Below are 72,089 nucleotides of genomic sequence, written 5' to 3' on the forward strand. Positions count from 1 at the left end.
TATAAACAGTTCAAATTTAATGAGTTCCTTAAGGTTTCTCTTTCCCGTTTACCTTTTTATGCTTCTCTTGATTCTTGTATTTGAAAGTCAAGTTTTCTATTCAGCCCTGGTCTTTTCATCAAGAATGTTTGAAAGTCCCCTATTTCACTGAATGTCTATTTTCTCCCCTGAAGTATTGATGCTAGCTCCTCTGACCTCTGAAATATCATATTCTAAGTTCTATCATCCCATAATGTAGAAGATGCTAAATCTTGTGTTATCCTAATTGAGTTTCCAGAATACTTGAATTTCTTTCTTTCTGGTTTATTGCAATATTTTCTCCTTGTCTAGGGAATCCAGAATTTGACATAATATGCCTTGCAGTTTTCCCTTGGGAATCTCTTTCAAGAGGTGATTGCCGGATTATTTCAATTTCTATTTTACTCTCTGGTTCTAGAATATCAGGGCAATTTTTCTTGATAACTTCTTGAAAGATGATATCTAGGCTCCTTGTTTTGTTATCATGGCTTTCAGGTAGTCCAATAATTTTAACATTGTTTCTCCTGAATCCATTTTTTAAGTCAGTGGTTTTTCCAATGAGATGTTTCTCATTGTCTCCTATATTTTTTCATTACTTTGCTTCTGTTTCTTGATTTCTCATAAAGTGATTAGCTTTCATTTTCTCCGTTCAAATTCTGAAGGGATTATTTTTTTCAGTGAGCTTTTGGACCTTCTTTTCAATTTGACCAATTCTGCTTTTTAAGGTGTTCTTCTCCTCATTGGATTTTTGGACTTCTTTTGCCATTTGACTTAGTCTATTTTTTAAGGTGCTATTTTCTTCTGTATTTTTTATGGTCTCCTTTAGCAAGCTGTTGACTCGTTTTTCATTAATTTCTAGTATCACTCTCATTTCTCTTCCCATCTTTTCTGTACTTCCTTTGCTTGATTTTCAAAATTATTTTTGAGTTCTTCCATGGTTTGAGACCAATTCATATTTTTCTTGGAGGCTTTGTATGTAGGAACTTTCGCTTTGTTTTCTTCTGATTGTATGTTTTGATCTACTTGGTCACCAAAGTAAGGTTCTTTAGTCTTTCTTTTATGCCGTTGCCTCACCTTTCCAGACAAATACTTGATTTTTGAACTCTTTGTTAATGTAGGACTCTGTTTCCTGTGGGAGTGGGTATGGGTGTACTATCCTGGACTTCAAGGGTTTTTTTATCAGTCACTTAATCTCTCACTGTCTGTGGGCCCATAGCTTTAGAAGAAGCCGCTTCTGCTGCTTCTCCTTGTGCTGCTGCCATTGCCACTGTAACCACCACCTCCCCCAAGCTGGACTCCACTCCACTCCCAGCCTCGTGTAATATATGCTTCCTACTGACTTTCCAGGTTGTCTTGGACTGGAGATTTGTTTCACTGTGTCATTTCTTGGGTCCTGCAGTTCTAGAATTTATTTAGAATCACCTTTTGCAGGTGTTTGGGGAGGCTTGAGGGGAGAGCTCAAGCAAGTCCCTGCTTTTACCCTGTTATCTTGGCTCTGCCACCTTCAGTAAGTCTATCTTAATGAACAACATCTGCATAACTTCTTGGGACAAAAATCTTCAACAATTTTAACAATATAATGTATGATTTCTTGAAAACAGGATCATTTGACAGTGTTCTGTTCATCAGTTCTTTCTGGGGATGCAGATAGCATCTTTTTTTCACATGCTCTTTAGAGTTAATTTGGGTGTTTACAATGGTTGAAATTACTTATTCTCTCAAAACCATTCTTAAAACATTATTGCTGTTGCTCTCTATAATCTGCCCATGGTTCTGCTCATTTCACTGTTAACTATTGTATATATGTCTTTGCATGTTTTCTCTAAGATCATTGAGCTAATCATTTCTTATATTTTATCTTTGTGCACTAATGAAAGCAAATTAATTTAGAGCATAGGACCCCTTTCTCCTTATCCTTCCTGAGTCTGGTCAGTTGATTTCTCTGACGATTTCAGGACTAAATGTGCAGTGAGAGTCCTGACCTATAAGCATACCAAAATCCTACTTTCTGCTAGAGGTTCAAACTTTGGGGTCACGCAATGAAATGCATGTGAGCGAGTGATCACTTCATGTTCACCAGGATTGTCTAAAGAAATCTTGGTTTGGTCCTCACCCTTTGTCAATAAGTCAAACCGTGGGAAAGAAAGGTAAAAGTCTTTCAGTAGCACCTCACAGCAGCAAGCAGGGCCAGGGGGAGATTTCAAATTGCTTTTCTTTTATAGAGAGAAATGAAAAAGCTTCCAAATAAGGACAGAAGTCTATTGATCTATGCATATAGCACAGAGATGTTATACGTGGCTCCTTAGTTTCTCCCCCATGTTTAAGTGTGCATGGTCAAGACATTTTCTTAGCCAACACCTCCTGCAGCCTGGTTACCCAATTACCTGAAGTCTAAAGATAGTTTGAATTTGAGGTCACTGACTCTGGACAAGTGATTAACTTCATATGTGTGTGTGTGTGTGTGTGTGTGTGTGTGTGCGTGTGTGTGTGTGTGTGTGTGTGTGTGTGTGTGTGTGTGTGTGTGTATATATATATATATATATATATATATACATCCTTAAAAGTTTAAATTTTATTGAGATTTAAATTTCTTTCAGGTTTCTTGTTATCTCCTCACCAATACTCCTGATTTCCATGGACTCTTCTCCTAAATGCCACTGCACTGACTAGTCAGATTTCTCTTTATCTGGAAAGGAATCTAGCCACTTCCATGCCATCTATTCACCGTGCTACTATGAGAATAACTCCTTATGAGCCTCTGATTTTCAACACTCGTTAGATACACCCTTTATATACACCCTTCTCCCTTTACAAGGTAAACTCCTTAGGTTCAGGGTTCTCTTCCTTCCTTATATTTATTTACTCAGCCCTTATCCCAGTGATTAACACCTACTAAGGTCTTGCTACATGGTTTGTGTGTCTACTTCCTCTTTTGGTTACTAATATTAAGTCAGATCAATATTTCATTTGCTGTAATTGTTCTGGAAAACCAAGTTAGGTAAAATTCTGGTAAACCTTGTACAAAATAATTCTACTTTCATGGCTGTAGGATATCTCCTATTCTGAACCCAATTGGTTCATTTCTTTGTGTCTGCAAATTTTCTTCTCTGCTGATTACCCTAGTCATAGGCTTTCTTCTCTTTCCAGGTCCTCCACTCTGTGGGCAGGGAATGATGTGACCCTGCATCCTGGAAACATAAGCATGATGGGGGAGTCAGCCTGCTGTGGTTCTTGTGCCCTTTGTTCAGAGGAGAATTTTCCAACCAATCTGGTAGCTATCTGCAGAAATCCATTTCTTCCTTCTAAGGAGAGATACTCATGTCATGAGGGCTAAAAGCTGGGCTAGGTTTTCAGGGTCACAGTCAGTCTGAGAAAGCCTTTCATCTAGGAAAGCCAAGGGGATCCTGAGCATGGAGATGGATCCAGAGATAAGCACAAACTCTCCTTTAAGGCTAATGTCCTTGAAAAGGACCCTCCCCTTTTTTCTCTCACTCTTATTCAACATCTACAATCTGGCTTCTGACGTTATCATTCAACTGGAACTTCTCTCTCCAGAGATACCAAGGATCACTTATTTACCATACCTAAAGTCTTTTTCCCAATACTCATTCTCCTGCATCTTTTTGCAGTCTTTGATACTGTTAATCACCCTTTCTTCCTAGGTACTCTCTCTCTCGTTGGCTGTCAGGGTACCACTATCACTTGATTCTGCTCTCACCAATTAGAGTGCTGCTTCTCATACTTCCATACTCATCCAGATCAATCTCTCTAACAAGATGTGTATATCAGTAAGTACCCCAACATACACAGGGGGACCTGCTATCACAGGTCCTTAGATCTGCACTCATGAAAGGAAAGCAATTTTCAAGGGGTTAACAATCACTGTAATCAAACACAGATATCAGAGAAAATACAGAGAAATCAAAAGTCAACCCACATGCTTGCAAAATGTCTGACCATTACATAAGTACACAATTACCAGCAAGGGAAGCATCAATTTCTGTGTTTTAGACAGGGAACTCCTTAGTCATTCCCTAAGTCTCTCTGGACGAGCAAATATTTTCAGTCAGTAAGCCCCAAAGTAAAACCTCACTCCCAGAGTATTAATACACTTTTTAGAGACAGAGGACATAACCTTCTGGTCCAGTGTCTCAAAAGAAAAAAACAAAAGGTACTTGGGACCCTCTAACAAAACACCACTCTTAATCAAGCTTCCCACAATGGGCAGGCCCATCAATGGATGGGAAAGATCCTTCTTAATAATATTATTCAATCAGATGCTCTTTTAGGAAAACAAAAACAGGAAAAGATCCTATTTTGTTTGCCATTAAAATGTGTCTCACAGGATTCATTCCTGTACCCTCTTCTCTTCTTCCACCACACTTGTATCATGTGCTGATCTCTTGAAATCTCATGGATGCAATGACCATCTCTATACTGAAGATTCTCAAATCTTCTTCTCTTGCCTAATCTTTCTGTGGATCTCAAAACTTAAGTTTCTAACTGCTTTTCAGAAATTTTGAACTAAATGGAAAGTATATGTGTGTGTGTATATACATGTATATACACACACATATATATGTATATGTATGTATGTATGTATGTATGTATGTGCATATACACATATATAACACTATATATAAATATATAATTGCATATACATATGTTTATATGTATACAGTGTGTCTATGTGTGTGTGTGTGTGTGTGTGTGTGTATGTAACATGTCCAAAATTGAACTCATAGCTTTCCCTCATCGTCTGACACTGCTACCAGTCTGGTGCAGTCCCTCTTCCTTTTACACCTGGACTAATGAAAGAGCCTATTGGTGGATCTTCTTCCTTCAAGTTGCTGTTTTCTCCAGTCTATTTTCTATTCAAATACTAAAGTTATTCTCTTAAAATGCATGTCTGACAATATCACCTCTGCTACTCAGTAAACTACCAACCTTTTCTGTTTTCCCTCTTATTTCCTGCTAGAACTCTCCCATCCAGTAACACTGACCCCCTTGCTTCTCTGGAAAAAAAAGACACTCCATCTCCTAGTTTGGGGCATATTTTCTGGCTGTAACTTGATGCCTGAGATACTCTCTTTCCCTAGTTCTACCTATGGATTACTTGAATTCCTTTAAGATTAACTAAAATATCATGTTCTTCAGGAAGATTTTCTTAACCATCTCACCCTCTTTTTACTTATTTCCCACTTTCCTGTACATAATTTGCTTCATAATAAACATTTGTTTTCCCCCATTATAATGCGTGTAGGGGAGGGGCTATATTTCACCTCTTTTTGTTTCCCCAGCAATTACCATAGTTTCTGGCACTTAGAAGGTGTTTAATACATATTGATCGATTGATTGATTGGGGGCACAAAATGGCCAGTGTCACTACATTATGGAAAATGCATTGTGAGAACTTTCTCACGTGTGTGTGTGTGTGTGTGTGTGTGTGTGTGTGTGTGTGTGTGTGTGTGTGTGTGTGTGTGTGTGTGTGTACTCCAGTCCATTAAGGACAAGATCAGCCATAGAAGTTAAGGGGGGAGGGAATCTGACAAAAATATCTTTAACAGAATTAAAACACACATAATTAAATAGATACAAGGAAGGGGCTCTTAAAAGACTGCTTATTCCTCTTGTCTTTTATTTTATTTTTTTGTCTCGGCTTCTGCTACAGTCATACACATTTTGAGTTCTCGATTGAGGGGTCATAGCTCATGGATTGTGAAGAGGAGTTACAGATGTCAAAACTACTGCCTATCACAATTCCCCATCTGAGGTTTTATCTAGCTGCAAGAAAAACATGATAAAAATAATTAGAATTATAATCATAATGATAACAAATGGAATTTGTGCAGCTTTTGTTATGTGCCAAACATTGTGCCAAGTTCTTTCCAAATATCTCATTTGATTTAGTGTTAGCTTATTTTATTCCCAAACTGAGAAAAAATATGACTATCAAGGACTTTGTAGACAATCCAATGCCTTCCCTGGGATTCTTTTACAATCAAAATGAGGTAATTTTTGCCCTCAAGGAACTTCTATCCCAAAAGAGAAAGCCAAAACATAAAAGCAACTTGGATGGGGGACAGAGAAAAGGATAACCAGTATGGGATAGACTGTTAGGGAAAGAGTGAAAAAGTCAGGAGAGTAAGGTTTGATGATGAAATTGGGACCCAAAGAAGTTAAATCACCCTTGATCAAAAAGATCATAAATATTAGAGTGAGGATTTGAACCCAGGTGTTTTCACTCCAGGCACTACTCTTTCTGTTCTCCTACTATGCTTTTACAATGAGGTACCTCAGATGACTATCATTGACCAATTTTATAGAGGCAAAAATTGAGAATCAGGTGAGTTGCCTCAGTCAAGATCACAAACCTCTTAAGTTTCAGAGCTGGAATTCAGATCTATTTCTGATCTGGAATTCAGATCAGATTTCAGAGAATACAGTGCTTCCAACTTCAAGAATCTTGGCATGGCAGATGTCCCCATGGGTGGTGTAAAAAAATATTATGGTTGGATTGGATCTTCTCTCCCCTTCTTTACCTCCAATGCAAGCTTTCACCTTGTTGCTGGGGGTTTTCTGTCACTGCTTGGAACTGTAGGCTTTGAAAACTGAAAAGTCTGAGAGATAATTTGTGTGGGCAGATGAGAACACACAGTGTCTTTAATGATATTGGCCTTATGCAAGAAATCATATCCAGTGACAGGGGCCGAAATGAATCAAAGGTAATATTCTCAGGACAGGAAGCTTGATAGAAGCTTAAAAATCCAAACCAGCCCAAGAAGAACCCTGAAAGTGGGTTCAGTCTTCCCCTCATCTTTGTCCCTCAGTGATCTTGTTGAACATTCCCATGCCTGTCTCCCTAAGAGATTACAAAATTTCTCTCTCAAACTGCTCCCAGATGTATCTTTTAATTTATTTTTTGGTCTTACTTATAATTAGTGACTTGTTTTTGATGGGTGTATTATCATTAATCGATCAATTTGCACCTGGGACAAAGTTCAAGCCTTCAGTGACACTCCTGAGATCCCATGAAATCAGTGTTCCTTGTCTTCCAGCTTACAAGATAATCCCATCTCTGGATGCAAACAAAATCTTGAGTCTATAACTACCTTCCGTCTGTCCCCTCTCATACCCATCCTCTAACTGATAAGGTCCAGCTCTACACCTCAGCAGCAGAAATCAGCCTGATTACTGTGCTCTGTTCAGGGACTTGGAACAAGAATGTCATCTGTCTTCCTGCAGGTAAAATTTAGGCAGAATGGAACTCTATTTGCTGCCGATAGAAGCCACCCTCTGAAGAAGATGCTGGCATTTTTTCTCAGAATCCTAATGAGAGGTTGTCTTTGTGGGGGTCTTCCCTTCTTCTCCAAATGCCCATTGTAGCACATCTGGTGTGCTGTAGGGCTCCTAGGATTAGTTTTCTCAGATCTAATGGACCTTGTAAGCCCTTGTACACATTCTGTCAAGCATATTTTTATTACAACCCCCACTTTCAACATATATATATTATAATATGCCTTTTTAAAATAAATTTCATGGATTCATAGATCATAGGCTTCAGAAGGAATATTACTTTCATTCTATTTGTAATGCTTGACAGTTGGTAGATATAAAGTGAAAAGTGACCTAATTCCCAGAAGGAGAATAAAACAATACAGGTTGCTTCCATTACTACTGTAAAATGAAATGCAAATTTTTTTCTACTTTGCCATCCTTGAATAGACTATTAGTAACAATCATCAAACTTTCTAAAAGTTCCCTTTTATGTTCTTTAACAAGCCCCAGTGATACTTATTTTGCTTTCTCCATGTCAAATAACTGACTAAAATCTGTCTTTCTCCCTTTTTCTTCCTCCTCTTTTGAAAAGTATTACTACTGGAATACAATCTCTGTAGATTACTGCTTATTGAGTATGTAAATTTCTCAGGAAGGGCTGGATATTGGCATTCACATTTCACTTGAAGAAAGACAAATTCTAGTCAGTGACACCCCAACGTAAATTCAAATAAACTTCTTTCCTTTTATTTAGTCTCTCACATTATTCACTTCCAGTTAGCCAATTAATGTGTCAGGTGAGATTCTCCTTTGTTTCTCAAGGTTAAGATTTCTCCAGCAATTTAGCAATGTGATGTCTGCCAGTCCTGTGAGGTCACAGAGTGATGGGAATGTAACCAGCTCATCAGAGGTGAACACCCTAGGTAAGGTTTCTTATCCAGGCCAGTCTTCCCTGCTTCAGTTTAGATCTTTCTGTCCTCTGTAGTAGTATTACTTTCCCTTTAAAAGCTCTTTCTTTGCATGATGCTATTTTTTTAAGCCAAAGTTGTTTTTAAGTTTTTTAAGCCAAAATTGTATCTGAAGTGATTAAGTCAAAATTATAGAAATCTGCCTGAGTTAGTAGGTGAGTATGAACAGTAATTATTTACTGGAAGAATGTCTTCCTGGTTCCCAAAGGAAAGCCTGGGCATAGGTTTTCTGTTGGAACTTATTATTTTGATCCTTTCTCAGTGGCCCTGTCATGGTGGCTTCAGTCTACATCCAGGACTAGATTAAGGTTAATGTGACCTTTTCAGATGGAAGCTCTGCTTTAACCTGAGGTTAAACTAGAACACAAGCAGTCAACTGAGTGAGCCCAGCCCTGGGAGTACACTGAAATTTATATTTAAACATTTTATGACCAGTGTGGATGGGTTAGTCAGGATTATTTATAAAATTATTCACCTTTTGCTGTCATATGTACATAGAAATACCCAGACTAATTTCATTTAGCAAAAGAAAGCTGTAGAATCATTTGAACTGGATAAATTGACCTACTTACAGGATTTTTTAAATAAAAATGGCCAGCCAAAGTGATGGATTGTGTGTTTGAAGAAATTTCTTATTTGAAGTAGTTTTCTCTCAATTTCGTGTTATCTCTTTGCCTAAATTCCCACAGTACCCCTGGACATGTGAATTCAGGACCGTAATAATTATAAAAAAATTCTGCCTTGCGTGTCTAGGGAAGAGTAAAAGAGATCAAGGCTGCATTTCTTTTTTATTAATCTCTATTTGTCTGAAAATATAAGCTGTCAACAATATCTGTTTGCATTGTGGTTTGATAATTTTGGCAGAATTCTTTTTACCTGCACAGGCTGGAGAGGAAAAGAAACCAGACCTCTTCAGATGAAAGATGCAAAGATTTAAAAAGATACAATTGTATTTCTATTCCTATTTCTCTCTGAGGGATGGAGAAAGAGATAGCCAGACAGAGGCAGACAGAGACAAAGATGGAGGAGAAATACAGACAGAAACAGAGAAACAGAAAGACAGAAGCAGGGAAACTCCTTTTCTGTAGAAATTTGTGACATTAAAGTGTAGAGACTTTGGTGTGACTCAAGTATTGTACATTCAATGTAAAATTTCAAATAATAATTCAGTGTGTTTTGTATGTTTTTAATAAGTTGACATTTTTTGGTATATATTTTTTAATTTAGCAGTTATCCTTCCTAGGAGTGTAAAGAAGTCAATGGTATCTGCCTACAAATTTGCTTCCAATCTCTTTTCTCCCTGTCTCGTCATTACATTCTCTTTCTTGGTACCTCTACCTCCAGAGCTCACATAAATAAGCATTTATATAACTGTGAGTATAGTTGTATACATATAGCTTTGCAAAACTAAATCTGTTGCTTTATGTCTCCAAAGCTATAATTGATTAGTAAAAGTGTTTCCTGCTCTGAAACTGAGGGATACATTAATCTATTTATTATGAATATTTAGTGATCAAATAGAGCATATTTTAGTAGGAGGAACAGACCAAAAGTTCATATGCTTTAAGCTCTAAAGCATCCCATCATCTTCATCACATACAATTTAATAACAGTTTTAACATTAATCAATGAAACCATCCCAATCCTTAGTGAACACTCACTTCTGCCATTCTTTTTGGGTTATAGTCAATGAACTGAAATCCTCTGTCTACACTCATTCCAGTAAACAGAGCTTGGGAGAGCTTATTTCTAGACAATACATAGCTCAGGGTGCTGTGCAGGCGGTAAAAAGTATGCTAATGGGTTAAAGAATCAGCAGGACCAGTGACTCAAAGGCCTTTGACCCAAACAGGGTTTACCAGGGACATTTTTTTCCTAGAAGTGAGTTAATCAGCTTTGCTGTGAGATAATAAATGAGAATATCAGACAACTGCTCTTGTTCCACAGAGTCAGCAGGAGTTCTATGAGCACATATTAAATCTGTTTCTCTTCTATTTATACTTTACTGAATTCAAGTAAATTTAAGTCCAAGAAGTCGATGGTCAGGTGGCTGGAAGATCCATCAGAGTCTTCTCCAATTGGGGACATTAGCAGATTCGTGGGGGTCAATCATAACTGTAGGAAGGTAATGTTATAATATAGAGTATTTTTGGTATTCTTGCTATATCTTCTTAGGTAATCTCTTTTCCAAGTCATAATTGACTTATTTCAATTGATTTATTATAGAGACCTTAGCAGATAGAGACACATGAATGAACTAGAAAACTCTAACCCTTAAGAGACAGATTATTGTGGAGACCCAACCCATCACTGTGAATGGAAGATAGATGAGGGATTAATTTAGTTGATAGTGATAAACAGAAATACAACAATGTCTGCCTTTATTTCATACACTCTACATTGAGTAGGTAAATAAATTTTTAATTAGAAAATAATAGGGAAAAACCTTTCTGTATGTTGTCATGTTCCTTTTATCATAGATTTTGCAGGAGCATTATATTTGGATCCCAAAAACAGTTTTGGTGTAATGTACTCCAACATCTCCTTTTTATGATGTTGGGTAAGGGAAAATACATGTATATAGCATGTACTATGTGGATTTTATATGAAGGAATTAAGTCTAGATTGGTTCAAGTTCATATCAGTAGTAGTGGATTGTGCAACATGGACAATTTGTTTATTCTCCAAATATATAATATATGATATAAGGAGGTTGACAATAGTGCTGATCTGGATTAAGGAGGTTCCTAGATTGATTTATAAATTACAGTCCAGAATATTAAAGCATTATTAGACTACTTCATAGAACAAAAATGTCATGGAAATTCCCATAAAATGAAATTGTCCATGTTGTCAGATTTCGTGGAATTTTTTTTTGTATGATATTTATTTTGACTTTGTTCTAGTTTCCTTTATCCACTTTCAGAACATGGTTGAGTATCCTTTTTATTAAAAAAAGGAAACTATTGTTGACAATTATTTTTCATTTCATGTTCTTTTCCTAAGCAGTTTTTGCTTTTATTCAAATGGTTTTATTATCTCATATTTACTTACCTTATATTATTGTACTGGCTATTTTCATCCTATTTTCAAAAGGTATATATTTTATTACTTAATATTCAATAACAATTCAACAATTCATCATTGAATTTCCTATGTGCAGTGTGGCAAATTTGGCCCAATTTTCTATGTTAACTTTCTATAGATTTTTATATATGGTATTTCTGTTGCTGATGTCTGATGTGATCGGATATGCTTTAGTAATTCATGCTTTACTGTGGAATTGTTACAGTATATTTTTTAAAGTGTCAATATGAACTAAGTTTTTTTATCTTTGAAATCATTAGTTATTAGTGGTAATATGATATTAAGTACATCATAGGATCCCTCCATTTCTAAGTACAATTACATATTTTTTCCTTGCAAATGAATAATGCATATCATTTTGGTTTACTTAAATAACACATTTCCTTTGAATTAAGCTTTCTTCATATATATTAGAGTTGGCATTTTAAAACAATCTATTTGGCTCTTTTTTCATTTTTAATGAATGTTAGCTTACTTCAATACTGGATTGACTTAACTTTCCTTCAGTTCTGGACGTTTGGATTACAATTAAGCATTTATTTTCATAGTCTCACTGACAGCTCTCAGTAATTGAAAAAAAATTCCCCTGATGACCTGGTGAAATGATACAGCTTCACCTATATTACATTTAGTATTTCAGTATCTGCACTCTGCTCACCATTAAAGGAAAATTCAACAAACACAAGCAGACTGAATGTCAAAAGTCTGATTCATTCTCAAAATTAAATGGTCTCTAGAAATGTTGGAAAGATTTCCTTTCTTCCTTCCTCCTTGTCTCCCTTCTTCCTCTTTCTTTCATTGTTGGTTTCTTTGCTTCTTCCTTCCTTCTGTCCTTCATTCCTTCCTTTCTTCTTCTCTATCTGGCTCTGAAAATAGCTTTACTTCAGTCATTGATATTATTATTTTTCTTGACTTAGTTCTAGGTATTGTCTTCTTCATCCAGACAGGAGCTGGTGTACTGGGAAATGTTCTCCTCCTTTGCTACTGTACCATTACTTTCAGAACTGGAAGAAGATTGAAGCCCATATACTCAATTTTTTTCCACTTGGCCTTGGCCAACTTTTTAGTGCTTATTTGCAAGGGAGTCCCTCAGACAATGATCGGTTTGGGGCTGAACATTTTCTTGGATAGTGTTGGATGTAGATTTGTTATTTTCCTCCACCGAGTGGCTCGCAATCTTTCTGTCAGCATCACCTGCCTTCTGAGTGGTTTTCAGATTATCACCATCAGTCCTATTACTTTTTCTATATTGTCAAAACTCAAAACCAGAATGTCAAAGTACATTTTCCCTTTCTGTCTTTTCTGTTGGATCCTACACATACTGGCAAGTGTATTTATGTTTAGGAATACGCAGAATTTTATGAAAAGCAGTAACAAAACAAGGATATGGAACATGGGATTCTGTTCAGACTCTACTCTAGTTTCATTCAATGTCTCATTATTTATAATTTTGCACTCTGTTCCTGATTTCCTATGTGTAGGATTTATGGTCATGACCAGTGGCTACCTGGTTCTTCTGCTGCAAAGACACCATCAACAGATCCAGCATATTCATAGCTCCAGCCAATTTTTAAGAAGGTCTCCTGTGATTAAAGCCACCTATGCCATCTTGGTTTTGATGAGCACATATGTCTCCTTCTACTCAGCCAATTCTATTTTTTCATTTTATAGTATTCAGTTTGATAAATATCATCAGTGGTTGTTTCCCATCGCAGCTCTCCTGAATGCATGTTTCCCAGTGATCAGTCCATTTGTGCTTATCGGCTGTGATTCCCAAATTCTTCATTTCTTCTGCTCACTCTGGCAAAAGAAAAGGTCCTAGAACTCTTCCCCCTCACCCCCCCGGAATATACCACTGTTTGACATTTGATTTCCACTCTTGCAATCATATATCTTTAAGAAACAGATAGGAACAGGTCATCACACAACATGATAAAAGGATTGTAGGTCTTTGAAAGTAGGAAGGACATTAATGACTACTGTTATCCTCATTATATCTAATATTTGCATTGAGTTTTAAAGGTTGAAAATCCTTTACATTTACTCTATTCAGAAAGGCTTTTAATGGCAAACTTCTTATCCTTCTTCATTCACAGCATTTTGGGTTCCAATTCCTCAATGTTTATTGAGTATTCTAGTTTACTTTAGAAATTGTTTTTTTTTTCACAGATTTTAGTGGGATGTTGAGAACAACAATTTGTGCTGGTCACAGAGTGACAATTGAGAAATGTCTGTCAATTACTTCTACATATGAAGTGTAGGAGAAATTTTATGTCTTACCTGTGATCTACAGAAATACATAAGCAGTATCTGGAGAAAAGGGGAGATGGTTTGGTGAAATCTGTTCCTCAGCTGGGCTAATGTAAGGAATGCCTTATGTCATAAGTTAAATTTGACAAAAGGGTAAACCGATGCAATTCCCTGCACAAGAGAACTTTTATTCAAAGAGACATGCTTTATTCCGATAAAAGGGTCAATGAATTGCCTCCATTTATACTAAAGACCTAGAACAAAAAGATAGTGTTGCTATTATGGATTTTGAGGAAAACAGAACAAAGAACAGGCCAGAGTAAGTCATATCATATAGTTGAGGGCAACAAGATTGGTCACAGAGCTGAGACACAGGAGTCAACATGGTTAGGTGGAAGTTTTGTAACTGGGGTTAGTAACAGACCCCTCCTTCCCTCCTAAGACTTCATGTGCAGCATAACTAAACAAATATCCTTGAAGGATAGGTTTGTGGTGTAAGGGTATAATGCCTGAGTCCCTTGTGTTCACACACACATCTCCCAAGGTCAACAGAAATCCTTGATGCAAAGATAGATCAGTAATCTGTGGGAATACTGGGTTTCTGCAGTTAAACCCTTCTAGGCCAGCTGAATTCTGAGCTAGAGTCAGAGACAAAGAACCCTGTCTTGAGGTACTACAGGAAAAAAAGTGATTAAAAGACAAAATCAATTAATTTCTAAATAGAATCAGTGGGAAAATGATACAGAATTCATACTGATCATTTCATTGCCCCCTTTCATCAATGAAGGATACTGTCTTTCATAGATGAGTTATCTCTTAAGACAATCTTATAAGATCTTTAACATCATTATTACCAACAGTAGGGCACACGATAACGTTGTGTTTTTTTCTGGCAAAAGTTCCAGTCAGGCAATAACACAGTAAGTAATGCAAAGTTGAAAGAATAAGAAAACTGATTAGCCATAGCACAAGCACAATGAAAATATCTAAAACCATAGACTAAATTTAGAAGAGTGATCTCAAAGCACCTGAGAAAACTCAGCAAGCATAGATATTTGTGAAATGAAAGGCTGACAAAGTACAATAATCAAAAATATTAACTTATAGCAAGTCTTCTTCTATCCTAGGAATGCATTTCCAATGTTCATTTAATCAGCACATTTGATCTTGGATCAACTTGTTGCATATTGCCAACTAGTCTTCCAGAAAGAATTTTCGTGGACATCTGGAATAAGTTAGCCTTAAAGGAAGCTCTTCAAACGAATTATTTCTGTGATTTCATACCTCTCATAGATTTTTAAAAGTTCTCGCCACATTTTCAGTAAAACAGATCTCAGTACAATTTAGTTTACTTCAAAATTTAATATTTACCAAATATCTCAGTGCCTTTTCAAATTATCATTGACTCCAATATAGATAAATTTCAGTGGTATAAAGTAGCAAATTGTTACAGTGATATATTAAAGAAATTCAAACACCCACAGAAAAATCAAAGCTAAATAATTGAAAATGTCAAAGAGAGCATAATTCTAAAAATCTTTCAAATTGCATATACTTTCTTCGTTTTGTTGCTTTCTAAATTTTTTATTGCAATTATTTAGCACTCAATTTTTTCCCCAACCAATTCCATTTTTTTTCCTTTTAGAATTCCAATTCAATTCTTTCCTTAGGAGGAGGAAATAACGACCAAGGTCTAAGCTTTACATGAAAATAATGCACTTTAATAAAAAGATGATCTCTAACACACAATGAAGGTAGGTAAACGGCATAAATTGTAAATCTATGAAGAAAAGATCTGGGATGGGATGAAAAACAAACTAAGTAACGAATTACAAATTCCATACAATTTATCAGTGGACATCAAATGAGCTGTCTTATAGTAAGATCTACCTGCACTTCAGCACATACTCTAAAAGCAGATGTTAATCCCATATTAAATAATAAATCTAAGCAGAATTCACTTTTCCTTTGAGGTAATACAAGTTATTCCATAAGTTAATCACTTCTAAATAAATTGATTATACTGAAATTCTTTCTTCAAGACAAAACAGAAGATGCCGGATTTTCATTTTAACAAATCAACAGATTAACATTTTGGTCCCAAAAACCTTTGCAGTATTGATTAATTATTTACCAAAACCTTTAAAGATATTTCAATGATCATATCTTATTCTGGAATATATAACTATGGACATGCATACAACAATTCTAAGTAGTCATCCATAGAGTTGTTTAGGGCATGGAAATGACTATAATCTCAAACTGAAAACCAAAAAATCTTATATTCCTACATATTAATTCAATGCAAAGCTATCAAAATACAGCAGCAAGAAGATAAATCTTTTCTCACAACTCAACTTAGAGAGATTTTCTATGAAAGAAAGAAGGAGGGACAAGATTTTAACAGCATCACAGCACCACAACTGATCCTTCAGGCCTATACCAAAGGGGCCAAAATGACTTAGCACCTGCAAAACAGCATAACACATACAGAGATCCATTTGATTTCAGATAAAAAATTGTATCACCAGACAATTGTAGGCAGAATACTAAACTCAGGTGCTAAGTTAGTTAAGTGGAAAGATTTCTTGTTTGGGAAATTGAGGCAAGAGGGTCTTATTTAAGCCTTCCCAAGTTTGCCCTCTGAATTCTTTTTTTTCCACTGAGAAAGATCCACTGACCTCATTCTGATTGAACTGCTGGCATTTTTCTTGCAGTGGCAAAACACTGGAACAAGGACACAGTGAACCTAAAATCAAAACTCAAAATGACATCAAATTAGAGACTTTTGAGATTTTAACTCACATCACAAGTTTCACTAATTATGTGTAGACTTGGAGATAGTTATTATCAACACTCTCATGTAATTCCCCCAAATTGTTTAGGAAATAAAAGTTGTCAGGCCTTCTAAGAAAATCTCTCAAAGGATTTTATTTAATACTCTAAAGTACAGCTTAAAATTCATCCCCTCATAAAAGGCAGTCATAAGAATTTTATTTTATTTTTTTAAGCAAGTTCTTCCAAGTATTCTTTTGCAGTAGTTGTACTAAATTATTAATTTGTTTTCAATTTTCAATCATTTCCATAATTTCTAAATTATCTCCTCCTCCCTTCACCTTCCTTCTTCAAAACAGTATGCAATCTTATGTAAATTCTACACATGCATTCCCTTTAAACACATTTTCAGATTAGTCATGTTGCATAAAAGAATTTAAACAAATGGGAGAAACCATGAGAAAAACAAAACAAAAAGTCACATAAGAAATGAGAAAATCATCTGGTTCATCCTGCATTCTGACACACTATGACTGTGACTGTGTACAATGTACTCCTGGTTCCACTCATTTCAATCAGCATCAGTTCATATAAGTCTTTCGTTGTTTTTCTGAAGTTTGCTCATTCAGCATTTCTTATAGCACAACAGTATTTCATTACATTCATATACCGCAGCTTGTTCAGCCATTCCCTAATTGATTTGATTTCCAGTTCTTGGCGACCACAAAAAGAGCTGCTATACATATTTTTGTACATTTGGGACCTTTTCTCATCTTGATGATCTCTTAGGGATACAGCCCTAAAAGTGCTACTGCTGGGTCAAAGGGTAAGCACACTTTTATCGCCCTTTGGACATATTCCCAAATTTCTCTCCAGAGTAGTTAAATCAGCTCAAAGCTCCACCAACAATGAATTGGTGTTCCAACTCTCACATATCTTCTCCAACATTTATTATTTTCCTGTTTTTTCATGTTAGCCAATCTGATAGGTGTAATATGATACCTCAGAGTTGTTTTGATTTGCATCTTTCTAATCAATAGTGATTTAAAGTATTTTTTCATATGACAATGGAGACCTTGAACCTCTTCCTCTGAAAACTACCTGTTCATAACTTTTGATCATTTATCAATTGTAGAATGTCTTGTATTCTTGTAAATTTGGCTAAGTTATCTATATATTTTAGAAATGAGGCATTTATGATAGACACTGGCTGTAAAAATTCTTTCCCAGTTATCTGCTTCCCCTCTAATCTTGGTTGTATTGGCTTTGTTTGTACAAAAACTTTTCAATTTGATGTAATCAGTGTTGTCTGTTTTACTTTTCATGAGGTTCTCTGTTTCTTCTTTGGTCATAAATTCCTCCATTTTCCATGAATCTCACAAATGAACTATTTCTTGCTCCTACAATTTGCTTATAGTATTTATATCTAAATTATTTGGAGTTGATCTTCTGTATGGTGTCAGGCATTGGTCTATCCCCAGTTTCTGCCACATTATTTTCCAGTTTTCCCAAGGGATTTGTCAAACAAAAACCTTCTTTTAAGGTTTATTCATTTGTGTTTTGTAACTGAAAAGACTTGAATATGTTTACAGATGCATAGGAAGGAGATGCTGGAATGTGAATTTCAGGACATTAGAGACCTTATCTTACATAATATTTCATATCTCTTCTAGTCTCTGTAATGCTCAGCATACCCCTCAATGCTTGGTAAACAACAGTTGATTAAAAAGTGTTTTTTGAAATGAATTGAATAGAGGGTAGTCTCATGAACAGACAGAATCATTCTTGCTTTGTTCAGTTTCCAAAAAGTAATATTAACCTACTCACTTTCTGCATCACAAAATAAGCATAGTTTTGATCTTAAAAGTATTTTTGTCTCCTTTCTCAGAAAAAAGCAATAAGAATAGTTGGAAAATATATGCCATGAGGATATAATAAGCTATTACTTCACTATAAGGGGAAAGAGGAAAATGGGAATTCAGACTAACATGGGAAAATTGGTATGAAGTGATTCAAAGTGAAGAAAGCAGAACTAAAAGAACAAAAGCTACAGTGAGGGCAACAATGTAAATAACCTAGAGAGGCAACAAAATTCTGGACAAAAACGACAGTCAGTGTTACCACCAAACACTCTGTCAAAGTCAAAGGTTATATCCCTCCTCTCATTAACAACTGAGAAACTAAGCTTTTCATGGAAGGTACTTCAGAAGGAGCTTGGAGATGGGGAAAAAGGATGTGTGCTGTATTGAAACAATGTGTTAACAAGTTAAAAATGAACAGTAGCAGAGTAGATAAATGTAAATACTGTAAATTTCATTAATCCTCTAAAGTATGGTCAGATGTGCATTAATATCCGTAGTCTAAGTTGGCATTCTGACATACTGGCAAAATAGGGTAAAAACCAAACGTGTATTACATGTAAATAATGCCTTGGACATAGCTCCATGATTTGAGACCCTCGTTATGACTTCTTTCCAAATTATTCATTTTTGTATTATTAGGTTCTGCAAAGCAAACAAATGTAGAAGGAAAAATATACCTCTCTGAGAATCCTACCATCTAAGATTTTCCCTTAAAAGATCCCATAGCCTGAGAATCATAAGATAAATTGCTTAAACAGCAGATCCTCCTTCCCAGAATGTTCATGCAGGATACATGATATCATGATAATCAGAGTCTTCAGCAGAAACACAAAAATCACTCCAAAATGATCTTGGGATGAAATTACAAGAATCCATCTAGAGTCAATTTCACAAGTATCCCAACAAGGTCTTTATTTTTTCAAACATTTCTTTGATCCAGAAAGTTTGTTCCCCACATTGTAATGTGTGGAAATAAAATGTTCAAGCTGGAAAAAAGGAAAAAAAATGAAAAAAGAGAGAAAATCAACCGTCTTGCCTCAAAAGGCTGTTAAAGTCACACTTCCCATAGTTTGTTAAAGCATTAGTAGAAAACAAATTTCATTAAAGATCTATTATTAAATGTAACATATTAGCACATTAAATGAAATCACCTAAGACAAATAAGGCTTTACTGGTTTAAATGCAGTGTTAGATGAACTCCAAAAAAGCTGGGCTAAATATTGTTAAGCCTTGTTGTTAAAATATTGCCCTCTACTTTCTGGTAAGATCTCAAGATTCTTCATTATACAGATATGAGAATCTTAAAGGGATTTGTTTTTAATATTAATGTGTTTATTTTTAGTTTTCAACATTCATTTCCACAAAATTTTGAATTCCAAATTTTCTCCACATCTCTCCCATTCTCCCACTGTCTAAGCCTTGCAGTATGATTACCCCTTCCCTCAACTCGCCCTCCTTTTAATCACACCCTTACCTTCCCTTATCCCCATCTTCTCTCTTTTCTTTTAGGGCAAGACAGATTTCTATACCCTATTACCTGTATTTTTTATTTTCCAGTTGCATGAGAAAGCAATTCTCAACATTTGTCCCTAAAACTTTGAGTTCCAACTTCTCTCCCTTCCTCTCTCCACAACCATCCCCACTGAGAAGGCAAGCAATTCAATATAGGCTATACATGTGCAGTTGTGGAAAAAAACTTTCAAAATAATCATATTGGGTAAGACTAATTATGTTTCCCTCGATCCTATCCAGACCCCTTTTATTTCTATTCTCTCTATTGGCTTGTCTCTCCCCAAAAAGTATTTTCTTCTAATTATGCCCTCTTCCCATTTACCCTCCCTTCTATCATTTCCCCACTCCACTTGTCCCCTTCTCCCCTAGTTTCCTATAGTATAAGGTAGATTTTCATACCAAATTGAGTGAGCCTGTTATTCCCTCATTAAGCCAACTGTGAAGAGAGTAAGTTTTACTTTTTCCCTCTCACCTCCTCCATTTTCTCCTCCATTGAAAAAGCTTTTTCTTGCCTGCTTTGTAAGAGAAATTTGCCCCATTCCATTTCTCCCTTTCTCCTCCCAATACATTCGTCTCTCACCCCTTAATTTTATTTTTTAAAGATATCATCCCTCTATTCAACTCACCCTGTACTCTCTGTCTGTGTATCTATCTATCTATCTATCTATCTATCTATCTATCTATCTATCTATCTATCTATCTATCTCTGTGCGTGTGTGTGTGTATAATCCCTCTGAAATACTGAACTACTGAAATACTGAGAAAAGTCTCAAGTGTTACAAATATTATCTTTCCATGTAGGTATGTAAACAGTTCAACTTTAGAAAGTCCCTTATGATTTCTCTTTCCTGTTTACCTTTTAATGCTTCTCCTGATTCTTGTGTTTGAAAGACAAATTTTCTATTCACTTCTGGTCTTTTCATAGATGCTTGAAAGTCCTCTATGTCATTAAATGAACATTTTTGCCCTGAAGCATTATACTCAGTTTTGCTGAGGAGGTGATTCTTGGTTTTAATTCTAGTTCCTTTGGCTTCCGGAATATCATATGCCAAGCCCTTTGAACCCAAACATACAAGCTGCTAGGTCTTCTGTTATCCTGATTTTATTTCCACAACACTCAAATTGTTTCTTTCTAGTTGCTTGGAATATTTTCTTCTTGACCTGGGAACTCTGAAATTTGTCTACAATATTCCTAGGAGTTGCTCTTTTCTGATGTCTTTCAGGAGGTGATTGGTGAACTCTTTCAATATTTATTTTGCCCTCTAGTTCTAGAATATCAGCTTAGTTTTCCTTGATAATTTCATGAAAGATGATGACTAAGCTCTTTTTTTGATCACGGCTTTCAGGTAAATCCAGGAAAAAAGGAAATCATCATGGGCAAGAAGTAAACCAGAAAAGACCACAGAATCTTACTATGGGGACAAAGACTAAAACACAAATTCAGAAATGCCCAGCCTTGAGACTATATGCACATCTGAACTCTCAGAAGGGAATATGAATTGGTCTCAAGAACAAAGACCATTGTGGGAAGAGCTCAAGAAGGATTTTAAAAGCTAAATTAGGGAGATAGAAGAAAAACTGGCCAATTATCGAAAAATTATGAAAAAAATGTTCATATACTTAAAAGGAAATTTGGACAAATAGATAAGGAGATACAAAACCTAACTGGGAAAATTGGACAAATGGAAAAGGAGATGCAAAAGTTACTGAAGAAAACTATCTATTAAAAATTAGAATTGGAGAGAGACGAATTGGGAAGCTGAGTGCATTCAGGAGCCGGCACTATGGTGGAGACAGATCCCCAGACTGTACAGTACCTGACCACTGTGGTTCAAACCCTTCTCCAGCAGATGTAGGATAAGTTTCATACCATGTCAGACCAGATAATTGGTCAAATTAATGATATAAGCAATAGCATTGATGATCTAGAGAAAAACATTCCTGACCTTATGACCCAAGCAGGGGTAGAAGGAATAGAAGGAGAAAACAAAGTACTTGCTACACGTAATAGTTAAAGGTTTTGTTAATCATTTAGAGTGAATTCTGGAAAAGGTTTTTTTTTTCACAAGCCAACAGGTGAATGAACAGCTTTTCTCAACTAACTACTGTATGCAAACATTTTTTATTCTATAGCTTGTATCACTAGAATATGCAGTTTAGTTAGGTTTCATGGTGATTTATTTTTTGATTTCTAGTACACGGTAGCTTCATAATACATGACATAAGATGTGTAAACATTAAGTAGTAAACTGAAATTCTGACTACTCTTGGCTCAAATTTAAAAAAAAAATTAGTGCATTTATTGTCAAGTCATTTGTTCCTTTTGTAGTAATTTCAGCTTAATAACAAATTGCTGTGAGCTTTTTAAAGAAATGTATTAATTTTTTCAACGGTTAATTAGACTCTCTTTGTGAAGTAAAATACCTAGAGTCTGTGGTTTGTAATTCTCAGCACAAAATTACGGTTGTACTAATAACAAATTAATTGTATGTTGACCATATTTTTAAAGCAGACAAAACAAAATTTGAACATTTTGTATTTAGATGTCTGTCATTGTCATGTTTCTGTGATTGAGAACTATACCTAAGAATCTATTATAAAAAGACCTACAAAGGAGCTGAAATTGATGGACAGCAACTACTGCCACTTTTTAATACACTGCAGGATTTGGATAGTGACTATTTCAATTTCTCACAATTACTCAGGACAGAAAACCTTCTATAAAGATGAATTACACGCAGTGGTTAGAATTTTGCTTGTCATAACACTTTAGCAATTAGTTATGACATCAAAAGTGCTCACTGTAAGAACCTGAGGGGGTTTAAAACCCCCTTATTCCATATTTACCTGTGCTACTGATTTCAAAAAGCATTTGTTAATTAAAAGAAAAAGTAAGTGGCCATTGTGAATCCTTGTTCATTTGCTGTGTACTGACTGACAAATGTCCTTATTATAAGCTTGGATTTTTTTAAAGAAAAAGTGTGGGTTTTGTTGTTTACTTTTTTCTTATCTAAGTGCTTGCAGAATAACACTTTTGTAATAGATGATAGGTGGAATGGAAAATACAAACGTTTTCATCACAGCATATTCTATGTTTTAATTAAGAGGTGAGAGACAAAGATTGGACACCCAGAAGACTAACAGGTGAAATTTTTCCTGTATTTAAAAAGAAAATTAAAGTCAAAGTAAAGCTGAAGGATGATATAGAGGTAGAGGGCATTTTTTCCTGGATAAGAACTTTTAAGTGTATATTTTGTGACTGCAGAAGAAATTCTCTGTTCTACCAGATAGTTCACCGTATTGTTATAAATGTAGAATAAAGCTATGAAATAAGAAAAAAAAATAGAGTTGGAATAGTAGAAGCTAGTAACTCTAGGAGAAATCGAGAATCAGTCAAACAGAGTCAAAAGTATGAAAAAAATAGAAGAAAATGAAAAATATCTCATTGGAAAAATAATTCACCTGGAAAATAGATCCAAGAGAGAACATCTAAGAATTATTGGTTTTCTGGAAAACCATGATGAACTAAGCACCGTGGAAAATATCTTCCAAGAAATTATCAAAGAATACTGCCTTGAGGCCCTAGATTTGGAGGGCAAAATAGTCATTGGAAGGACACAGCAGTCCACCTCCTGAAAGAGATCCCAAATCAAAACCACCAAGGAGTATTGTTGCCAAATTTGAGAAATGTCAAGGTAAGGAGAAAATAATACAAGCAGCCTGAAAGGAAACAACTGAAATATCAAGGAATTTAAGTCAGGATTACACAGGGCCTTGCAGCTTCTACATTAAAGGATGGGAAAGAATGGAATATGACAATCTGTAAGGAAAAGGAGCTTGGACTACAACCCAAGGATCACTTCCCCAGCAAAACTGTGCATAATATTTTGGGTAAGGAGATGGATGTTCTGTGAAGTAAGGGATTTCCAGACCTTTCTTATGAAAAGGCCAGAGTTCAATAGAAAATTTGATCTTCAAAAACAAGACTTAATAGAGGTGTGAAAAGGTAAAGATGGAGAAAAATCCCTGTTAATCAATGTGGGGAAACTGTTATATCCATAAAAGGGAGGATGACACTCGTTAATCTTGAGAATTCTGTACTTTGACGATATTTAAAAAGGATATACATAGATGGAGGGAATGGGTATACATTAACTGATGTGATGATAAAAATACTATTTAAGATTGCAAAGGGATTGTAACAAGAGATGTGAAAAGAAGGAGGCAGAAAAAGGTAAATTACATCACAGCAAGAGATACAAAAACATTATAGAAGAGGGAAAGAGGGGAGGAAGATAAGCATTGCTTGAGATTTACTCCCGTCTGATTCAATTACTGGAGGGAACAAAAACTCTAACTTGTTCTATAGACAGTAGGAGGGTAAAGGGGAAAAAGTGGAGGGGAGTTTCAAAATGAGGGAATAAGTAGAAAGGAAAAAGGGGAATAAAAATGTGGGACTGATAGAGGGGAGGGAAGACTGAAGGAGGCGACAGGCAAAAGTTGAAACTCTATTGTGGGGAAGGGAGAAGGGAGAACTTAAAGCAAAAATGGGGGAAAATAGGATGGAGAGAAAGACAGAGATATTAATCATAACTGTGAATGTAAATATGATAAATTCTCCCATAAAACAAAGACAGATAGCAGGATGGATTAAAAACCATAATCCAAGAATGGTTGTTTGCAAAAAACACAGTTTAAACAGGGGAATACAGATGGAGTAAAAGTAAAAGATTGGAACATAATTTATTACGATTCAGCTGATATAAAAAAACAGGAGTAGCAATCCTAATTTTAGACAAAACAAAAGCATAAATAGATCAAATCAAAAGAGATAGGGAAGGAAAGTATATCCTGCTCAAAGCCACCATAGATAATGAAGTAATATCATTACTAAACATAAATGTGACAAGTGGCATAGGATCGAAATTCTTAGAAGATAAGTTAAGGGAGTTACAGGAAGATATACACAGCAAAACTGTACTAGTGGGGCACCTCAATCTCTCCTTCTGTGAATTTGATAATGCTAACCTCAAAATAAATAAGAAATAAGTTGAGTTGAATGGAACTCTGGATAAGGTAGATATGATAGATCTCTGGAGAAAAATGAGTGGGGATAGAAAGGAATACACCATTTTCTCAGTGGTACATCTCATATATACAGAAATTGACCATGAACTATTTCATAAAAATCTCACAATCCAGTGAAAAATCCAGAGTTAGTCAATACACCCATCTCAGATCATAATACAATAAAAATTATATGTAATAAAGGACCATGGAAACATAGACCGAAAATTAATTAGAAACTATTTAATCTAATCCTAAAGAATGAGTGGGTTAAATAACAAATCATAGAAACAATCAATAATTTCATTCGAGATAATGACAACAATAAGACAACATACCAAAAGTTATGGGATGCTGCAAAAGCTGTTCTTCGGTGAAATTTTATGTCATTGAATGCCTATTTAGAGAAAGAGGAGATCAATGAATTGTTCATGCAGCTGAAAAATCAAGAAAAAGAACAAATGAAAAATTCCTAAGTAAATACCAAATTAGAAATTCTGAAAACAAATGGAGACATTAATAAAATTGAAATTAAAAAAAACTACTGAACTAATAAATAAAACTAAAAGTTGGTTTTGTGAAAAAAACTAAAATTGATAGACTTTGGTCAATTTGATTTAAAAAAGAAAGAAGAAAACAATATCAAAAACGAAAAATGTGAATTAACCTCCAGTGAGGAGGTAATTAAAACAATAATTACAAATTACTTTGCCCAACCATATGCTCATAAATTTGACGATCTAAGTGAAATGGATGAATATTTTTAAAATATAACTTGCCCAGGTTAACAATAGAGGAAGTGAAACATTTAAATAACCCCATCTCAAAAAAATAAATTGAACAAGCCATCAATGTACTTCCTAGGAAACCAATTTCCAGGAAGAGATGGATTTACAAGCGAATTCTATTAAACATTTTAAAAAGAGGCGATTTCAATATTCCACAATACTTGAATTGTTTCTTTCTAGCTGCTTGCAATATTTTCTCCTTGACCTGGGAACTCTGGAATATGGCCACAATGTTCCTAGGAGTTTCTCTTTTTGGATCTCTTTCAGGCGGTGAGCTGTGGATTCCTTGAATACTTATTTTGCCCTCTGGTTCTAGGATATCAAGGCAGTTTTCCCTGATAATTTCATGAAAGATGATGTCTAGGCTCTTTTTTTGATCATAGCTTTCAGGTAGTCCCATAATTTTTAAATTCTCTCTCCTGGATCTATTTTCCAGGTCAGTTGTTTTTCCAATGAGATTTTTCACGTTATCTTCCATTTTTTCATTCTTTTGGTTTTGTTTTGTGATTTCTTGGTTTCTCATAAAGTCATTGGCCTCCATCTGTTCCATTCTAATTTTGAAAGAACTGTTTTTTTCAGTGAGCTTTTGAACCTCCTTTTCCATTTGGCTAATTCTGCTTTTGAAAGCATTCTCGTCCTCATTGGCTTTTTGAACCTCTTTTGCCAATTGAGTTAGCCTATTTTTCAAGGTGTTATTTTCTTCAGCATTTTTTTGGGTGTCCTTTAACAGGGTGTTGACCTGCTTTTCATGCTTTACTTCCATCTCTCTCATTTCTCTTCCGAGTTTTTCCTCCACCTCTCTAACTTGATTTTCAAAATCCTTTTTGAGCTCTTCCATGGCCTGAGCCCATCGGGTGGGCTGGGATACAGAAGCCTTGACTACTGTGTCTTTCCCTGATGGTAAGCATTGTTCTTCCTCATCAGAAAGGAAGGGAGGAAATACCTGTTCACCAAGAAAGTAACCTTCTATAGTCTTATTTTTTTTTCCCTTTTCTGGGCATTTTCCCAGCCAGTGACTTGACTTCTGAGTATTCTCTTCACTCCCACTTTGCCTCCAGATCCTCCCAGCCAATGCTTGGGGTCTGAGATTCAAATGCTGCTTCCCAGCCTCAGGGCTTTGGGTGGGGGCGGGGCTGCTATTCAGTGTGAGATTAAGTTCAGGTGTTCAGTTGGGGGCAGGGCCACCACACAGGCTCAGTTCCCTCACGGGGTTTATGCAGAGACCTTCAACAATGGATCAGAGCTTCTGCCTGCTTGGGGAGCCCTGGTCTGCTCCCGCCTCTACTGCTGCCTCACAAGGGGGTCTGAGTTATGGGGGCACCCCACTCCCCTCTCAGCAATGCGAGGAGACCCTCTCACCAACCTTTGGGGCCCGTAGGTGGAGGAACCTACGCGGCTGCTGGAGATTCTGTCCCTGAAGCCCGCTGGGATCTGCTCCTCTCAGTGCCACATGGCCAAGGCAGGGCTGGGCTCAGCTCTGGGTCTGGGGCACTACGGACCTTTTGCGAGAGGTTTTCAGGCTCTCTGGAACAGAAATCTCCTCTGCTCCCTTGTTCTGTGGCTTCTGCTGCTCAAGAATTTGTTGGGAGTTCTGTTTTACAGATATTTTATGGACTGTGGGTTGGGAGCTAGCATATGTGTGTCTTTCTACTCCTCCATCTTGACTCCGCCCCCCAGTATTACATTCTAATGTGGGAAAAGAACACACAAAAAAGAACTGAAAAGCAGAGGCTAATGTAGTGTCAAAATAAAAGAAGATGGTATGAAGTCAGATGACAGACTGCGAGGGCAATGAAGCATGGGGAGTGTGGACACAAATGAAGGACCTAGAACGAGTTCACATATCCCCAGAGCATGGTTCTTGACCCTTGAAGGAAAGTAAAATCATTGAAATCAAGTCAAGTCAAGTCAAGTCCACCAGGCACAGGAATTGGTCTTTGTCCATGATTGTGATTTAGAGTTACCCCTCTTCATAGCCCCAGTCCTATGCTCTCCTGCTGGTAATTGCTATTCTTGAAACTGATAGAATCATAGCAGCACTTCCCAACAGTCTTTATAGTCAAAACCAGTTCTGGTTGTACCAGTTTTTTGCTGTTGTTTTGCTGTTCAATCCATGAGTTCAATCCACCAGTCCTGTGAAAGAATGTGTTGGTTCATTTTTTTAATAGAATTTTATTTTTTCCATTACAATTTTGTGTATTACATGTAATTATATTTTGAGCTCCAAATTTTTCTCCTTCCCTCCCTCCCTTCTTTTCCCCTGTGAAGTCCATAATTCTTCTGTTTGGGGAGTCCTGTACTTTGCTTGTGCACAGGGATATTTTCAGCCTTCTCAATCAGAGGAGATGTTTGATTCTGAAGAAAGAGGCCAAGGAATTCAATTTGATTATAATAAGTATTAGTTTAATAAAATCATTTACACATAAGGAGCTTTATATGGAATGGCTCCCAGAAGAGAAAGTTAATAATGGATTAATCCCTTACTTCCCTAAGATCTAAGAAAAGAGCAATGATTATTACAGAAAACAGACAAAAAAAGGAGGAGTTAGGAAGTACATCATTACTGACTGATCGATATTTGGAGTTTTCTGCTTAGTAATGACCTTGTGAATTCAGTCAATGTAATCTCCAAACATAAGCTTCTGTATTGATTAGTCCCTGGTCACATATAGGTCAGATATTCTTTATATAGCTTTCATAGGTCATAGCATCTTCAGTTTTGATTCAGTGATTAAAATATAATTTTGTATCTAAATCATGATTGTAAACAGGCAGCCATGTTAGGATTTCTACCCTTCTCAGAGATGAAGTTTCATATCTTTTCATTTCCCACTGAAATTTAAGGCTTTTTCCCCAATCAGAACATCATGTCTCCTCTCCATGACATCAAGTAGTCTGATATAGGTTATACATGTTCAATCATGTTAAATATATTTCCACACTTGTCAATAATAAAATAATAATGTCAATAATAAAAAAGGAAAATCACAACAAAAAGGGGGGGAATTTTATGCTTCAGTCTTCATTCAGATTATTTGTATAGCATTTTCCATCATGGGTCTTTTGAAATTGTCTGACATCACTGCAGTGCTGAGAAGAGCTAAGTCTATCAAAGCTGGTTATCATCTAATATTCTACAGTATTCTCCTGGTTCTGCTCACTTCATTCAGCATCAGGTTATCTAAGTCTTTCTGGGCTTTTGGGAACTCTACCTGCTCATCATTTCTTATAGAACAATAATATTCCATTACATTTATATACCACAAATTTTTCAGCCATTCTCCAACTGATGGACATTCCTTGAATTTCCATTTCTTTTCTACCACAAAGTAAGAACTGCTACAAATAGTTTTGTACATGTAGGTCCTTATCTCTTTCTTGTGATCTCTTTGAGATACAGAACTAGTACTTGTAATGCTATATCAAAGATCATGCACAATTTGATTACCCGTTGGGTGTAGTTACAAATTGGTAAGGCAGCATGCCTGAGTTAACAAATGTTATCTTACTCAGAGAATTACCTTAGTTTACATTTTCATAAATTTCACTTGCAACACAATGCAATACTTATGCCAGTTCTGATGACGGAGGAGGTTCACAAAATATTCTCCCCTCTTTTCTCTAGATATTATTTGTCTTTGTAGAGCACAGGAAAAAAAATGTCCAGTACTTCATATGCAGAAGCAATTGATATACATTTCTCAATGTCCCTCCACGAACAGTACAAACTATTGTTCTCAAAATCTCATTCAGTTCTATGACAAAATCAATTTCTAAAATGGGAGAATACTTAATAAACATTTCAAAAAGGGGAGTGCAAAATAATCTGAAATGTATTAGATAGGGAAGTTCACAGTTGAAGGACACCAAGATAGACTAAATGGAGACTATATATAATTTTCAGACTTTGAAACTCTATACAAATGCAAGTCATGATGATCATGATGATGATTATTGTTACCATTAATGTCCCTTTTAGTTTCTAAGCCACATGATTCTTTGATCCTATCATGTACTGACCTGCTCTCATCAGTTTCTTAAAGATATCTGCTTGTAAGAGTGGAAACGGAATATTGGGCAGTTGAATATCAAGGAAAAAGAGACTCTTGGAATCTTTTCTTTCCCCATAGTGAGTAGAAAAAATTGAGGATTTGGGAATCCTGGCTAATAAGCACAAATGGACTGATGGCTCGGAAACATGCAGCCAAGAGGGCTGATGTGGGAATCAGCCACTGATAATATTTATCAAAAAAAAAAGAGAAAAAATGACAAAAGAGAATTGACTGAGTAGAAAGAAACATAGGTGCTCACCAACACAAAAATGGTGCAGGTAGCTCTAATCTCAGGAGACCTTCTTGATAATTGATTGGAGCTGTGAATATGCTGGACTTGCTGATGATGTCTCTGCAGGAGAAGCATCAGGTATCCACTGGCCATGACCATAAAACCCACACACAGGAAGTTAGGAATACAGTATACAATTACAAATACTGAGAGTTTGAATGATGCTGGAGCAAGCTCTGTACAGAATCTTATATTCCATATCTTTGTGTTATTACTCCTCTCCATAAACTTCTCCATATTTATAAGCATAAAGCTATTCATCAGTATGTGTAGTATCCAGCAAGAAAGACAAAAGGGGATAATATAATCTGAGGCTTGAGTTTTTAGTTTTGGCCATAGTGAAAACTTAATGGGACTGATGATGATGATCTGAAAACCACTCAGAAAGCAAGCGATGGCAAGAGACACATTACGGACCACTCGGTGGAGGAAAAGAATCAGTTTACACCCCATACGATCCAGGAAATTTTTCAGCCCCAAGCTAGCCATTGTCTGAGGGACTCCTTTGGAAATAAGCACTATGGAGTTGGCCAAGGCCAAGTGGAAAAAAATGGAGTCTATGGGCCGCAGCCTGTTCCTATTTAGGAAACCGATGATATAATGGCAAAGGAGAAAGAAGTTTCCTAGTATACCTGCTCCTGTCTGGATGAAGAAGACAATACCTAGAACTAAATCAAGAAAAATGATTTTCACATTGACTCAAATAAAACTGTTCACAGAGAAAAAGGAAGGAAGGAGAAAGAAAAAAGAGAAGAAATAAGAAATAATTTTTTAATTTCAAATTGTGGGAAAAAATAAAATACTATTTAAAAAGAAGAAATGATGAGCAGGATGATCTCAGAAAAGCATGGAAAGACTTATATAAACTGATGTAAAGTCAAATGAGCAGAACCAAGAAAATATTATGCACAGTAGCAGCACCATTGTGTTATAATTTATATATAGTATATATATATATATACATACATGTATACATATGTGTATATATACATATAATTCGTATATATTATGCACATAGTATAGTATACATAAATATATAAAATAAACATACGTACATATACTATATATGATTTATATATACTAACTTAGCTATTCTCAGCAATACAATGATCTTAGACAATTTCATAGGGCTTATGATGAAAGATGTTTGCTCATTTCCAGAGAAAGAACTTGTAGAACCTGAATGCAGATCAAAGATAGCTTTTCTTTATTTTTCTTGAGATTTTTTTGTCTGTGTATTTTTTCCACAAAAAGGGCTTAATTGGAAATGAGTTTTGCATGACTACACATGTATGACATATGTCAAATTGCTTGCCTTCTCAATGAAGCAGGGGAGGGAGAACAAGAAGAAAGCAAATAATAGCAAGAGATACCGTATTATGTTGGTAGCTTTCTATGGGTACTACTGTCCCTAATAACTTTGCTAATAACTCTAGTTGTAGATAGAAACTCTGAAGATTCTGATGGACCTTCAGTTCATTTGACCATTGCCTTCTTGGACTTAAGTTAACCTCAATTAAGGAAAGAGTAAATTGAGGACAAAAAGAAGTATTATGCGTTCACAAAACACATGTTGACTTGATGGGACAAAGGCAGCTACCCAATCTTCCAAATGAGAAACTCACAACAGAGCAACTTCATTCACTGTAAAGAAGTGAGGTCCCAGGGGGTGAAGGCAAGATGGTACAGCAGAAGCTGGGATCTGCTGGAGCTCTCCCCCCAAATCCCTCAAAAAACCTGTAGACAATTACTCTAAACAAATTCTAGAGCAGAAGAAATAACAAAATGACAGACTGAAGAAAATTTCCAAGCCAAGGCAATTGGGAAGATTGACAGGAAGGTCTATCACACAGGGCTGACAGTGGAGCATAGTGTGTCACTATGCCCTGCATGAAAGGAGCTGGAACAGCTCTTAGTAGACTGAATCGCTGGTGACTGTTGTGGTTTCTGGACTTCTCAATACACAACACCAAAGACAGTTTATAAGGTCAGTGGAAAGGGTCTCTCACCTGGCTGAGAAGGAGCATGGTCCAGCCCCAGTCCCAGACCCAGCCCTGGCCCCCTCTCTGGCCTCAGCCCCAGGACTGTGACACCCACTGCTGAAGCAGAAGCTGCCTCTGGACCTCCTAATTTAAAAAAAGAGCCCAAAATTCAAATAATTGACTGGGAAGATGAGGGAATGGTGGGTGAAAAGAAACAGACAATAGATTCTTATGTTCTCAGTGAAGAGTTATTTTCTTACATCATCGATGACAAGGAAGATCAAAACATCCAACCAGAAGGAGAAAAAAAAGTTAAAGTTCCTTCATCCAAAGATTCAAAGAAAACTATGAATTGGTCTCAGACCATGGAAGAGTTCAAAAGAGATTTTGAAAATCAAGTAAGAGAAGTAAGTGAAAAATAGGGAAGATAAATGAGAGTGATGCAAGAAATCATAAAAAACGAGTCAACAGCCTGCTAAAGGAAATGCATAAAAAATGCTAAGGAAACTAATGTCTTTAAAATTAGACTAACCCAAATGGAAAAAGAGATCCAAAAAACTAATGAGGAGAAAAATACCTTATAAGAAGAATTGGCCAAAAGAAAAAAAGACGTCCAAAAGCTCACTGAAGAAAATAATTTCTTCTAAATTAGAATGGACCAGATGGAAGCTAATGACACCATGAGAAATCAAGAAATTATAAAACAAAATCAAAAGAACAGAAAAATAGGAGACAACGTGAAATATCTCGTTAGAAGAAGAAGTGATATGGAAAATGGACACAGGGGAAAGAATTTTAAAATTATTGGACTATCTGAAAGCCATAATAAAAAAAGAGCATAGGCATCATCTTCCAAGAAATTATCAAGGAAAATTGCTCTGATACTCTAGAATCAGAGGGTAAAATGGAACTGGAAAGAATCCACTACTTACATCCTGAAAGAGATCCCAAAAGGAAAGCTCCTAGGAATACAGCAGTTTCCAGGATTCCCACGTCAAGGAGAAAACAGTACCAGCAAGCAGAAAGAAACAATTCAAGTATTGTGAAAACCCAATCAGGATAACACAAGATCTAGAAGTTTCTACATTAAGTTATCGGAGGGCGTGGAATATGATATTCCAGAGGTCAAAGGAGATAGGATTTGAGGCAAGAATCACCAACCCAGTAAAACAGAGTATGATACTTCAGGGGGAAAAATGGAACTTCAATGAAATAGAGGACTTCCAAGTATTTTTGTTGAAGAGACCAGAAGTGATTAGAAAATTTGACTTTCAAAACAAGAGTTAAAAGAAGCCTGAAAAGGTAAACAGGAAAGAGAAACTATAAGGGACTTATTAAGATTGAACTGTTGATATTTCTAAATGAAAAGATGATATTTGTAACTCCTGACACCTTTCTCAATATTAGGATAATAGGAGGGAATATATATATATATATATATATATATATATATATATATACATATGTATATGTATATGTATATGTATATATGTGTGTGTATACATATATATATTTATATATGTGTGTGTGTATCATATCACATAAAAGAGGCAAGAAAGAGCTTTTACAATGGAGGGGAAGATGAAGGGGAATAAGGGAGCTTTCCTTTCCTTGTATTTGGCTTCAGGAGGGATTAGCATACAGACTCAATTGGATATGGAAATGTGTCTTACCCTACAGAAAAGCAGGGGGGAAGGGGATAAGATATGGGGAGAAATTAGAAGGAATGGCAGACTGAAGGAATGGGTAATCAGAAGCAAACACTTCTGTAGAGGGACAGGTTAGAGGAGAGAAGAGAATAAATGGAGGGCAGGACAGGATAGAGGGAGATATAGTTAATCTTTTACAACATGACTGTTAGGGAAGCGTTTCGAATGACTATACATGTGTAACCTATCTCGAGGTGCTTGCCTTCTCAATGAGGGTGAGTGGGGAGAGGGGAAAGGAGAGAATATGGAGCTCAAAGTTTTAAAAATGAATGTTAAAAATTGTTTCAACATGGAACTAGGGAATAGCGTATATACATATGTATATACACACACACACACAGAGGGAGAGAGAGAGAGGCAGACAATGGCATATATAAATCGATCTTTCCCTATTCAAAAATAGAAGGGAAGGATAAGAGGTGATAGAAGGGAGGTCAGATTGGAGGAAAGGGTAATCAGAATACATGCTATCCTGGGGTGGGAGGAGGGGGGAGATGAGGAGAAAATTTGAAATTCAAAATTTTGTGAAAGTGAATAATGAAAACTTAAAAGAAATAAATTTTTAAAAAGAAATAGTGTCCCCATTTGGCTTCAACATCTCTTGAGTCATTAGTTCTACTGATTCCTTAAAAAGTTAGGAAACTGTGGGCAGAGCCAAGATGGCAGAGTAGAAAGACACATATACTCTAGCTCTTCCCCATAACCCACAAAATACCTGTAAAAAATGACTCTCAACAAATTCTAGACCATCAGAAGCCACAGAACAACAGAGTGAAAGAGGTTTCCAGCCAAAGGTAACCTGGAAGGCTGACAGGAAAGGTCTACAGCATGGGATGCTGAGCTAAGCAGAGCCCAGCCCTGACCATGTAGGACTGGGAGGAACAGGACCTGAACAGACCTCTGGGCAGGAGGCTGGGAACAGCAGGGAGGGTCCCAGATACCTCAACTCACGAGCAACAAAAAAGCTCCAAAGGTCAGTGTGAGAGGGCTTTCCCAGCAGGGTGAGAGGGAATGAGTTCCTCCAGCAATAGCCCCAGGCCATGGCAGAGGCTGCTGCAGCAGACTGCAGGCAGTGACAGTGGCCAGGAAGCAACCTTGGTCCCTTGTCCAAGCAGCTCAGCTTAAAATCTCTGGCTGTAGGGAGCAACTGATCTGAACTTCAACCCTAAGTGAAGGCCCTGCCCCCACCCAAAGCCCCAAGGATATTGAGCAGCTGAGTCACATCTCAGCCTTGAACACAGCACTGGGGAAAGGAGGGACAAAAGAACCATCCTCTTGACAAAGGATTCAGAAGTCAAGTAACTGGCTGGGAAAATGACCAAAAAAGGGAAAAAAGTAAGACCATAGAAGATTACTTTCTTGGTGAACAGGTGTCTCTTTCCATCCTTTCAGATGGGGAAGAACAAGGCATACTGTCACAGGAAGGCAAGGCCCCTACCTCCAGGGCCTCCAAAGAGAACATAAACTGGTCTCAGGTACTAGAAGAGCTTGAAAAGTGAATTAGCACCTTGCTAAAGGAGAACCAAAAAAATGCTGAGGAAAATAACACATTTCAAAAAGAGGCTAACTCAATTGGAAAAAGAGATCCAAAAAGCCAACGAGGAGAAGGAGGCTTTAAAAAGCAGAATTAGCCAAATGGAGGAGAAAGTTCAAAAGCTCACTGAACAAAATAGTTCTTTGAAAGAGAGAACCGATTACAGCTAATCTTGGGGATAAAGGCCTCATTTCTAGAATATATAGAGAACTGAGTCAAATGTACAACAATACAAGTCATTGCCCAATTGATAAATGGTCAAAGGATATGAACAGGCAATTTTCAGAAGAAGAAATTAAAGATATCTATAATCATATGAAAAAATGCTCTAAATCACTTTTGATTAGAGAGAGGCAAATCAAAACAACTCTGAGGTACCACACCACACCTATCAGATTGGCAAACATGACAAAACAGGAAGATGATAAATGTTGGAGAGGATGTGTGAGAGTTGGAACACTAGCTCATTGTTGGTGGAGCTGTGAGCTCATCCAACCATTCTGGAGAGTGATTAGGAACTATGCCCAAAGGCCTACAAAAATGTGCATACCCTTTGACCCAGCAATATCGTTTCTAGGATTGTACTCCCAAGAGATCATAAAAATGGGAAAGGATCCCACATGTACAAAAGTATTTATAGCAGCACTCTTTTTAGTGGCCAAAAATTAGAAATGAAAGGGATGCCCATCAATTGGGGAATGGCTGAATAAGTTATGGTATATGAATGTAATGGAATACTATTACGCTATAAGAAATGATGAACAAGAAGACTTCAGAGAGGCCTGGCAAGACTTATATGATCTGATGCTGAGAGAAAGGAGCAGAACCAGGAGAACTTTGTGCATGGCAACGACCACAGTGTGTGAGAGTTTTTTTCTGGTAGACTTGGAACTTCATAGCAATGCAAGGGCTTAAAAAAAAATCCCAATGGTCTTCTAAAGTAAAATGCCTTTCACATCCAGAGAAAGAACTATCGAATTCAATCGCAGAACATAGCAAATCATTTATTTTAATTATGTTTTCTTTTGTTATATGATTTCTCCCATTCATTTTCGTTTTTCTTCAGAGCATGACTATAGTGAAAATGTATTCAATAGGAATGCATGTGTAGATCCTATATAGAATTGTATGCCATCTTGGGGAGAGAGTGGGGAGATGGAGGGTAGGTAGTGGGAAAAAGCTTTATGGTAGTGATTGTAGGACACTAAAAATAAATAAAATTAATAAAAAAAGAAAGAATTGAGTTCAGAGAATTGAATGACTATGAGATAAACCAACCAGTTAAAAAGCAAAACCAAAAGTTTGAAAAAGTAGAAGATAATGTGAAACATCTCATTGGAAAAACAACTGACCTGGAAAATAGATTCATGAGAGACAATTTAAAAATTATGGGGCTAACTGAAAGCCATGATCAAAAAAAAAACCTAGAAATTATCTTCCATGAAATTGTCAAGGAAAATTGATCTGCTATTCTAGAACCAGGGGGCAAAATAAATATTGGAAGAATCCACCAATCACCTCCTGAAAGAGACCCAAAGAGAGAAATTCCTAGGAATATTGCGGCCGAATTTCAGAATTCCCAGGTCAAGGAGAAAATACTGCAAGCAGCTAGAAAGAAACAATTCAAAAATTGTGGAAATGCAATCAGAATAACACAGAATCTGGCAGCTTCAACATTAATGGATCGAAGGGCTTGGAATAAGATATTCCAGAAGTCAAAGGAACTGGGATTTAAACCAAGAATCACCTACCCAGCAAAACTGAGTATAATACTTCAAGGGAATAAATGGTCATTCGATGATATAGAGAACTTTCAAGCATTCTTGATGAAAAGTCCACAACTGAAGAGAGAATCTGACTTTCAAATACAAGAATCAAGAGAAGCATGAAAAGGTAAAAATGAAAGAGAAACCATAAAAGACTTTCTAAAACTGAACTGTTTACTTCACTACATGGAAAGAAAATATTTGTAAGTCTTGAGATTTTTCTCAGTATTTGGGTAGGAGGAGGGATTGTACACACACACACACACACACACACACACACACACACACACACATAGACAAAGAGTATAGATTGTGTTGAATCAGAGAGATGATATTCACAAAAAAATAAAATAAAAACTAAGGGATGAGGGAGGAAAATACTGGGAGGAGAAAGGGAGAAATGGAATGGGGCAGGCTCTAACTCATAAAAGAGATAAGAAAAATCTTCTTCAATGGAGGAGGAAAGGGAGAAGGGGAGAGGGTAAAGTGAATCTACTGTCTCCACATATGGCTTAAGAAGGGAATAACATGCTCACTCAATTCGGTATGAAAATCTATCTTACACTACAGGAAAGTAGGGGAGTAGGTAACAAGTAGGGTGAGGAGAGTGATAGAAGGGAAGACAAATGGGAGACGAGATTAACTAGAAATAAACACTGTGGGGAAGGGACAAAGTCAAATGAAGGAATAAAAAAACAAGCAGGGATAGAGTAGGACAGAGGGAAATATAGTTAGTATTACACAGCAAGATTATTATGGAAGTCTTGCAAAACGACACATATTTAGTCTGTATTGAATTGTTTGCCTTCTCAGTGGTGATGGGTAGGGAGGGAGAGAAGTTGGAATTCAAAGTATTAGGAATGAATGTGGAGAATTATTGTGGTGTATAACCAGGAAATAAGAAACTCAGATAATGGGATACAGAAATTTATCTTGCCCTACAAGAAAAGAGAGAAGATGGGGATAAGGGAAGGGTGGGGTGTGATAGAAGGGAGGGTACATTGAGGGTGGGGTAATAAGAGTGTAAGGTATTAGAAGGTAGGAGGAGAGGAGAGATGGGGAGAAAAATTGGACATGTTACAAAGTAAGGTAAAAACAATGAGTATTAAAATAATTTACTGAATTAAAAATATACACATATATTTTTTTAAATGTTAGAAAACTTCTTACTATTACCACAGTACCTTCAGCTACACAATGTCTAGAAATAAACTCCCAAAAGTTTAACTTATTGAAATAAGGACTAGCAGGGTATTCCAATGCAGTCTTTCTATAAACACCAGGAAGGGAAGATGAGTATTCTCTAAGGATGGGGCTACATTGACTAGTATTGCTATTATAACTCTTAAAATTCTTATTGCATTATATATGGTGGGGAAAATAGGATAACTTAGGGTATTAAAAAATGGTCTGTGCATCCTACCTACAATGTACTCCTTTTGATGAGAAAGAAAAAAAGGAAGGAAGGAAGGAAGGAAGGAAGGAAGGAAGGAAGGAAGGAAGGAAGGAAGGAAGGAAGGAAGGAAGGAAGGAAGGAAGGAAAGAAGGAAGAAAATTTTCTAACATTCCTGGAGATCATTTCCTATTTGGAAATTCAGACTTGTGATCCTCACCATGATTGTATTTTCTGAATTTTCCTTTGGTAGTGAGTGGAGGACAGATATGTAAACACTAAAATTCTGCATAAGAGGAGCACCACAATTTACCTAGTCCATTAGGAGACTTTTTTCAGTTTACTAGCTGTAAGCAATGAGTCTAGGAAACTGCATGTTCAATTTTAACCCAAAAGTTTAAAATGGAATCAACAAAAATAAAATTAAAATTGAACGACCTGAACAGAAAATAAAAGAAACTAGATCTGAATACAAATATAAAGAAAGTTTAATGGAAAGAAAATATGTTACTTAAGTAAACACGGAGGGAAAATTATTAACCATGTGTTGGAGCAAATGTATGTAGATATATTTAGAAACAGAGGAATCATATGCCATACATAAGAACTTATTGCAGCAAATAAAGAATGGTTCTAAGGATAACGAAACAATTCATAAAGAAACTTTTAAAATGTATTCTGCAAGTAATTCAGTGAAAGGTAACATATAAAAGGATAACACATTACTTCAGATATCAACAGCACCAGTACCAAATATAAAAATCACTAGAATGTCATGAACATGGAAAAATGAGTAAAACTTATCACAGTGAAAACTCATGAGAATAAAAAGAAATTTAATAATGAAAATTTTGTTCAGTATTAAAGAAACAGTATGATGTACAGACAAAAAACAGGACAGCGAAAAATAATCAAGAAACCAATAGAAATTAAGCCAACATAGGAAATAAAGCAATGTAAAGAAAGAGTTAAATAAGGAAAGACCAATATGAAATGAAAGTTAATTACCAAAAATAGTTTTCTTTCAACAAAAGGAAATGGCCAAAATTTTGAAGTAGAAAGGGCAATATAGAACAAGATTAAAGTAAAATAAAAATGATCCAATATGTATTCCATAAAGTTGGATAATATAAATGAAGTTGATAGTTTTAGTTTCAAAATTTCATACTCAGAGAGAGGTGGAGCCAAGATGGTGAAGCAGAAAGACACACATATGCAAGGTCTCCCTCACAGCCCATAAAGTACCTGTAGAGAGGGACTCTCAACAAATTTTGGAGCAGCAGAAGTGGAGAACAACACAGTGGAGGAGATTTCCAGCCCTGGGTGACCTGAAAGGCCCACAGGAATGTGGGTTGCACCAGACGTGGAGCCGAGCACAGAGCCCAGCCCAGCCTTGGCCCCGTGATGCGGGAACAGCCCTTGGGGGCAGAATCTCCAGCCGTGGAATCCCCAGTCCCAGCAGCAGCAGGTTCTAAGATCCCTCAACCCACAGGCTCCAAAGGTCAGTGAGTGGGTTTTTCCAGAAGGGAGAAGGGCCTTCCCATAGCTCCAGCAGCAGGCAGCCGACTCAGAGGCTACTCGCAGCAGCCGCATATATTTTTGGAGCGTTAAAACCCCTGGGGGCACTGAAGATTGATTCTTGCCTCCACCCAGTGTGGAGGCCCTGGGGGAGCTGGTCTTCGTCTCGCACTGAATGTGGTCGCTGCCCATCCAGCTTATCTGAAAATCAGCCCCCAGTGCTGACTTGGGAACTGGAGGCCAGGTGGCTATGGAGACTTATGTACAAAGATACTGGGCACAAAAATCTCTCTCTGCGTCCAGAGCAGTACACTCTTGATCGTGCCACATTGGAAGAACTGAGATCTCACAGATTCCCAGAGTATATCCTACTCTTGACAAAGGACCCAAAAGTCAACTAACTGGTTGGGAAAATGCCCAAAAAAGGGGAAAAAAATAAGACTATAGAAGGTTACTTTCTTGATGAACAGATATCTTCTCCCATCCTTTCAGATGAGGAAGAACAATGCTACCATAAGGGAAAGACATAGAAGTCAAGGTTTCTGTATTCCAAACATCCAAAATAAATATTCAGTGGGATCAGACTATGAAAGAGCTCAAAAAGGATTTTGAAAATCAAGTAAGAGAAGTGGGGGAAAAATTGGGAAGAGAAATGAGAGAGATGCAAGAAAAGCATGAAAAGTGGGTCAACAGCTTGCTAAAGGAGACCCCCCCCAAAAAAAAAAACACTGAAGGAAATAACACCTTTAAAAATAGGCTAACTCAATTGGCAAAAGAGGTTCAAAAAGCCAATGAGGAGAAGAATGCTTAAAAAGCAGAATTAGCCAAATGGAAAAGGAAGTCCAAAAGATCGCTGAAGAGAATAGTTCTTTAAAAATTAGAATGGAACAGATGGAGGCTAATGACTTTATGAGAAACCAAGAAATCACAAAACAAAAACAAAAGAATGAAAAAATGGAAGATAATGTGAAATATCTCATTGGAAAAACAACTGACCTGGAAAATAGATCCAGGAGAGACAATTTAAAAATTATGGGACTGCCTGAAAGCCTTGATCACAAAAAGAGCTTAGACAGCATCCTTCATGAAATTATCAAGGAAAACTGCCCTGATATTCTAGAAGCAGGAGGCAAAATAAGTATTGAAAGAATCCACTGATCCCCTCCTGAAAGAGATCCTACAAGAGGAACTCCTAGGAACATTGTGGCCAAATTCCAGAGTTCCCTGATCAAGGAGAAAATATTGCAAGCAACTAGAAAGAAACAATTCAAGTACTGTGGAAATATAATCAGGATAACACAAGATCTAGGAGCTTCTACATTAAGGGATAGAAGGGCGTGGAATATGATATTCCAGAAGTCAGAGGAACTAGGACTAAAACCAAGAATCACCTACCCAGCAAAACTGAGTATAATACTTCAGGGGAAAAAATGGTCTTTCAATGAAATCGAGGACTTTCAAGCATTCTTGATGAAAAGACCAGAGCTGAAAAGAAAATTTGACTTTCAAACACAAGAATGAAGAGAAGCATGAAAAGGTAAACAGAAAAGAGAAGTCATAACGGACTTAGTAAAGTTGAACTGTTTGCATTCCTACATGGAAAGACAATGTTTGTAACTCTTGAAACTTTTTTCAGTATCTGGGTAGTTGGTGGGATTACACACACACACACACACACACACACACACACACTCACACACACACACAGAGCACAGGGTGAATTGAATAACATGGGATCATATCTTAAAATAATGAAATTAAGGGGTGAGAGAGAAATATATTGGGAGGAGAAAGGGAGAAATGGAATGGGGCAAATTTTCTCTCATAAAAGAGTCAAGTAAAAGACTTTTCAGTGGAGGGGAAAAGGGGGGAGGTGAGAGAATAAAACATGAAACTTACTCTTATCACATTTAACTGAAGGAAGGAATAAAATGCACACTCATTTTGGTATGAAACCCTATCTTACAATACAGGATAGTGGGGGAGAAGGGGATAAGCAGGGTGGGGGGATGATGGAAGGGAGAGCAGTGGGAAGAGGAGCAATCTTGGGGAGGGACAAGATCAAAAAACAGAATAGAAGAAACGGGGGGCAGGATAGAATGGAAGAAAATATAGTTAGTCTTACACAACACGACTATTATGGAAGTCATTTGCAAAACCACACAGATATGGCCTATATTGAATTGCTTGCCTTCCCAAAGGGAATGGGTGGAGAAGGAGGGATGAAGAGAAGCTGGAACTCAAAGTTTTAGGAACTGTTGAGTACTGTTCTTGCTACTAGGGAATACAGGTAATGGGGTATAGAAATTTATCTTGCCCTTCAGGACAAAAGAGAAGAGGGGGATAAGGGAAGGGATGTTGGAAGGGAGGACAGATTGGTGATTGGAATAATTATAATACTCAGCGTTTTGGGGTGGGAGGAGGGGATAAATGGGGAGAAAATTTGGAACCCAAAATTTTGTGGAAATGAATGTTGAAAACTTAAATAAACAAATCTAAATACAAAAAAAAATTCATACTCACCAACTGACTCAGGCACATTTTTATAATTTATGTTATTCATTTTAATGTAATTTTAGTTTAAGCAAAGAGATTTTAAAAGGAGAATGATACTACTCCAGAGGACAAAAAGGCGTGAACAGTCTGGCAGGCATAAGAAATCTTACTTAGGTGGTTCACCTCTGGTGTACTGGATTCATTTTCATCCATAAGTGGTTTCAGAGGAATTGTTGGGGAAATTTTAATCTTGGTTCTGGGAGAAAGCAGGGGCAATCTTACCACCTGTTGTATCTGTGAACTTGTAGTTAATCATTTCAGAGACTATCTGAAAAAGGAAAGAGTAAGATTATTTATTTGAAAATACCATCAGTGTCACTCACTGGAAAGTGAATCTCCAATTCAAGAATTTGTTTTTCTAATTCTTGTGAAAGTGAACTGAAGATAAAAACTGAAAATAAATAAATTATATATTTAAAAATAAGAATTTTTTTCTCTTTAGGTAGAAATCTGGCCCCAATATCAAGCCCTTTCTCAATAAGTTACATACTCAACAAGCAACATTCTATGTAGAATGCAGTCCAACAGCAATAGTAATAACCCAAGAGAATCACACACACGCACGCACACACACACGTCAGATTGTGTTATGCTAATGCATATATGTATACATAAATTTACATATATTTGTGAAATTGTGTTATGTTAAAACCATTTTAAAAAATTTACTTCTGATAAGTACAAGAACTGGATCATGACAATATTACTAAATGCTTCCGATCTTGATTTTATTCATCATAATTTCCTATCCATCAGTTGTAAAGTACGTATTATATAATGCTTACTTTGTGACAAGCTGTCTACTAAATTCTAGGAGAAAAAAGGTGAAAGACAGTCTCTGTTTTCAAGAAGCTCATAGTCTATTGAGGGAGAAAATAGGAAAATATTTGGAAAAGGAATAATTAGATACAGTAACAGGAAAAAATAGACATACTAAATAGAGGGAAAGCACAAGTATTGAGGTAATAGGGAAAGGTTTCTTGAAGAAATGGGAATTTAACTACAACTTTGATGCAGTTTCAGGTTTCTGGGAACCCCAAAATATTAGGGTACAGGGCAACATCCACCTGGAATGAATTCACACATTCGTACCTTCCAATTGAGGAGCACTTTGTAGTAATGCCAGTAAGAGTGGGCACACTTCCTAGTGAACCTGCAACTTAATAGGGACCTGTCTGATACTTATATAGAAAAAAAAATACAGTGAAAAGATCTGGATAGGATGAAGGAGTGATCAATAACCTGGGGTGGACCAGGGCAATAGTAGAAGGAGTAAAGTAGTCAGGGAGGGCGGAGAGGACTGTGAAAGAGAATTAAGTGAGCTGGGGTGAGCAGAGAGAAACTGTGAAAGGACTGTCAAATATCTAGATGGTCTGACATGGGCCAGATGCCTTGGGCAAGATGCCAGAGATCTGGGTTGCTCAACGTATGGGAAAATATACACTGCATTACTTTCAAAGACTTGGTCTTTTCCTTTTAGGGGTCCAGGTCCCATCACCCCCATCAACTTGAAGGTGTGAGAAATGATGAATAAATAAATTGGGGAGAGATTCAGAGCTCTCCTCTTCTCCTAAAATTCTTTAAAAGTCCAGTTCTTCAGAAGGTCATTACCGATACTGAGATGATATTATCTCTTCAATCTTGGTCAGACCCCACTCAACCTTAAAAGAAATTTATTCTGAGTTGGGGAAGTCCTTTGTGTTCTGCTTAGAGCGGAGTATACATTATTCGAATTAATTAATTAATTATTAATGAATAACTTATTATAGGTGGTCTGGTATGTGGTATAGAGATACTTTCCCGATCTTAGAGGTACTCAGTCCTTCTTTATAGAATAGCTTACCTCCAATCACTTTAACTAATTATATTTGATTGTTGTTTGCTGGACAGCTTACTGTTTTGAAGGGTATAAATCTGCAAAAATGATTGTCTTTGGTCTAAGAGCAACACCAAAATGACCATTCCTTTATTAGTACCCTGCTGGCCTTATCAATAAAATGATTAAACTACCCAGAAACTGTGTCTCTTGAACTTTTTCAAATGTCACAAGAGGAAGGAAAAGCAACAGAAGAAAGAGAGCATCAACAAGAGACAGACAAAGTCCTCACAGGTTCCTCAAAACAGGAATATGAGAGAGAAGCAATAGATACCAGAGCAGCTCAGAGCAGAGAGAGTAAGTCTACAAAAAGAAAGGAGATAGGAAGAGAAAGGGAGATGAAAAGTAGGGAATGGAGGTTAGAAGAAGCAAAAGCTTCAGTCAGCCAGGAAAGATGTAATAGAATGTAGAGAAGATAGGAACAGAGATTTGATAGATTTTTACAAGCCAAAAAGACCAGAGAAGTCATATCAGGAGAGTGGGGTTTGGGAAAGTTCCCCTGACAACATATGCTGAATAACAGAGCTGTCAAGTCAGGGACAACAGATAAGGGACATTGAAAAATCACCTGTGAGACGCGATGAGTTCATGGAGGAAGACAGAGAATCTCAGTAAAGACAGGGATATACTAAGATACCAATAAAAAATTCCAAGGTCTGTTCCACAATCTTTTCAAGGTCCCGTTTTTGTTCCCAGGCAAGCAGGATCTGAACAACACTCTAACTCTCTAATTGTCTCCTAGAAGAGATTTTGCTTATTTGTTTTTAAGCCCCTAAATGTAAAACTGGATTTAAGAAGACATTCACCTGATTGTTCTCTGTTTCTAACGTGGAGGGAAAGCCTGCACCAAACAGATTACATCCCTTTGTAAGTGTGTTCGCACAGGCAGAACCTACTTATAAGACCATCTGCCTCCAGAACTGTGATTATCATATCACAGGCAGGACTAGACATTAATCCACAAGGGGGAAGAGGATGTGTCTAAAAGAATGAACTTTGGTGCCACATGAAAATGTCATCAAGAATTCCTACTGACTGAGAATTCCCCATCTGTAATTACTAGTGAGTAATGACAATGGCCAAGTCATCAAGTAAACTCAGAGGACAGGAACTTTTCTGGCTTCCAGGAGAGCAGAGGTGCAGCTGCTAAAGAGTTTGTTCCAAGCAGAGAAAAAGAACTATGAACTTGTTATGGGGACTTCCATCAGTAACCTTGGCTTGTCCTGAGGGATCTCAGGCATTTGCATCCACACTTTTTATCCCAGTCTCTAAATGCAGTCTCTAAATATGAATTCCTACTCAAAGCTAATATTCCTAAATATGGTAGTGGTATCTTTTTTTACCTTTACGTGTTTTTGCTGTACAATTCCTAGGGTCTAATGAACTCATCTCTCCTCCTCCACAATGATCACCAGCAAGAAATAGACTTTTTTTTGTCGGTAAAGAAAGTTACATCCACCTCCATAAAAGTCCAGCTTTCTTCAATATCTGATAAAGTTCTCGTTTCTAGAAGACATTGTAATTTACTGAAAAGAGTAATGAAGTTGAGGTTCCTACGTTATAGTCTTATTGCTTTTAAAATTTATTTAGTATTTTATTTTCCCCCAGTTACTTGTGAAAACGATTTTGACATTTTCTTTTTAAATTTTGAGTTCTAAATTCTCTCCCTTCCTCCCTCCCTCCCTTCACTGAGAAGGTGTATCAGTAGGCACCCTGACATACACAGGGGGCCTGCTATCACAGGTTCATAGGTCTGCATTTATAAAAGGAAAGGCAACTTTAGAGGGGTAAACAATCTCCTTTAATCAAGCACATGTATCATTGACTTAGGTCAAGGAGAAAAGTAAGCACCCTGAACTTCAGAGAAAATACAGAGAAATCCCAGTCAACATACAGTGCTTCCAAACTGTCTGACATACATCTCAGATCGGCAGATAACTGTCTGACCATACATACGTAGTTACCAGAGACGGAAGAACCAAAATTTGGGTTTTCAAAGCTGGGAAGCTCCTTACTCGCTTCTTGGAGTCTTGTCTGGCCAAACAAAGACTTCCAGTCAAGAAGTCCCAAAGTAAAACCGCACCTCAGAGTCTTTATACACTTTTTAGAGCCAGAGGGCATCACAACCCTTGAGAACCAGTGTCTCACTAGAAAATTAACAAAAGGTGTGAGCCTTCCTACACATCATCCCAGGGCCATCAATGAGTGGGGAAGACCTTCCCATTAAGAAGCAAAGTTATATTAACAATAAGCAAAAAATGAATTATCAATACAGAAGGCAAGAAAATCAATATAGGTTACACATGTGCAGTCATCTATCCTAGTCATGCTGTGAAAGAAAACATACCAAAAGAAAAGAAACCTCAAGAAAAATAAAGTTTAAAAAGTATGCTTCAATTTGAATTCAAACACCATCAGTTCTTTGTGAGGGTATAGACAGAATTTTTCTTCATCAGTCCTTCAGAGTTTTCTTGGATCATTCAATGTATTGTTGAGAATATCTAAGTCATTCATGACTGATCATATTATAATATTTCTATTACTTTGTACATAGCACATTTCACTTTCCATCACCTCATGTAAGTATTTCTAGGATTTTCTGAGAGCAGTCTTTTTCTCTTATGTAATACGATGTGTTTGTATAAATGCAAATGTATATGTATATATGTATGTATATAGTGTGTGTATATTTATACGTATATAGATATGTGTATATTACATATGTATGTTTGTATGCATACACACACACACACACATCAAGTAGACAAATGCTAACTGACCCAGCACAAGATGAAGGAGGAATCACTAGGAGACAGTATAAATAGATATGAAAAGAGAGATATGTAAATATATACTATATCACAATAATTTATATAGTAAAAAAAAAAAGACGTACCTCAATTTCAATGTCATGTGCAATCAAACTTTTTCTATTCTACTATGCTATGGAAATGCTTATTTTAATTCTTAAACTCAAAATAAAATAAATGAAATTTGTTAAAATAAAAATAGAAAAGAAAAGAAAAAGGAAGAAGGTTGTGGAACTTGTTATTTCCTATAATAGGTGTTCATGAGAAAAAGAATATATTAAAATAGAGGAGAAGAATGGGAATAGGAATAGAGGAACCTTACACTTATTTGAGTTGGACAAACACAAAAACAATTTGGTGTAGAAGTACATCACTCTCAATAATCAAACAAGCAATGATGGTGGGAACCTAAGAGGAAGGGAATAGTTACCAATTTAAAAGAAAAAGCTTTCTAATCAAGGAAAGAATGGGAAAGCATAGTGCCAAAGTGAGCAGAGGTGAGGCAAGAATCTAAGTTAGAAACTAATTGTGGTATAAGAACAAAATGTAATATTATTGCTCCTCGGAGAAAAATGGCAAAAGAAATTGCACCAAAACGTCCTAGAAGGAAGAACTAATGGAGAAGAAGCAGGTGAGGGTGGAGAACTGGTAATATTGGAACCTTACTGTCATCTGGGTTGAAAAGGAAAGAATGTATACATCCAAAGTCTTCTGAACTAGATAGGTGAGAAAACTGGGGGAAAGAATTAGGGAGGGACTTTTAGAAGGGTGTATACATTAAGATTAGGAGTGTGGGATAAATAGATAAAGTAATAATAAATAAAGGAGGGACTTTTAGAAGACTGGGTAACATAAGGAATAAGAGGGTAAGGTGAGATAATAAGGACAAGGGGAAAATAGAGACTGAGAAGGAAAACAGTCAATAAAAACAACAGGGCTTAAATCAAGATCTTATAACACTTACCAAGATAAGGTCAAAAGGATATATGTCCTAGATATAAAGAGAGATATTACAAGAAAATTACAACGTGTAACATATTGCTTGTCAGACATGGATAAATGGACAACTTATGAATAAATAAGAGATAGAAAGGAAAGTTAGGTGTAAAATGTATAATTTCAACTACATGAAAATTTAAAAAAAGATTTGTACAAATAAAACAAATATAGCCAAGATAAGGAGAAAGGCAGAAAATTTGGGGAAAGGGGTGGATTACAGACAGTTTATCACACAAAAATGTCATATCTCAAAAATATAAATAAAAGCTTTTTCAAATCTATAAGAGTACAAGTCATTCCCCAATTGATAAATGATCAGAGGACATAACTAGGAAAATTTCTGATGAAGAAATAAAAACAATTTCTAGTCGCATGAAAACATGCTCTAAATCATTATTGATTAGAGACATTCAAATTAAAGCAACCTTGAGATATCATTTTCAACTGTTAGATTGGTTAAAATGATAAAAGAGAAAAGTGATCAATGTTGGAGCTGATGTGGCAAAATTGGGACACTAATTCATTATTGCTGTAATTATGAAATGATACAGCCTTTTAGGAGAGCAATCTGTAGTTATGCCCAAAGAGTTAGGAAATTCCCTATACTCTTTTACCCAGCAATATCAGTACTTGATCTATTTCCAAATATAATTACCGGAAAATGAAAAAAATCCTGTATGTTCTAAAATGTTTATACCATGTCTTTGTGGTGGCAAAGAACTGGAAAATGTAGAGATGCCCATCAATTCAAGAATTTCTGAAAAAGTTGTGGTGTGTAACTGGGATGGAATACTACCATGCTGTAAGAAACAATGAACTCAATGATTTTGGAGACACATGGAAGGACTTGTACAAGGTGTGAAGTGTGGAGTGAGAAGAACCAAGAGAATATTGTATACGGTAACAGCAATATTGCTTTAAGAATGACTTTGAGTGAATAAATCATTTTGAATATTATAAATGCCTGAACTAGCTGTAAAGGGCAGATGAAGAAAGATACTATTAGCATTCAGAGGAAAAAATTATAAATAAATGTTTATGTAGAATAATTTTACATACAAACATACATACACATTTATTTGGGTCTAACACTAGCCACTTTTAAGGTGGAAGCATAGAATGAACACATAAAAAAAGAAATGTACATAATTTTATTCTATATGTGAAAGAAAGAGCAAGTCGTGCATGGCAGATTTGCAGCTCCAAATGCAATCATGTTATTTATTTACTTTGATATTTTTTATTAATTTCTTTTCATCTTAAAATAATCATTTCCAAAAATTTTAAATTTCCCATTTTCTCCCAATTTCCCTCCTCCCCAAACCCAGGGTAACATGCATTCTCATTCCCCTTTTCTGCAATCTGCCTTCCCTTCTTCTACCTCCCACTCTCTCTCATCCTCTTCCCTTCTATTTTCTTGTAGGGCAAGATAGATTTCCACACCCCATTGCATATATATGTTGTTTCCTAACTGGACGTAAAAGCAATTTTAACATCATTTTTAAAGTTTTGAGTTGCACATTCTCTCCCTTTCCCTCTCCCATCCACTCTCATTGAGAAGACAAGTAATTCCACATAGGTTATAAATGTGTAGTCATGCAAAGCACTTCCATAACAATAATGCTGTGAAAGGCTAGCTGTAATTTCCTCTGTTCTGTCCTGCCCTCCATTTATTCTGTTCTCTCCTTTAACCTGTCCTTCTAGCAAAGTATTTGCTTCTGATTACCAATTGCCACAATCTACCATCCGTTCTATCATCCCCCTCTCTTATATCCTGCCCCCCTTGTTTTCCTGTGGGGTAAGATAAATTTCCGTAGCCAATTCAGTGTGTATGTTGTTCCTTCCTGAAGTCAAATTCGATGAAAGAAAGGCTCACTTATTCCCTCTCATCTTCCCCTCCACTGTAAAACTTCTTTCTTGCGTCTTTTATGTGACATGATTTACTACATTTCACCTAGCCCTTTCTCTTTCCCCTAGTACATTCCTCTCAAATCGTAATTTTCTTTTTTAGATATCATCCCTTCATATCCAGCTCACCTTGTGCGTTCTCTCTCTCTTTCTGTCTGTCTGTCTGTCTGTCTGTCTCTCTCTCTCTATATATATATATACACACACATATATACACACATGTGTGTATGTACATGTATGTGTATATATACATACATATTATGTGCATGTATCTTATATGTGTATACATATATAATGTGCATATATAGATATATACACACATACATATATATGTGTGTATATATATATATACACATACATATGAAGGTAGTGCTTCAGCAGTGGCTACCACTGCCATGGGGTTGGGTTCAGGGCTTGGGCTGGGATTGTAGGTGGGGCTGGACCACACTCCCCTCTCAGTCAGGTGAGAGACTCTTCCCATTGACTTTCTAAGTTGCCTTTGGTGTTTGCGTGTTGAGAAGTCAGGAAATCACAACAGCTGTCAGCGATTCAGTCCCTTAAGACCTGTTCCAGCTCTGTCTGTGCTGGTGCAGCTCATGTCAACCTGTGCTCCTCTCCTAGCCAGTGTGATAAACCCTTCTTGCTAACCTCCCAGATTGTCTTAGACTGGAAATTTGCTTCAGTGTGTCATTTTGTGGCTTCTGCCCCTCTAGGACGTGTTTAGAGTCAATTTTTACAGGTTTTTCAGGGGTTTGGGGAGAGAGCTCCAGCAGGTCGCTGCTTGTACTCTGCCATCTTGTCTCTGCTCCTGCAATCATCTTTTTTTATTGCACTGTTATGGAAATATGTTTTAGTCCATAAATTAAAAATGTTTTAAAGTCCTAGAGAAAATTAAGTGAAGCAGAGTAAAGTGATAATCACAAACTTTAATACAATGACAAATACTTTACATAAAAAACAAATTTGGAATACTAAACAATGTTGATGAATTCAATGTTCAGCCCTGCCTACAGAGGATGATGAAATGTGTAGTCCACCACTTAATGGAGAGTAATGGAATCAAGTACACAAAGAATTGCCCAACTTTGGACATAACCACTGTGTAAATTATTTTTCTTTGACTATACTTTTTTATTAGAAAACGTCTTAATCTTAATTTTATAATTGGAGATTTGAAGTGAGAGTAGGGAAATTAGCAATAATGGTACCAAAAAACTAGGTTATTGAACCACTTTTAACGTCCTGAGGAAAAGAGCAGAAAGGTCAGAAGGAAATATTGGCAAACAATACTACCAAATGTAGTGATTGAAATGAATATGTATATATGTGCACCTATGTATTTATTCTTATACAAGTGAACGTAAGATTGGTATTGGAGAAAAGTCCTCAAATACAGTAATAAGTAAATAACCATAAAAATTAAACTCTGTGAAAGATAGAAGCCCGAACATAGTGACCTGTTTACTAATTGTAACTTAGATCCTAAATCATAACTTAAACACTGAGTCAAAACTTAAAATGTTATAATCTATGAAAGTCAAACTAAGAATCTTATGACTGTGATGTGAACCACACATAAATTTGGTTTTGGTCAATACATTGGCTAGATCATTACTAGTACATTCCTAGATAATTACTAAGCAGAAAACAAAAAAATCCACCAATCAGTGGTGATGTGCTCTCTAGCTCCTTGTGCCTTTGTCTGTTTTCTACAATTACCATGGGGATTTTGGAGTTCTTCATCAGGGATTCACTGATTTGCCTGGCTGCCAGCCCAGGCTGAGGATGATTAATATCTTGATAAGGATCCATCATACTATCAAAATGTAAATAATCCAAATGAATTTAACTAAGGCCTATAATCAATATGAAGCTTTCCTTTTTCCTTTGGTAGTAAAAGAATACCCTATGGTTATGTGGAAGGTATAAGGCTCCCAAGTCAGGGGAATTCCAGACCTTATAGTGCATGCACCTATATATATATATACATACATATATATATATATATATATATATATATATATATATATATATATATATATATACACACACACACACATATATATACATATATATATACACATATATATACGTATATATATAATATACATATATAGTATGCAATTGAAATTTAATTTCACATATAGAACTTGATATATTTATTGTGTATGTTTGTGTGCATTTTGTGACATACATATTATATGTGTGTATATATATGTGTGTATACATATATACACTCATATATATAAATGTATGACTATATATGTATAAATATTATAAAGCATGTCATATGAAATGGGAATTCACCATGTCAGATGTAATTGTCTCCTTTCATCCTTCTGTGACTATATAAATGCTCATATCACTACCTTGTCATGGTGGAGGGACTTGCGTAGCTCAATGAAATTATGAACTAGTCCACTCAGAGTTACTCAAGATGGATAGAAATTAGTGAAGAGTTCTGGCAAAAAGTGATCCACTGATAAAGGAAATCACCAAAAAAAACCACTCCATTATCTTTGCCAAGAAAACCCTATGGACATTACTAGAATGATAAAAGAGGTAACATTGGAAGATGAGCCCACCAGGTCTGAAGGTATCCAGTACACTGCAGGAGAAGAACAGAGAACAGCTACAACTAGCTCCACTTCTAATGAAGTGACTGGACCAACACCGAAAGGAAGCTCAGCTGTTGATGTGTCTTGTGATGAAAGGAAATTCTGATGCTGTACAGATCAATATAGCATAAGAACCTGGAATGTAAGAACCATGAAAGAAGGTAAACTGTATGTGGTCAAACAGGAGATGGAAAGATTAAATGTTACCTATTGGGAGTCAGTAAATTAATGGGAATGGGTGTTTAATTCACTACACATACTGCTGTGGACAAGAATACTTTAGAAGAAATGCAGTAGCTCTCATAGACAATAAAGAATTAGAAAAGCAGTACTTGGGCATAATCTCCAAAATGACTGAATGATGTATTTGAATCTGAGGCACACCACTGAACATCATAGCATACAGGTTTATGCTCTAATCACTGATGCAAAAGAGGCTAGAGTTGATTAGTTCTATGAAGCCTACATCTTCTAGAAATAATATCAAAAAAGATGTCAAATTCGTCATAGGTCATGGGAATTCTAAAATAAGAAATTAAAAAATTATTGGAACAACAAACAAGTTTGATCGTGGAGTACAAAATGAAGCAGAGCAGAGATTAATAGAATTAGATGTCATTCATTAGACAAGAAGCAAACACTCTTTTTCATCAGCCAAAAAGGTGACTCTACACATGGACAACGCCAGATGATCAATATAAAAATCAAATTGAATATATACTTTGCAGCCAGAGATAGAGAAGTTCTGTAGAGTCAGTTAAAACAAGACCTGGAGCTGACCGTGATTCTGATTATGGACTTATTATGACAAAATGCAGGCTTAAATGGAAGAAAGTAATGACATCATCAGGAATCATAGGTTTGATCTAAATGACACCATTTATGAATGTGAAGTGGAGGTGATGAATAGAATTAGGGGATCAGATCTGGTAAATGAATATCACTAATCTCGGATATGCAGATGATACCATTCTGATGGCAAAAAAATAAAAGAGGAATTAAGAAACCTTTTGATGAGGATAAAAGACACAAAAACCTAAGATCTTGATAACTGGTCCCATGACTCCATGGCAAACAAAGGGAGAAGAAGTGGATGCCGTACCAGATATTGTATTATTGTGCTCAAAGATCTCTCAGTTGGCAACTACAGCCATGAAATTAAAAGGCCTTTGTTCCTTGGAAAGAAAGATATGGTATATCTGGACAGCATACTAAAAAGCAGAGACATCACCTTGCTGACAAAGGTCTGTATACTGGTTTTTCCAGTAGCCATGTACGGCTGTGAGAGCTGGACTCTAAGGAATGTTGACTGCTGCAGAACTGATGCATTTCAATTGTGGTTCTGGAGAAGACTTTTGAGAGTTCCTTGCCTAGCAAAAAGATAAAATCAGTGAATGTCTACAGAAATTAATTGAAGTTATTCATTGGAAGGTCAAATACTAAATCTGAACCTGAAATATGTAGTCACATAAGGAGAAGGTGGGACTCATTGGAAAAGACCCAGATTTGGGGAAAGACTGAAGGCAAAAGGGAAAGGAGAAGGTAAAGGATGATATAGAGAGCTAATGTCATGGAAGTGATGAATGTGAATTTGAAAAGACTTGGAGAGACAGTGAAGGACAGAAAGGGCCTGCCATGTTGTGGTCTATAGTGTCACAAAGAGTTGAATATGACTGATTGACTGAACAACAACTAAGAATTAAAGTGAGGCTACTACTGATGCTACATGTGGCCCTATGACGAGCGAAAAACTGGCAATGAAAACATCACCCAGGAAACAAACACCATATGAAGATAAATAAATAAGTAAACAAATAAATATACATACACACATATACACACGTGTGTATCTATACATATATGTGTGTATACATATATGTGTATGTGTGTGCGTGTGTATACATTAGAGGGAGTTGGTGGGCACAGTGGATAGAGTTCTAGGCTTGAAATAAGAAAGACCTGAATTCAGATCCAGTCTCAAGCACTTCCTGTTTGTATGACCCCAGGCAAATCACTTAACTTCTGTTTGACTCGGTTTCCTCATTTGTAAAACAGGAATAACACAGCACCCACCTTTCAGAGTGATTGTGGGGATGGAACATAATTATAATTATAAAATGCTTACAGCAGCACCTGGTACACATGAAGCTGTACACAAATATTTGCTTTCATGTTCATCATCATAAGCGTCATACATCATCATTATTGCACAGGAGTAAAATACATTCTCTCACATATATTTATATTTGTATTTAAATTGTTGACACGTGTACATATGTATATGTGTAAACATACATACACATCTGTGTGTGGATCTGTGTGGGTCTGTGTGTGTGTGTGTGTGTGTGTGTATGAATTTGGTATCATGGTAAAGTTCCAGGGAGAGGAAGCAATCTACAGATTTTTTAAGATTGAGTGAAGATGTCTATATCTCATGCTCATTAATAAATCAATACTGTTATAAATAACAAATAAAATAACAGATGATCTTTTTACATTACTCAATAAACCAAAATGTGTTTCAATACTGTATCTCTCATTGACATTACTTTTCTCTATAAAAGCCGCTCAGATACTGACACTTTCTTCCCTTAGGTGCCAAATACTTTCTTTTTATATCATCTGAGGTAACCAGTTTGACACGTCTGGTTAAATTCAGCGTTAATTAGTCTATTTCCAAGGGAAGAGAGAAGTCTGGGGATCCTTTCGGTAAATGAAAACGTTACCTGGTAACCAAGGACAAGATCAAATTAACCATAGCTGATCTGATTTGAAGATAAGCATTATACCATTGGTGAGAAAACTCTAATAAAGTGCAAAATACTCAAATAATCATTCCATCATCTTGACGTTCCATTTCCTGTCTCTTTGCATTCACAACGGCCAAATCCCATACTAGTAATGAATGCCCTCATCTCTTCTGCTTGTTCAAGTTTCTTAATTGTAAACTCCACCAATGTGCTACCATTTTTTTGAATCCTGCTGAAATTCCACAAACTGATAGTATTTTTTTTCTCTTATTTCATTTTTAGTTGTAACTTTCTCTGAACCTTGCCATTATCTCTTCCTCATTTGATCTTATATTTCACAAGAGGCATAGATTATCATTTCTGTCTATGACTATCCCTTGATAATAAATAAATTATGTCTGGTCACAGATTATGGCATTTTAATCTCCAAACCCTTATCTTTGAGAACTATGGCTTTCTGTATAAGACGCTTAATGCTTACTGAATTAGATTAAATCACATTAGTTGAACACATACCCTTCTAAAAGTTCTAATATGCTAAATTAAATCTCAATAAAAGGGGAATTTGTAATCACACGTTGCACTCTATTTACCTTTCTCTCTGAAGCACTTACAAAGCAAGGACTAGAGATGGTAATTTCCCTTTGCTACTGGGATTGAGGACTCAAATAGTCCTCAAAGAGGTGCCCCTACCAATTTCTTTCCATTTGTCAAGTCTGTGAGGGCCCATGATTCACACCTATAGGAACTTGTAAAGCTGAAGTATGGGAGCCATTTCAACAAAGAATTCAGAAGTAGATCCTCCTATAATAGTCATAGATTTTCTTTGTCCCTCAAAGCTGTACTTACAGATGGGCTGATCCTGAACAGGCAAACACTTTGGTGAGCTCTCCAATGTCCTCTTTGTAGTGATAACCATTTGCAGAAGCAGAAGACAAAAGATGACTAATACATTGGGGTTCTCCATTGAACAAAAAGACATGAACCTGATTTTAGTGATCATGTAGCCATCTAGAATGTGAGATATCAAGAACAGGAACCAGATATACCCACCAACCCAAAAGTGGCAACTAGATTCAGAAAGAGGAGCTACAAACTCTAAAGGTCCAATTTTAGGGGCTTCCATTCAGATAGCTCACTCAATTGGTGTCTATGGTTACCAACCTGTGACTACCCTTTTTTAACTACATATTTCTCCTTCTGCAAGTCCCTAGATAGGCGAAACCCCATCATCAGACTTCTAGTGATACAGTGTCTGCCAAAGGCACTGGAGATGGAGCCTGATGCCCTAAGAACCACAAAACTCGGCTGTTATAATTAGACTTACTTTAAAATTTAGTTGCCCTTTGGATTCTGTTACTTTGATTTTTTAAATTTAATTTTAGTTTAATTTATTCATTACAATACAAGTCATTCATTCCCCAATTGACAAATGGTTGAAGGATATGAACAGGCAGTTTGCAGAGGAAGAAATGAAATCCATCTTTAGTCATATGAAAAAATGCTCTAAATCATTATTGATTAGAGAGATGCAAATCAAAACAACTCTGAGGTACCACATCACATCTATCAGATTGGCTAACATGACAAAATAGGATGATGATAAATGTTGGAGAAGATGTGGGAGAGTTGGAATATTAATTCATTATTGGTGGAGCTGTGAACTAATCTAATCATTTTGGAAAGCAATTTGCCATTATGCCCAAAGGGCTACAAAAATGTGCATACCTTTTGACCCCACAATAGCACTTCTAGGACTATAGCACAAAGACGTCATAAAAATGTGTAAAGGTCCCATATGCACATAAATATTTATAGCAGCTTTCTTTGTGATGGCAAAGACCTGGAAATTGAGGGGATGCCTATCAATTGGGGAATGATTGAACAAGTTGTGGTATAAGAATGTAATGGAATACTTTGTGCTATAAGAAATGATGAACAGTAGGACTTCAGAGAGGCCTGGAAGGACTTATAAGAAGTGATACTGTGTGAAATGAGCATAGCCAAGAGAACATTGTGCACATATCAGTCATAGTGTGTGAGGACAGTTTCTGATAGACTTAGCCCTTCACATCAATGCTAGGACCTAAAACATTCCCAAAGGACTCTTTAGGCACAATGATATCCATATCCAGAGAAAGAACTATGGAATAAGAATGCAGAATGAAGCAGAATATTTTCTCTTGTGTTATATTTTGTTTTGATTTGTTTTTTCTTATGGTTTCTCGCATTCGTTTTGATTCTTATTTGCAACATGATTAATGTGAAAATGTGTTTAATCAGAATGTATGTGCAGAACATATACAAGATTGCATGCTGTCTTGGGGAGGGAGGAGGTAAGAAAGGTGAAGGGAGAGGGAGAAGATCTAAGACCTATGGAAGTGATTGTAGAAATCTGAAACAAATTAATTTAAAAAAAAAAAAGATATTCATTAGGACCAGTGTTTCCTGTAAGGAACTTGCTGCCTCTAATGCCATGTGAATGAGCATAACTAATGGTATCTAATTTAAGAGAACCAGAGTATTCATTCACTTCATAGTCAGACAGTCAAAAAGTATTGATTAAGCACTTCCTGTGACCCCACCTTTGCTAAGTGCCTCAAGTACAAAGAAAGTAAAAGACAGGCTACAAGACAAGTGAAGCAGTCCCTGCTCTCAAGGAGCTCGCAGTCCATGGAGGAGAACATATGTAAATATCTATGTACGTTAAAGCTACAAGAAGGATTCTCACATTTTGGGAGGGTTCCATTAAATCGAGCTCCCTTGAACCTAGGGAAATCACCTGGATGTAGAGATAGTGAGGGAAAATAACCATGCACTACCCTGAAGCAATGTACTCAGCAGCCTGACCTATCCCCTGACTGACCTGCACAAATTTGTCCTAGCATTCTTGTTGATCACCACCTCTCCTTTAGCTCTGTTGTAGGAAAATTGCACCACTATATTTCACTTCAGTCAGACGTCTATTTATCTCCTTTATCACCTTACTTATGACCTTGCTAATGGGCAGGTACCCTATATTTTCTCTCCATTTCCATTTCTCAAACCAAAATCCCTTACCAAATCAACTGTCATTTTTCATAGATGGAGTGATCAACGGCTTCTCTTTTGTCACGTGAATATATTTTGGGTCTAAAGTGCTTTTCCCAGGAAAACATGTACTTTTGTGTTATGTGCCCCGCATCAAACGGTAATATGCTTGAAGGCAGCATCTGTATTTTCCACTTTATTTGTTCCAGCAACACTTAGCACAAGGCGTGATACATGAAAATCACTAAATAAATGTTTTTCCATCCTTTCATCTTGCTGATTTACAATTGGTTGGGAAAGAGAGTTGGAGGATAGGCCTACTCTCCTTGGGTTCTAGGAAACAAATTCCTGTGAGTTCTGTGTATTCATGAATCCTCAGAAAAGAGTACAAAAGTGGGAGGAGAAAAAAAAGAGTTCACATAAACAAGACAGAGTTCATTAGAAATGCCCTCTGAATTTTGAACAGAAAATGTATTCAGACTATTAGATTTCTTTACACACACACACACACACGTGTGTGTCTGTGTTAGAGATGCTAAGGAAAAGCTCAAGATTTTTCAAAGATGTCACTTTAAAATTAAAATGTTTACTTTGCTAAACCTCTCCTTTCACTTTGCATGGAAAATTATGTCAAAATTTGATTGCCCAAAGAAGTTCGTCAGTGTTGTACTCCAATTTTATGATGGCATGTTTGCCCGGGTTCTGGATAGTGGACAATGCTTCTGTGCCTTGCCCAGTCACCACTGTGAGTGAAACAGGGCTGTGTGCTTTCTCCCATGCTATTTTTAGCATGATGTTTTCAGTCATATTGTCAAATGCTTTCAATGAGGATAAACACAGCATCAAGGTCATCTTGTACTGATGGTAAATTCTTCAATTTGAAAAGGCTACAAGCCAAAGTGGAGGGAGTGTTGGTGCATGATTTTCTGTTTGCAGATGATTGTGCACTCACTGCAGCCCCTGAAGTGGAGATGCAACAAAGTATGGATCAGTTCTTTGCTGTCTGTGCTCATTTTGCCCTAATAATTAACACCAAGAAAACACAGGTGCTCCATCAGCCACTACCACACCAACTATCAATTACAACAAATGGGGAATTTTTGAATGCTGTGGATAAGTTCACTTACCTTGGTAGTGTACTTTCTAGGGATGAACATATTGATAATGAAGTTGAAGCATGTGTTGCCAGAGTTAGCTCAGTGTTTGGGAGGCTCCAAATAAAAGTTTAGGAGAGAAGAGGTATTAGACTGACTACCAAACTGAAGGTCTACAGAACTGTCATGTCGACCTGATTGTTGTATGCCTGTAAAACATAGACAGTCTACCAGTGCCATACCAGAAAACTGAATTGCTTCCATTTGAACTGTCTTAGGAAGATTCTTAAGATCACCTGGCAGAATGAAGTACCAGACACTGAGATTCTCACTTCAACTAAACTGCCAAGCATTCAAATTCTACTTCAGAGTGCGCAACTCTGATGGACTGGCTCCATTGTTCAAATGCAAAATGTACACTTGTCAAAAGACTATTTTATGGAGAAATCACATGGGGCAGGCGATCACATGGTGGTCAGAAGAGGCAATACAAGGACACTCTCAATGTCTCTCTCAAGAACTTCGGATTTGACTGTGGGATATGGGAGGCACTGACACAGGACCACTCAACATGGTGTGCCCACATCAGAAAGGGTGCTGTGCTCTATGAGCAAAGTAGAATTGAAATAGCACAAAGTAAACATAGTAGGTTCAATGTTGGAGTATCTACCCCAAATGTTCATGTCCTATCTGTGCCCAATCTGTGGTAGAGCATTTTGAACTTCTATTGGTCTGATCAGCCACAGTCACACACTGAAACTTGAGTTTAGCATGGTGATGATCTTTTGGTCCTCCTCAAGAATGAAGGACAACAACTAACCAACTACACTAAATAATGACATGTACCATAAATGTGTGTGTATACACATATACATATATGTGTATATATGTAGGTATATGTATGTGTGCATGTGTAGACATGCACACATATATAGATACACATATTTGGTATAGAGCAGCTTGGTGACACAGTAGATGATGCAATAGACTTGAAATGGGGAAGATTCTTCTTCATGAGTTAAAAAAAATAACTGGCCTTAGACACTTACTAGCTGTATGACCCTGGGCAAGTCACTTAACACTGTTTCCCTCAGTTTCTTGTCTGTAAAATGAGCTGGAGAAGGAAATGTCAAACTACTCCAGTATCTTTGCCAAGAAAACTTTAAATGGGGTCATGAACAGTTGGACAAAACTGAAGTGACTGTAAACCAATGCTGGTATGCATTTTAAAAAATCCTTGAGGAAGATTTAATCTTACCCCCAAAATCAACTTATTAACTGGATTTATTAATGTATTTATTTGACAGATAAGGAAACAGATGGATAAATAGATTAATAGATATGTACATAGATAGATACTGATCTATGGATAGAAAACTGCATAGCTTAGATAGATATAGATATATAGAGATAGAAAAATAGATACTTATATGTATTACAATGTGTATAAATTTGAACATATAGAAATACACAAATAATATACATTTATGTATATAAGGACACAATACAAGTATCTACATTTGTATATATTATAACATGCATATAGGTTTAGAAACATGTATTTATACATGTGTCTATGTATATGTGTGAATGTCTATATTTAAATGTTATATTTGGATACATGTTTTAATAATTGTGTATGTGCACATAAATTCTGATTTTAGAATATGTTTCTGAACATACATTTTAATATTGGGTCTTATAATGAGTAGGAAAGGAGGAAGTAAGAATTTTGTACAGTCAAGCTACTAACAGTTGAAGTCTTCCAGGCTCTTGGGGTACTGAGACCTTCTAGGGCCTATGAAGGAATAGAAATGCTCCTGGTTGAATAACTCACTGACATATTGTGGATGCTGTTTCTTACATAACAATTGGGATGAAAGGGGGAAATGATAAAATAATGAAGAAAATCCAAAGATAATTGGGGTTCTTTTTTTGTGCTTTGTACTTGAAGAGGATTAAAATCCTATCATGATGTCAATGTACAGTGTGTCTTCACAGACAAATCCAAGCTCAGAAGGTTCTACCACTGGCCAGTCATAGAATTCTCTCTGTATTTGAGCATCTCATGTTTCTTTTGAGATACTACAGTTCTGCTTTGCTATTAGAGCATAGTTCCATCTTTGAGGTGGGCGCACCATGCTGGGCAATCTTTAGCAAATGTCTCATAATCAATACAACGTTTAGGTAGGGATAAGTGTTAAGAATGCTTGATGATGCCTATATTTCAAAAGTTTATTTTATTTTTTCATAGTCATCATTGGAAAGAAACTCGTTCCAAATGAAATAAAAATGTCTTACTAGTTCCTAATTATCTAATTGGTTGTATTTAAACTATATATGGGGAGAAATCCCATCCCCCATACTTAGGTATTTATCCCTACAGTCTGTGGGGGCTAGACACTCTTTCTAGCAAGCAGTGAATTCCTTTCTTTTTTACAGAGAGGTAAATTGAGGCATGAAAACTTACTTCTTGGTGGCAGTGACTGTTTTGTTTCTATTTTTCTGTCCTTAGTGCTCAGCACACTATCTGGCATATTGTGGTATTAAATGAATACTTACTAGTTGCTTAATTGATAGATTTTCAGTTTCTTGTCAGGGCTCATAAGATTTTAGCTCAAATTTTTCTGACTTCAGAAACTTTCCATTACCCTATTATGTCAAGCAAAAGACTAAAGTTTGTTTAGTTAGGAGGATGCTAGCTCTTATATAGCTAGTATTATGAAAAACAAATATACTCCCATGTAGATGATCTGTCATCCTTATAAGTTACTCACTTACTCATTCATTTTTATCCAACTGAACTAAATAGTAATCAAGGGGGATATCTGAACATTTTACTTTTATTAATAAAGTTGCAATCTCTCTCATTATGTTAAACCATTCTTCATCAAATAATAATTATTTGATAAATTTGGGAAACTTTCTGCTTGTTAACAATTCCTACTTCCCTAATAAATATTAAAATGGTTGAGTCCGTACAATTTATGTACAAATCAATTTAATAATAAAGAAAAGACATATGAAACACTTTACAATATATTGGTGACGAAAGCTTATAGACTTTGTCAACTTAGACTCTTATTAAAACAACAGATGGTTCCCCTTTCCTTGTCTATTAACTCAGTCCCACAGCATTCAGTTAATTCCAAATACTGATCAAGATCTCCCGAGAATTTTACTTCTATTTCATCTCAAGATGAGAATTAAAACTAGTCTCTTATTAATTAAAATTTTATTAGTAATCCCAAGAATCTATTTTTTCTAGAATATGTTGTATTTGCCAATGCCTCACAAGTTCTTCAGACAAGTATCTTTATGAGCTTTATTTATAGCTATATGGTTCCTTGTATTTCCAGTGAGGAAGAATTTTCACATCACCTACTCCAACTCTTCCTTCTCCACAGATTACTTACAGGTCTTTGTATATTACACTTAAAATAGGCACAGAGAAGATATTTTTCTGATATTCCTACTTAAAGACAACATATTTAAAGTTTGAGGACAACTTTCCCCTTAGACAATAGATAGTTGGAAAAATATATTATTTGCATAGATTCTCTTCATATATTCTTCCTCATGGATACTTTGTTTATCACAATCCTATTTAAACTTTTAATGGCTAAAGTAATAATGAATATTTTCTCTTGTGTTCTTTTGATTAATGGGATTCCTCCTTTCCTAAAACACTACATGTAATGGATTTGTGGGAATGAAAAAGAGGAATTTTATTTCCACAGGATTAAAACTCCTCCCAGTTTTGAGTGACAGCAGAATGTAAGTCAGAGGTTACTGATTCTAATCAGTATTGTGACCTAGTAGAACCAGATTTCTAATCAGATAAAAGGTCAGAAGTCTGTATGCATGCTTAATGAACTGTTTGAAGGAAACATATCAGAGAGGAGAACATGAAACAGGAGGTTCAGGAGGCATTTAGCCAATGGAGAGCAAGGTAGGAAATTCAAATTGGGAACAATATAAAAAGTGTTGCATTTTTCTGAGCTTATGGTCTCCCCATTAGGGAGAAAGCTGTTCACTAAGAATGTAGAATATTTGGCTAAAACAAAACGAGAACTTTCTTGGCTTCACAATGAGTCTTGTTCTTTGTTTCCAGTGAGCACATTTCTCACAAAATTTTGGTACAGACCTCAATAACTCCATAATGGACACTGTATTTCAGTCTCCTGTGGACCTCGGTGAGAAACAAGGGTCAGTCTTCACTTTCTTTTCTTTGTCATATTTTCCTTTTCCTCAGTGGGCAAACATGATATCAATACCAATCCCATGACTATTATTGCCCTTTAACTCAAAACTTTCCAATTTTTCCTTATTCTCTTTTTCTATTTTTTAATTCCTTTTTAACTTCTTACAAGATTTCCTTTCAGACTTGTGACCATTTGATGTACTCTTTAGCATCAGAATGACTTTTTTTAACCTTACTATTTTTCTCTGAGCTGGAACTCAGATCTTGTATACCAAAATATCTATGAGTGGTTGGGTGCTTTCTCCTTTGCTTACACATTTTTATTTTTAATTTACTTTATTCTATTTTTGACAACAATATTTTTTATCAAGTTTCAATCCTGATTTGTAGGTAATATTCTAGTTCTCAGGTCCTTTGAACTGTCGTTTTCTGAATTATACCTAAATGTTCTTGCTTCCTACGGTACCACCCTTATAGGTCATGTGTTCCCTTCTCCTAGTCCCCAACCACACCACAGAGCCACATCTGGTCAGCACGACTAAGCCTGACTTCTGGAAACAATAGGAAATCCTTCAGTCTCCCCCACTCCCCAGCAATCTACTGGTTGCTAGATCAAATGTGTAACGTAAAAGTTAGTGTAGTGAAAGTTCGTGAGGCTGTAAGGAAAAAGTTCCTGAGATGAAATGTCCCAAGACCTTGAGTGATGTGAAAGTTGAGGTTGAATTTCTTGAGATCTAACTTGATAACTTCAGGGTCTCCTATTTGTTGATTCAGCGGAGACTCCTGGAGGTATTTTCTCTTCACTCAGAGCAAATCTCAGCCTCTCGTGTCTTCTCTGAGGCCCTCTCCAGTTGTCATAGGAGAATTGCTTTATTTCTGTATTTTTGCTGCCCTCTATTCATGCTGGGGTCATTTTGTTTACATACAGGAAATCTGAAGAACCTGGAAACTTCTGCTTTTCAAGGCACTCTTTACTTCGTTCAATTTTAGTGCCTCTTTCAATTTGGTCCATCCCCTTTAAGGGGTTATTTTTTTTAGTATTTCTTGGGTTTCCTTTACCAAGCTGTTGACTCTTCTTCATGATTTTCTTGCATCATTCTCATTTCTGTTCACAATTTTTCCTGCACCTCTCTTGATTTTTAAAATCTTTTTTGACTTCTTCTATGGTTTGAGACCAATTCATATTTTTTTTCTTTAAGGCTTTGATGTAGCAGTTTTGACTGTGTTGTCTTCTGAGTTTGTGTTTTGATCTTCCTTGTTCTCATAGTAACTTTCTGTAGTTAGGATCTTTTTACTGCCATTTATTCATTTTTTGAGCCTGTTTCTTGACTTTTAACTCTAAATTAAAGTGGGAATCTGTTTCTGAAATGGATAGGGCACTGTGCCATGTTTCAGGTTTTTTGTGCAGGTATTTTCACAGATAATTTTAGAGACTTGCAGGTTTTCAATTCTTCCAAAGTGGTGTGATGTAGTTTGAAGTCTGTTTACTATTCTCCTGGCCTGTGCTCTGCTCTATGAGTGACCACATGCACTCTCTTCTGCCTTAGATCTGTGACCAGAGTCCCAGCTCCCCTGTAGCTACAAGTTCTGATCTGTAAATACTCCTCATCTTGGGACTGAGACTCAGGACTGCAAACCATATCTAAGTGTGGGCAGTGAAACAGAGTTCTCTCCCCAATGCCAGCAAATGTGCTCCTGTAATCTTCAGTTGTCTGACTCCCTTACCATCTGTTGGTTGAGAAGTCCATGAAACACTGTTCAACCATTGATTCAGTGATTTACAAAGATTACAGTTAATTTGCTGTGGCATGGTTTGCCATGGACTGCTTTCCACTCACACATTAGGGCAACAGATATTTCCTGATGACCTCCTAAATTTTATTAATCTAGAAAAATTGTTTCGCTCCATTTTTTTCTGGGTTCTGCTTCTCCACTATTATCCAAAGTTCTTTAAAGGCATTTTGCAAAGATCTCAGGTGGGTCCTTGCCTTTTCTCTACCAGCCTGGTTCCACATTCTCTAAAGGATATATTTATGAGTATTGCAGTTCTTGCCACTACACATTTTCTTTCCATTCTATAAGAAATATGAACAAAAAAAACTTCAATAAATTGAGATGATTTTTAGGGGGGGAAGCATATATTTAGCACACTGCAATTCCACAGCTTATATGCTGTTAGTGAAATATTCATTTAGAGTTGATGTTTCTGGCATATTAAATTGTTTCTCTTTTGTTGTTGCTGTTTTTAATTTGAATAATTTCATGCCCCAAAAGAGGCTAATTTATATAGAACTACATCCATTTATTTATTTTTGTTCAAAAGAGATCCAAATGTAATCCCTGTCCCAAACCTCATTGTTAAGAACTTCCTTGTGGAGATAAATGACCTGGGTTAGGCCAGAGCTTCTAAGAGCATTAAGAGAGCTTTGGTTCTTTGCCAGTTCCCTTCATAATTCTTCAAGGCCAATTCACTTGAAAACTTATGTGAACTCATGCCAAGTGAAATGAATATAATAAGGAGAACTACATACACAATAACAGCAATTTGCCAAGTGTACTATGAACCAAGATAAGCTGGATGTGGTAAAACAGGAGATGGAAAAAGTAAATATCAACATCTTAGGTGTCACTGAAGTTAAATGGATGGAAACGGGTAAGTTTCATTCAGGTGATCATTATACATATTACTGTGAGCAAGAATGTCTTTAAATAAATGAAGTAATCAACAAACGGGTGAGAAAAGCAGTACTATAACTTCCAAAGTGACATTATCTATCTATCTATCTGTCTATCTATCTATCTATCTATCATCTATCTATCTATCTATCTATATACACACACATATATATGCATATATACATATGTATGTATATATATTATATTATATATATGTTCCAATCTACATATACTCAAATAATTCAAGTAAATATATTAAAGTCCAAACTGTTTAACATCACAGTCTATCCAACAACCACTGATGAAGAAAAATCCAAAATTGATCAGTCCCATGATGACCTACAACATCTTCTAGAAAAACATTAAAAAAAAATGTCATGTTCTTCATAGTGGACTGGAATGCTAAAGTAAGAAATTAAAAGATAATCAGAATAACTAACACATCTGGCCTTGGAAAACAGAATAAAGCAAAAATAACAGAGCTTTGTCAAGATAACTCATTGGTCATGGCAAAGTCTTTTTTGAAAACCCAAAAGGTAGTTCAACATGGACAGCACCCCATGGTAAATACAAAAATCCAATTAGCTATATAATTTGTAGCCCCAAGTGGAGAAACTCTATATAGTCAGGTTAAACAAAACCTAGGTCTGTCTATATCTCAGATCATAAGATCCTTATTGCAATATCTGACTTAAACTGAAGTAAGGAAAACCATTAGATTGTAGGTATGACCTAAATGAAGTGAATGTGATAAACAGATTTAGGGAATTAGTTCTGGTAGAGTGCCTGAAGTATTATGGATAGAGGTTCACATTATTGTACAAGGGGCAGAAATGAACCAAGAAATCCAAAAGTAAAAGAAGAACAAGCAAGTAAAATGACTGTCTGATGAGATTTTACAAGTAGTTGAGGAAAATAAGTAGTTGAAAGGGTCCAGAAGGAGAAAAACAAATATCCAATTTAATGCAGAATTCCAGAGCATAGCAAGGAAAGATAAGGTTTTCTTAAATGAGCAATGCAAAAATGTAGAAGGAAGCAATAGAATGGGAAATATGGTATATCCTTCAAGAAAATTTAAGCTATCAAGGGACCACTTCATACAAAAATGAACGTGAGAAAAAGACAGGAGCTTAGAAAAAGAGATGAAGAAGAGGTGGCTGCTTTTTGTCCTTTGTTCTCAAAGAGGACCATGACATCAGGGAGATGATGACATGACTTGCAAATGAATTTTATTTGAGTTAGATAGAGCTGTGCAAAGTCACCATTCTCACTATCTCCTCTGGAGTCATCTGCATCCAGGGGCCAGATATTGATCAGGATGGGTTAAGATGGCCCAGGATGCAGTGAGAGACCTCAGCATTTCTAAGCTAAGGTCTTTCCAAGTTCTCACTTTAACTGAGGCAAATCCCATTCAACAAAGAGGCCTATTTAAGAAGTGAGTCAAGAGATTGCCCTTTTAATGAAAAAAACATCACACTGGGAGGGGAAGACCTTCAAGGTAACTGGTTAAAAGAAAAATATCCACTATTTACATTCATTCTAAGCCACTAGGGCTCAAAAATAGCCATTCAATGTTGCTTGAGAAGATCAGGGATATATTGTTGTGCAATCAATGAAATCAATTAGTGGATTTTCTTTAAAGGTTTGTCTTTGAGAAGGAAATCTAGTCAGTAAACTCCAAATTAACTAAGTATGCTTTAGACATTAAAATTTACCTTCCTTTGGGGAAAACATCCTCAGATAAGGACAGGATTGGAGAGGAGAGGAGAAAAAAGGAAACGAGGGGATCAGCTGAGTTGCCCAACTGGAACTGGCTAACTGGGTCCCCAATAATTTATTCATTCCTTTCTCCACTGTTTTCAATGTTTTGTTAGATTTTTCCAAAACAGAGAGAATGATTTTAAAGTCTACAGCTATTCTTGCCTTACTCTCCCTTTCTTCTTTGAAGTCGGTTCATTTTCCTTTATGATTTTAGAAGTGAAGGCTTTAGTCCATGGACACTGATTGCTGGTATTGCTGTGTTGTCCATGGTCTGATTGGCTTTTCCATTTGGGGTTTTGTTAAAATATATAATTGAGAATTCATGTTTTTCTATGTTGCCAATTTTTTCAGTCATTAAGAAAATAAATTCTATTTTTACAATTCTTGTTTCTTCCTTGATTTGGAAATGTTAAATGCTCTGTCAAAAAATGAATGTCCTCTGACTCAGGAGATATTAATGCAATCTTTCTTACAAAATTTATTTGGTGATTTTGAATTCGTTTAGTTCACACAGAGATGATCTTCTCTCAGTTTTCTTATATTTTTCTGTTGTTTTAAATGCTTATGTTTCAGATTTTTAACTGAGTTTTCTTCTTCCTGAGATTTTTGGTAGATTCAGGTAGTTCTTAACTCCTAACATTCCCTCTCTGGTTCTTTCCCATTTTGTTGTGAATCACCTAAGGATTGGACCTCAAAGCTTACTCTCTCCTCTCAGACTTGGAAATGTATGTGTCACCTTGCTCAGTTTCTGCCCTGAGGGACTTTTGGAAAAAGGAGAACATAATTTGACCAAAATGAATGTCAGTTCTCTTTCTTTCAAGCCTACAAATGCAACATTCAGGTCCTTGGGCCCCCACATGTGCTGAAAAATCAGAGGTTGTTTACCTATCAGAATTCCTTCTTTTCTTTATTTCCCTTAATGAGTACTGCTGCACAACAGTAAGGATGCTACCATCCCAGACAAAGAAAGCCTCTGCTTCCCTATACCTCAACACTTCCCAGTTATTTTAATTTGGTTCAAGCTTCATCCAGGAGTTCTTCAGGCCTTTCAGGTCCTCTGCCTTACAGCAATAAGAGAGAAAAAATGACTACCTTAATTATCATTTTCAAGAGGTTTTAAAGTACTTCTTCTCTCTGCATAGAGCAGAATAACTGATCTCTAGCTTCAACTTCCTGTTTCCTTTAAGGAAAGGAATCAAAGTCTCCATAGAAAAGAATGGAGGAAGGTGACTCTAGTCTAGGAATATGTATTCTTTCTTCCCTGCCAGCCACATCTAAACAGATTCGTGGAGACACAGATAATCTACTTGGCAAAACAACTCAACCTAACATAGACAGAGAAAGAGAGAGAGAGAGAGAGAGAGAGAGAGAGAGAGAGAGAGAGAGAGAGAGAGAGAGAGAGAGAGAGAGAATATTCAACCTAACATAGACAGAGAAAGAGAGAGAGAGAGAGAGGGAGAGAGAGAGAGAGAGAGAGAGAGAATATTACATAAGAAATAAGATCAAGTAACCCCCAACTTCTTTTGACTGAATTATGTTGTATTCTAGAAATTAAGACTTTATCACAAATTGAAGAAAATATGACCCTATTGAAGTGTATATAACGTTCCCTACTGAAAATAAAGTCCATTTTTTAACTGTTAAGCATTGTAAGGAGGGATAAAGATAAAGTAATCAGAACCTAAAAATAGAAAAGAAAAAGACAAGAAGTCATAAAAAAGGGTACTACTACCATACTTAGGAACATTAACTGTATGTAGGAATTCAGAGACTACGCTGGCAGGCTGGGCAGTTGAAGGAAAAAGAATGCTGATGCAAGGCCTGGGATCCCTCAAGACATCTCCCAAAACCCAAGCCAGGCCAAGGTTACTAATGGGAGTGTCCATAATAAGGTGTTATTTCTCTTACCCCTGCTTGTGACAGACAACCTCTTTAACAATTGCACCTCTGAGCTCTTGGAGCCCAGGAAAGTTTCTCTCCTCTTTGTGTTTAGTTGACGACTGGGATATGGTCATTCTTCATTAATCATTGCAGGTGGGGAATTCTTAATCAGTAGAAATCCTCCAAGACATTTTCATCTGGGACAAAAGTTCACTCTTTTAGACACATCTCTTTCCCTTGGCATATTAATGTCATTTGTCCTGCTCATGACATGATAATCCTGGTTCTGGAGGCAGATGGGCTCAGGCAATCTAATTCTTATAACTAGAACTTTTCTGTGCCATCACACATGCACACACACACACACACACACACGCACACACACAAATGAGCATACTGTGGTGCAGCTCCTTCCTCCATTCTAGAAGCAGAGATCTATGAGGTGAGTACATTCTTATATCTCAGTTTTATACGTAGTAGCTTAAGAGCAGAAAATCTCTTCCAGAAGTCAAGTAGACTATTGTTCAGGTGCTGACTGTCTAGGTACAGGAAAGGGATCTTGAAAAGGCTGTGCAACAGACCTTCTTGGAACTTTTTTGTGGTATCTTAATGAATCCTTGTCTTCTTGAGATTCTCTCTCCTACTTTATGACCTCATCACCCCTCATAAGTGAAATTTCAACATCCCTTGGCTAAAAAATGTTTGCAGTCAATGCTTATCTTTTAATTCCCTTTCGAGCCTCACTCAATGTCTTTTCCTTGGTTTCCATAACAACTTTATCACCATTTTTATTACTCCTTAAGGCTGGCAGCAGTTTATCCTCTCTTTTTCTAATCTGCCATATCCACTAATTTAATCCATCAGTTTGATTCATCTTCACATTTCCCTCCTACCTGTTTTCCAGCTTTCATTTCTTGGCACCTAACTTTTACTTGTCCTTGTTCAGTCTTCACCAGGTTCTTATTCCTCTAGTCTCTTTCATCCATTGATACTCTTGCTAACTCTCTTTGATCTGACGTCTCTTTCATTCTTCTTTCACAGAAGCTAGAAGTAAAAGCAAATAGGTTTTTGCTTTTGTTAATAAGAAGTTCCATTACCCAGTCCATCACTTTTGTATCTTTAAAGCTTCTCCACAACTTTAAACATGTTTTTCTCCTGACAGACTTTCTCTGCTCTGTGATGAATCATTTACTGACAAGCACTATATTGGGGCTCTTCTGTCTTTTTATCATGATAATTTATTCATAACTAAAAATGGTGTACAACAATTGCTATAAATAGGGTCACATTTCATTCACTCTATTTCTAATTTTATTCATCATTAAGGTAAACTTAGCTAGTTGACATGGTGGATTAGAGCACTGAGTCTGGAGTAGGGAAGACCTGAGTTCAAATACATCCACAGACACTTTTGTCCTAGCTGTGCGACTCTGAGCAAATCATTGAACTTATTTGCTTCAGTTTCCTTATCTTTAACACCACCAAGGTTGTTGCATTATGAGATAATATTCGCGCAGATGTATGAGATTATAATTGTAAAATGATCAGTATATAGTAAGAACTGTATAAAGATTAACTGCAATAATAATTATTATTTTTCTTCAGAACTATTTTTAGTTGTTAATTTTCTCTCAAAATGTAGATTTATTTCTCATTTTAACTCCTTATTCTGCTTTTGTGTGAATTTTTATGTTTGTCAATTTATAAATCTGATCTTTATTGTCCATATATTCTTAGACAACTCACTTAACCCTTTTCAATCTCATTTTCCCTTCTTCAAAAATAAAGGGACTGAACTAAATGAGGGAACATTATTTAGCTCTCCTACCTCATTTGCGTTATGTAATCTTAACTGGGCCCTTACTGCAGCAAGGCAATCCTTTTATACTTTCCTAGTTGACTCAATTTCCCACTCACAAGATTAGTAAAACTTGTCGTCACACCTCAAACATCCCATAGCTCCCCTCCCCCTCCTCTTTCAGATGACACTTTTGCATCTTTTTTTATTGAAAAAGGGACCATTATCCAAGGGCTTTTTCTTACCTCCTCTTTCTAATTTCAATCCACTTGAATAC

At 36.4% G+C, this 72,089-nt stretch overlaps 2 protein-coding genes and 1 pseudogene across 2 annotated transcripts; 2 read left to right on the forward strand and 1 right to left on the reverse strand.

Annotated features, from left to right (window-relative positions):
* Positions 1–6,732: 6,732 nt before the first annotated feature.
* Positions 6,733–13,173, forward strand: LOC140507309 (vomeronasal type-1 receptor 1-like). The gene is made up of 2 exons (XM_072615424.1): positions 6,733–6,743; positions 12,228–13,173. Exons 1-2 carry the CDS (start codon positions 6,733–6,735, stop codon positions 13,171–13,173), a joined length of 957 nt encoding a protein of 318 aa, XP_072471525.1.
* A 7,934-nt stretch (positions 13,174–21,107) lies between these two features.
* On the forward strand, positions 21,108–22,259 carry LOC140508271 (heat shock factor-binding protein 1 pseudogene; annotated as a pseudogene).
* A 7,434-nt stretch (positions 22,260–29,693) lies between these two features.
* LOC140507310 (vomeronasal type-1 receptor 3-like) lies at positions 29,694–40,043 on the reverse strand. The gene is given in 3 exon segments (XM_072615425.1): positions 29,694–29,861; positions 29,863–30,647; positions 39,824–40,043. Coding segments are annotated over 3 exon segments (1,173 nt in total).
* Between the last annotated feature and the right edge of the window lie 32,046 nt (positions 40,044–72,089).

This window comes from Notamacropus eugenii, chromosome 5 (genome assembly GCF_028372415.1).
Source record: "Notamacropus eugenii isolate mMacEug1 chromosome 5, mMacEug1.pri_v2, whole genome shotgun sequence".
Taxonomy (NCBI): Eukaryota; Metazoa; Chordata; class Mammalia; order Diprotodontia; family Macropodidae; genus Notamacropus; species Notamacropus eugenii.